General features: G+C 46.3%; 3 protein-coding genes and 3 long non-coding RNA genes across 8 annotated transcripts in view; 3 read left to right on the forward strand and 3 right to left on the reverse strand.

Moving 5' to 3' along the window:
• Nucleotides 1-7,925: 7,925 nt before the first annotated feature.
• On the forward strand, nt 7,926-15,906 carry LOC120682739. Its single transcript, XR_005678590.1, has 2 exons — nt 7,926-8,276; nt 15,644-15,906. It is a non-coding gene; the product is annotated as an uncharacterized LOC120682739 (long non-coding RNA).
• Nucleotides 15,760-16,898, reverse strand: LOC120682738 (SKI family transcriptional corepressor 2-like). Of its 2 annotated transcripts, none has more exons than XM_039964740.1 (2): nt 16,738-16,898; nt 15,760-16,326 (listed from the first exon to the last, which is right to left on the reverse strand). In XM_039964740.1, the coding sequence occupies exon 2, from the start codon at nt 16,302-16,304 to the stop codon at nt 15,948-15,950; it is 357 nt and encodes a 118-aa protein (XP_039820674.1). In that variant the 5' UTR covers nt 16,305-16,326; nt 16,738-16,898; the 3' UTR covers nt 15,760-15,947. The 2 variants fall into 2 exon arrangements, with proteins under 2 accessions (XP_039820674.1, XP_039820673.1); XM_039964739.1 differs by having other exon boundaries at nt 15,760-16,332.
• Nucleotides 16,899-22,687: 5,789 nt separating this feature from the next.
• Nucleotides 22,688-27,439, reverse strand: LOC120683498. 2 transcript variants are annotated; one of them, XR_005678814.1, is made up of 3 exons: nt 26,583-27,439; nt 25,679-25,810; nt 22,688-24,425 (listed from the first exon to the last, which is right to left on the reverse strand). It is a non-coding gene; the product is annotated as an uncharacterized LOC120683498 (long non-coding RNA). The 2 variants fall into 2 exon arrangements; XR_005678813.1 differs by having other exon boundaries at nt 22,688-23,636; nt 26,583-27,429.
• An 8,668-nt stretch (nt 27,440-36,107) lies between these two features.
• On the forward strand, nt 36,108-38,613 carry LOC120682471. Its single transcript, XR_005678467.1, has 3 exons — nt 36,108-36,823; nt 36,917-36,983; nt 38,420-38,613. It is a non-coding gene; the product is annotated as an uncharacterized LOC120682471 (long non-coding RNA).
• Nucleotides 38,614-41,205: 2,592 nt separating this feature from the next.
• On the forward strand, nt 41,206-57,789 carry LOC120681409. The gene is made up of 4 exons (XM_039962893.1): nt 41,206-41,592; nt 54,959-56,825; nt 56,982-57,201; nt 57,275-57,789. The coding sequence occupies exons 1-4, from the start codon at nt 41,324-41,326 to the stop codon at nt 57,598-57,600; spliced, it is 2,682 nt and encodes an 893-aa protein (XP_039818827.1). The 5' UTR covers nt 41,206-41,323; the 3' UTR covers nt 57,601-57,789.
• A 13,588-nt stretch (nt 57,790-71,377) lies between these two features.
• Nucleotides 71,378-71,804, reverse strand: part of LOC120681090 (BTB/POZ and MATH domain-containing protein 2-like) — a 2,099-nt gene continuing 1,672 nt past the window's right edge. The window contains exon 2 of the mRNA XM_039962634.1: nt 71,378-71,804. This exon is cut by the window's right edge and continues 276 nt beyond it. Coding sequence (XP_039818568.1) covers nt 71,378-71,804 — 427 coding nt within the window.

Below are 71,804 nucleotides of genomic sequence, written 5' to 3' on the forward strand. Positions count from 1 at the left end.
GCCAGCCTTGCTGTTAGCCTCGTGCTCGGTCACTTGCAGAGGAGTGGTCCGAACGGCAAGCACCTCGTAAGCCTGGTTCTTGGTTATATCCTAAACCTATGCTCCTAAGCTCTGCAAGAAAGCTCGCATGCGGACCTTCCAGTAGGCATAGTCCTCGCCGGTAAACACAGGGATCTTACCAAGACTCGCCATGGTCGCCAAATGGTTTTCGAACCGGTTAGGGTAGTGAAAACCCTAACCAAGCTCTTATATTAATTGAGGGACCGAAAAGTCGACCAAAGGGGGGGGTGAATGGGAACCGATAAAAATTTATCGCAATCGGAAGCTCGGCTTAATATCCCAAGTGCACACCCAACCCTAGAATCCTAGGTGAAGTGTGGAGTAGCTAGGGAAGAGCTAGACCAACACGAAACAGCACTAGGAACAAATGAGAAGTAGCGCGGAAGCAAACAGCGAGAAGTAGCAGCTGAAAATACGCACAGTATACACACCGGTTAAACCGACGTGCACAGAGGGCACCTCGTCGGTTTAACCGACGCGCAGAGCCTGCAGCAGCGAAAGACGATCACCGGTTGATCCGACGTTCAGATTTGAACAGCGTCGGGTCAACCGGTGTTAGTACACCGGATGATCCGACAAAATCGAAACCGACGTCGGTGCAGTTGTCCAGAGAGGGACGAAAACAAACTCAGAGAGCACCGGTTGATCCGATGAAGAAAAGCTCAAAGCTCAATGCACCGGTGAACGCAAAAATGATAACGCCGGATGAACCGACGATGAAGTAACAGAGCGTTCACAAACAACACCGGTGCAATACGCCAGAAACCCTAAAACACGAATCTGAGCAAAACCCTGATCACCGGTTAAACCGACGCTCAGTCACCGGTTTAACCGGTGCTTACAACTTTTCAGCCCGAGCCCAAAAATGAATTTTTCTACCCACGGTTCTTGAATAACTCGATGATCGAAGGGCCAAATCAAGTCCAAATCTCACCAAATTTTGTAGGCATGATCACAAAGGACTTGTGAACATGTCCACGGAAGGAATTGACGAATCACTCCATGGTTTGAGAGGAATCGAGGAATTCCCGAGCAAGAACGGGGTTTTCTCAAGAACACAAAAACTTCGATTCGGGAAGACTCGTGATTCCTGGGGTTTTAACACTAGGCTAGATGGATTAGAATCACTTCAAAGAGTCATATGATCATCAAGAAACAACATCTTATCTCGTGCACAAGAATCGACAAACGAAATCGAAATTCTACTCAAAGAAAGCACAAGATACAGGAACTCGAATCAAAATCGAAAGCCCCGAGGGCACAAGGAGGGAAGGGCCTCCTTTCCCAACCAAATTCAGTACAAAGTCTCAAAATCCATGGCTCAAATCCTAGAGAGGAAAGAAGGAACAAAGAGATAGGGAGAGAAGGGGGGCGCCAGGAGAATGGGGCGGCTGCTTCTGCTTAGCCAGGCGCAAAGGAGAGAGAGGGTGAAGGGGTATTTGTAGTACCCACGCAGGGGTCCAAAGTACCCTCAGACTTGAACTAAAGACTAAAACGCCCGTAGGGGCAAAACTGGAAAAAGATATAAGGACTCATCCGACGGCCGAGGTTCTTTCTTCGAGTCGAAGTCTTCTCCCCTATGCCGCCACGTAGATGAAGATCCGGTCCGCGGTTTTGGAGGGTCCGCGAAACCCGGGTAGGTGGCCGGTTTTGAGAAAACCGCCAAAACTCCACGCGTGGGAAGATTCCCGCCTCCACGCCGTGGCCCTGGACGCCGTTCCCGCCTCGGCCTTCTGACGGCCCTAGACGCCGCCTGACGCCCGTCACCTCCTCGCCCGCAGCGAGGCCCTAGACGCCGTCGACGCCCGTTCCTCCGCCAGTCCCGAGACCGACGTCCGTGCCTCCACGACTTAGCGTCTTCAACCGCCGTCCGCCAAATTGGTTTTGTGGCGCAAACCAAGAAACCCGCCATCCACCGGTGCTTGCGCCCTCGATCCAGGAGTGAACGCCACAGCTGCCTTCCGGCCCGAGCTCCGGTCCCGGCTGGCCTTCACCGCCGTTCACCGCACGGTCCATCGGCCACAGCACCTCCACGGCAGCTCTCCGTCGACACTCGACGCCCGTGTACCTGCAACCAAAGATCAAGCACATGATCACACCACACGGTTGACAATTCACTGATCACTGCCACAAACATTCCTCAAGTCCGTACCACCTGACTGCTTGTTGTCGCTGGGAGACGCTGTTTCTGATAACGCTGCCGATCGAGATAAGCCAGCCAGCAAGAGACGCTGCAGGACGCCGTGCTGAGCACACTCCTACTGGCCGCACTGATGCATCAGCATGTGATCTCCTGCGGATAAATCCCAATCGATACGAGACACAGAATTCCCAACAGCACAGGTTCAGTGCACCCTCCCCCCCCCCCCCCCCCCCCCCCCCCCCCCGCCCCCCCGGCAGTCGGCCGGCGGCGCGGCGCCCGGGCCGGCTCGATCGCTGCAGCCACGTCGCGCACGCGAACGCTGCAAACCCCTTTTTGGCCTTTTGATGGATCGATCGATCCTGCGTCGCCTTCGTCTCGCCGCGCGCACCTTTTCGGCGATCCGGACTAGCTCCTGCTCCTGCTCCTCCTCGGCGCGAGCTAGATTTTCTCAAGAGTTGTGGGCGGCCATTGGCCAGCAGGGCGGAGCACCGGCCGGGCCGCGACGCGCGAGAGCACGAGACGGGGACGCCGCGTCTCCGAGCCGCGACGCGCGGGAGCGACGGCGACCCGGCCGCCGTCCTCAAGTTGGCGCGTCGCTTTCGGCTCCGGGGGGCCCCCGCACGCCCGCATAGGATCGCGCGCGGGGCGGTGGTGATGCCAGCCGCGACAGGGACCGCGGGCACTCAGATAATCAGATTACCTGCGCCTGCGCGCGGCTACCCGTTCCGCCAAAGGTCAACAGGGCGGTCGATGGAGCCGCCGAGCCGCGGGCAGGCGAGGGGCCGGACGCCGGAGCGAGGAAGACGACAACGCAGCGGCGACCGGAGCTGCAGCTAGCACGGTCGTTCCCTGTCCGCCGCCTGTCTCTTTGTTCGTTGCTCTCTCCGACGCATGGAGGGAGTCGCTCGCCGGAGATCTCGTGGATCGCCGCGGGGACGTGTGCTGCGCAGCGGCACACGCGGCTCCCGCGTGCTTCACATGAATGCTTTTTTGGAGTTTCCGGAAGCTGCTGCGCACGATGGCCGTTTCCTCGAGGCTACTGCGTGCTACGACTACCTAGTACTGTATGCGGGCTGCAGCTCAAGCTTGAATGTTCAGTGGAGGAGGTGAAACTCTTCAGATTCCGAAACCTGAGATCTCTGATCCATAAAGGTAGGCAAAGTTGCCCGAGACATGACAGCTAGCATGGAGTATGTGAGTATGTGACTGTCTGCGTACACATTGTGTCTTGTATAAAAATAGTATTTAAAGTTGCGAGCGTTATATGGATCTGTTTGTTACCTGAAGCTTTTGTCTGAACATGGTGAAACAAACATGAGAAACGGTTGCAGCAAAGTAAACGCATATGCCATGCGACAGCACCCTCCAGGGTCCAGGCCCACTGCTTTTTCAACCTGCTCTAGGTTAAAGATTCATACAACAAGCAATGTCACGACGGGCTACTATTGGTAATAAAGATGATAACAAAAGGAATCCATCCAGACATTTACCTGCCTGCAGGTGGTGTTTTTCAATGACCAATAATGCAGCAGCTGACGCCATGCATGCTGCTACTGCAGCAAAATAGTGTCAAGTGGGGCGAGTGGGGTTTACGATAATCTTGTTTTTGTTTCACCGGCTCGTCCATGCCGCCTCGACACTTGTCCATTGGGGGCATCCAAGGGGCAGCTCTCACTACCGGATTCTAGTTCTAGCTAGGGGCCGTTAAATCTGGCTTCGCTGTGTGTATGTGATGCTTCTGGAGTTCTAGTGACTCAGGGAGCAAGGTCACTAAGGCCAGGAGTTTCTAATTCTGCATCACTGCATTGCCACATTGTTTGAGACTAATCCGGCCGGAGGAATGATTTAGAGAACATATTCGAGCTAGTACGGTCATGAATTGTGTGAGGACGAGAACAAAAGAATCTTATCCCTGCCGCCTGTGAAATCGGCTGCATCTGTACCTTTGTCATGTTTGTTTAAAGTAAATAAACACGTATAATCTGCGCATCTTTCGTTCTGGTCATCTTGCAAGCAGCCAGTCCTCGCCAATGATGAGATCCACAGCCATGGCCAGCTTTGCCAAGCTTGTGGGTGCGTTTGTCTGTCCAGGCATGTGGCCGTGCACCATCCGCCATGGCACCACGAGGCCTCATGGTGGTTGTTTCAGAACTGTAATCTCCTCAATCAGAGCATGTTCTCGCCTGTCGGAGTAGACGGATCTGTTGGTTGATACTGCCATTATGATCGGACAGAAAAGGATCTGGTATCCGCATGTGAACTGATACACTGCTGAGGAAGGCCAAGGCCCAACTCCGGCACCTGCATGATCTCTGAAGTCTGAATTAGCAGACCGCGCGCATTTCTTTCAGCCGTGGTCAGGCTAACTTCAGAACCGCGTTTGCAAGCTGAGAAGTCTGAATGTTTTTGGAACTCCCTGAAGTTGCTCATCCATCGTTTGGCTACCGCACAAGAAGGAACTGAATTCCTAGGGAACGTGTTTGTTTAAGAGAAAAGAGACGATCATTGTCTCCCACGTTTTCGTTACAGGAGGCCTGATTCGCCTGGCTGTCACCAACAACAAAAAACAGAACCAGTGCAGTGATACGATCCGGCTACACGAGATCATACGTTCCAATTCCTCCAAAAAAAAAAGATCACACGTTTCGTGACAGAAAAAGGATAGGAGCAGGCACAAGCTCATCTTCAGTCCTACCCACCCCTCCTGATGCCCATACAGGACCTGAACAGGATACTGGCACAGAATCAAATCTCCAAGGTGCTGCGGCGCGCCTCCTCCATGGCTCCATCTCCTCTCATTTCGCCTTTTTGGTCGGGAGGTGGGGAAAAGTATGATCGGCACGAGGGCACCGGATTTGGTTCCAGCGGAGACGCCGGGTCGTCCCTGTGTGTGTCGGCGGCGCCCGTATCGTTTCTCACTTTCTCAAACACGCAACACACGGGTCAGCAGATCACCGCTAGATGCTCCGGCATCAGCGGCCATTATTCTTCTTCCTTCAGTTCCTTCAGGCAAGAAAGAAACGCTTCGTTTCTGGAGCCAACTCAAAACGAAGTGCTTCTGACCCTGCTCGATCGTCGACCTGCAACGCGTGTTCTGAACCGAGCATGCGATGTAGCTGTAGCTTGCTGTTGCAGAGTGGTGCAGATGAGAAAGATTGACCCCACATGTCATTGTGATATGGGTGTCAAATCCTGAAAAGTTTACGAATTGCAATACAAATTCTGAAATTTCTCGATGCAGTCATGCAGATGGACAGGTGCTGAAAACGGCAGAGAAATCAATCGCACCAGCCTGGACGCGCTGGCTTGTTAGCCTGCGGCCCTGCAGATACGGGAGATTCGTCCTGCTGTGTCGCAACACACGTTTGTTAGCTGTGGAGTCGTCATTGGGGTGGATTTGGAAGAGAGTTGGGGGAAAGTTGGTATCTTTTTTTTCTTCTTATTATTGCCTCTTGCCATCTCACTTCTCTCTAACACATGACAGTACAGTAATATGACTGAAAGATTATCAGAGGGCTTGAAGCGTGCACTTTGTCTCGTGCCGCCTGCATGTTTATATAGGCCAGGAATAGCCCCTGACGTGGCTTACACAGAGGGAACGACGCATGCTAGGAAGGATCGCGAATCATCGCGTCATAGCGCAAGTAATGGCGACGGCTCCTTCCAGGTTGTTGCCGTGATCACAGATTACACGGTTCCTATCTTTGGTTATCCTAACTATGGCAACAACCTGAGGCCCACCATATACTTTACAAGTATAACAGATTTGTCTAATAATGACACCATCAGGCACGCAACGCACGCCTGCGTTTGGGCTAAGCCCACTCCGAGCCCGAATATACCCTGTTGCGCTGCTCGGCCCGCGTACTCTCTCGCTGCTCTGGTTGCTCTGCTTCATGTGGCTCACTCCTGCTGATCAGGAACACTGGAGATAACAGCGTTTCCTGCATCCTGCAAGTTTCCTGCATCCTGCAACTCACGATCCTCGCGACTCCGGATCAGTGCCTAGGACAAATCATCTGTCCTGTGCTCTGTGGGGGCAGATGCAAACCTGAACATGCGAGAAAGAAGCTGCATGAGTAACCGTTTTGGCCTAACTGTAGACTGCAGTCAGCACAGTTGGCAACGTCTACACCAAGAGGGCATTTACATTCAGGAGACGCATGATAGCAACCATTATTCATTTTATTTGAGACTAGATCGTGCAAAATAAGATATTGCTTCAGTGGCATCACTGCCGGTTTCAGAACGGATATCTGATTTTATCTCCTCTCACCACTCCAAGGCAAGTAGTCTGTGGATTCTCCAGCAGCTCGTCTGATCGTGGGCCTTAGTTAGGACAAACACCCTAACTAGGCTAACAAAAAGAAACACATGCTGCTGTTTTCAGTCCGGGCCACGAGCCGCTCAACCAAAAACTGATTGATTTCATGTGGAAAATAACGATAGATGCGCCAACCGGGCAATCACCAAACTTTGTTTTTGAATTGATATACTTGCTACTTTTGCTAAAGCATCAACATGCCGCTATCGACCTGAACACACTGTACCAGGTGGGTATGTCCTTTCTATAGCGAATGCTGCAATCCTGCTCTAAGCAGAAAGATTTGCCAGAAATTTGCTGGTTGGGTTGGCCCGACTAAAAGAAGGCATGTAGTGTAACAATGATTTTGTTCACATGTTCAAAACCAGTATGGCCTAGCAGAAGAAACTGGAGAACATCGCTGATCCTCCTGTATGTTGTATCCCTCGTTCGGGAGGCCAAGGAGTGCCTACCTTCCCTCACTGTTCTGTGTTGTACCACGTCCAAGATGAATAGATGATCATTTTCTGTCGTGCTTTCGCAATGCAACTTTGGCTTCACATGCTTTTGGACAGCCACAATCTCTGAAACCTGAACACAGGAAGAACGTAGAAAGTTGCAAGGCACGGGTAAAAACTGATCTGTTCTGACAGACTGAAGCCCTCGGACGAAGTGGTGCTACTGAAACTCCGGTCTGTACCCATTGTTAAGGCAGCTGAACACGAACTTTCTTCAGGCTTCAGCCCTACCTTAATCTGAACCAAATCAGTCCGAAGCTGAAGCATCACTGACACCAAGGCTAATGCCTAATTGCATCGGCACATGCTTCTGTTTAGGAGCCACACCGAGACGGAAGGTCGCAAAGGACCAGCACCCAACCAACAACATATCATCCAGCTGACACAAACAAATGAACCGTGCATACCATGATGGCACGGTAGGACCTGCATGCTGCTTAAAGCAAGGTAGGGCTAATAACGATGCATTGATTAGCTACGGATCTTGACATGCCAACCGCCTCCTCTCTCTCCTGCCAACAAACTTCTGTAGAGCTGGTGTAGATCAACATGATCATAAAAATCTAGCGACCGTCGCCACATGGCAATAGACTTGGTTGTACTGTTGCTGTTCAGCTATTGGCACATGCTTGTTTACCATCAGAGTGATGCAATGCAGTGTGCGGGTTCAACCATGCAAGTGTATTCTTTTTGGAAAAAAAAAACTAGTGTAACATTTACAGAGTGATACGATCTAGACAAAGGCACTGAGGTCGGGGAGGTGTCAAACAGCTACACATGGGCGCGGGATGGATCCGTGGCTCCGTGCAGGCTTCGCTTCGTCAGAGTGGTGGGCAGAAGTATCACATGAGCACTAAAGAATCACGGGATAGCCAATCCAATCCATGCTCGAACAGAGATTGACTGACATAGCAGAATTTTAGGTGAGATGGACTGAACCAGCGCAGAATCCTTATGGCATTTGGCCGCTAAACTAATGTGATTGATACCTCCCACCATCCAAAAAAATCAAGGGTATCAGTTCACTAATTCTGTTTCCTAATCATCCTTGCCCTTGATAAGCCCATTTGTCGCAACAGTAGTGATCGATGTGCGCTTCCAAGATCTCCAGGACTGTTAAAGGAAAATAACCAGCAGACCCACCAAGATCACAGTTCTTACAAGCAGCATGGATGTTACTTAAATGGTAATTACACACGAGAACGCCATCACACATACTCTACCAATCGGATTTGTTCCATTTCAGTGGAGGGTTGTGTTGGTGATATGCCCAAGAGCCCATCATCACAATACGGTTTAAAGGCCCAAGTGGATATTGATCCAAGAGGGATTAGGATTACTAATGGGCCTATGAGATAGAAGCCCATTAGTACGCCCTATATATATGAGGGAGGGGCTAGGGGGGCGAAGACCTGAGCCGCGCCACCTCCCTAGCCGCCGCCCCTCCCTCTCTCTCGGCCGCCGCCCTTGCCGTGCGTGCGGTGCTAGCACACCGACGCCCGGCGTTTCATCCCCGTATGTGTGGACTTCGTGGAGGCGCTGCTGCGACTGCTGCGCTGATCGGCTGCTGGGATCAAGTACGAGGAGCTCGGTTCGTGGGACGTGATCGACTACTTCCTCTACATCGACGCGCGACTTCTTCCGCTGCGCTGCGCGTCTAGTGGTAACGATCTATGATCTTCTACTCGCAAGTATCTTGGGTTTATGCGGTAGTGATGCTAGCGTAGCCTACCCGTTTCCCTACAGTGGTACCAGAGCCATCTTGCGTAGTTTTTGGTCTGGATCTTTTGCATATAAGTGATATATTGTTGTAGTAGATTGGATCTATTACTTTTACACGGTTTGATTAGATCAATTGGTCATAAGGGGTTAAAACTGGAGCGAGTTGATTGCGCGGCATGTGACAAAAGATTAGTTTGTGTTCTTTCTCTGTTATGCATACGACATGTCCCTACCGGCTGGAATCACCATCGGGACTAACTGTGTGCATAGTCAGCAGATTGAACCAACAGATCAAGGTCATGTGTAGATGCAGTCTTCTCAAGTGCAAAGTTTGCACGGTCAAGGTGATTGACCTAGTGAAAATTGAGGCATTATGAATGGCTCGGATTTGAGGTGATGCGATCACTCTGATGAGATTTTCATAGGGATTCCATAGATGCGATCTGTGTAATTCCGTGAGGTTTTCAGGGCGCTGCCCTGAGACCCGCGGGGGGCGGCTCCCCCCTCGACCCCCCGCCCGCTTTGCTTTCTCGCTGTAGCGGCTTCCCAAGCGCTACTTTGGTAGAACACGTCGTACGCCTAACTTGTTTTTGCAGGGTGTGATGTGAATGGTATGGCCTCAATGTCATGTGATGATGTATGTGATGATTTGTGCGGCCTGCGTGTCGCAAGTTAACACAACCGGGTTGAGGTTGCACCATTATTGTATAACGACATGCGTGTCGACTTGTGATGTTTGAATCCTCATGTAATTATTTCACTAGCTATTAGATGTAGTAGCTTAGTATCTTTTCATGGAGGTTTCAATCATGATGGCGATGATGATCACCACAAGACAGGACGGATGGCAATGGAGGTCACCTTGGAGCCATGGCGATGGAGCCCATTGTGATGCAAGAGGCCATACTATTCACAATATAATATGATTATATGCCTGTGATATTTATTTTCCTGTCATACTATTCTTTCATGCTTTTACATATGGTGGATGCTTTAATCATGATAGAATAGCTTCCCTCAGAAAAGTTTGAGTTTTTGATGCCTTTTACCAATAGCTGTACCTATAAATTTTGATCGTTGTGTGGTAGGTTTACCAAAGTAGAGTACCCTCAGCTATCACTTTTGTATAGGGTGGATGTCGGACATTCACAAGCATAGTATTGGTTTACTCAGCAAAGCTATCAAAACAGTTTTGGGCTTTAAGGCATAGGGTTGGGGCCGGGGCACTGGATGCCACCCAATAAACAAGAGTCGCATAGAGATGTGATTAGTAATTTGTTACTTACCTGTATCACTACTTTTCTAGCCGTGATGCTAAAGCTCACTAGAATTTTAATGATTATGGATCTTGAACTACTATATGTCATTAGAGGGAAGATGACTTTGATATAGTAGGTTGTCTTTTGTTAAATCAGTTAATGAAAGTCTTTACATAAACTTAGTGCTGAAATCTTGCTTTACTTTAATGTTGTAGATCATGTCTGCCAGTAACAATTCCGCTTTTAATTTGTGTTCTGTTCTTGAGAAAGAAAAGTTGAATGGAACAAACTTTATTGATTGGTACCGCAATCTGAGAATTGTTCTCAGACAAGAGAAAAAGGAGTATGTTCTTGAGCAGCCATATCCTGATGATCTCCCTGACAATGCAACTGCTGCTGATCGCAGAGCTTATGAGAAGCACTGCAATGACTCACTTTATGTCAGCTGTCTGATGCTCGCCACCATGTCCCCTGATCTGCAGAAGCAGTATGAGCATGCAGATGCTCATACCATGATCGAGGGGCTGCGTGGGATGTTTCAGAACCAAGCCAGGACTGAGAGGTTCAATATCTCAAAGTCCTTGTTTGCGTGCAAGCTGGCAGAAGGTAGCCCAGTCAGTCCTCATGTGATCAAAATGATTGGTTACATTGAGACTTTGGATAGACTTGGTTCTGAACTTCACCAAGACTTGGCTACTGATGTTATTCTCCAGTCGCTCCCGGCGAGCTATGAGCCTTTTATCATGAACTTTTAGATGAATGGCTTGGATAAAACATTGAGTGAGTTGCATGGGATGCTAAAAACAGCAGAGGAGAGCATTAAGAAGAATCCGAATCATGTGATGATGATTCAGAAGGGGAACAAAAAGAGGAAGCGTTGGACGCCTCCTAATCCCAAAGGTAAAGGCAAGGAAAAGAGTTCCGGTGGTGAGTCTTCGGGCTCTAAGCTAAAGCCAGCACCTAAGGCCAAATCTGGCCCTACTTCTGAAGATGAATGCTTCCACTGTCATGAAAAGGGACATTGGTCTAGGAACTGCAAGAAGTACTTGGAAGAAAAGAAGAAGAAGAAGGGAAGTGAGACTTCCACTTCAGATATAAATGTTATAGAAATAAATATTGCATTATCTTCTAGTGAATCATGGGTATTTGATACTGGATCGATGATTCACACTTGCAAATCATTGCAGGGTCTAAGTGAGACTAGAAGATTTGCAAGAGGCGAGTTGGACGTTCGGGTCGGCAATGGCGCAAAGGTTGCGGTGTTGGCGGTCGGCACCTACCACTTGTCTCTACCCTCCGGATTAGTTTTGGAATTAAATAATTGTTATTGCATTCCTGCTTTGAGCAAGAACATTATTTCTTCTTCATGTTTGGAAGAAGTTGGTGATTTTAAGATTGTAATTGACAACAAACGTTGTTCTATCTTTTGCAATGGTATTTTTATGCTCATTGTCCATTGGTGAATGGATTATATGTTCTTGATCTTGAGGATAAATCTGTCTGTAACATTAATACTAAGAGGTTTAGACCAAATGATTTGAATCCCACTTTTATTTGGTATTGTCGCTTAGGTCATATAAATGAGAAGCGCATTGAACAACTCCATAAAGATGGATTGTTAATCTCATTTGATTTTGAATCATTTGACACATGTGAGTCTTGTTTGCTTGGAAAGATGACCAAAGCGCCTTTCACTGGTCAGAGTGAGAGGGCGAGTGACTTGTTGGGACTTGTACATACCGATGTATGTGGACCAATGAGCTCAATAGCCAGAGGTGGTTTTCAGTACTTCATTACTTTCACTGATGATTTTAGTAGACATGGCTATATCTACTTAATGAGGCACAAGTCTGAATCGTTTGAAAAGTTCAAAGAATTTCAGAATGAAGTACAAAATCAATTAGGCAAGACAATTAAATTTCTGCGATCTGATCGTGGAGGAGAATATTTGAGCCTTGAATTTGGTGATCATTTGAAGCAATGTGGAATTATTCCGCAGCTAACTCCGCCCGGAACGCCTCAATGGAATGGGGTATCCGAACGGAGGAACCGAACCTTGTTGGACATGGTTAGGTCCATGATGAGCCAAGCTGATCTTCCATTGTCATTTTGGGGTTATGCTCTTGAAACTGCTGCGTTCACACTGAATAGGGTTCCAAGTAAGTCTGTTGAGAAGACACCATATGAGATATGGACTGGGAAGCGTCCCGGATTATCTTTTCTCAAAGTTTGGGGATGTGAGGCTTATGTCAAACATTTGTTGTCAGATAAGCTCACTCCAAAGTCAGACAAATGTTTCTTTGTGGGGTATCCTAGGGAAACCAAAGGATATTATTTTTACAATAAGGCGGAAGGCAAAGTGTTTGTCGCTCGCAATGGTGTTTTCTTAGAAAAGGAGTTTCTCTCAAAAGGATTTAGTGGGAGCAAGGTGCAACTTGAAGAAATTTAGGAAACACCCGAAACTGTTTCAGCACCCACTGAAGATCCACGGGATGTGCAAGATGTTGCACAACCCGTAGTTGAGGCACCAGCCCCACGAAGGTCTATAAGGGCACGTCGCGCTACTGACAAGCTCAACCTCACTATTACGGAGGAGCGCCATGTATTATTGATGGAAAATGATGAGCCCTTGACCTACAAAGAAGCAATGATGGGACCCGACTCCGACAAATGGCTTGAAGCCATGGAATCCGAGTTAAAATCCATACATGATAATCAAGTTTGGAACTTGGTCGATCAGATTGACAGTGTAAGACCTGTCGATTGTAAGTGGATTTTTAAGGAAAAATTAGACATGGATGGAAATGTTCACATCTATAAGGCACGATTAGTGGCGAAAGGTTTCCGACAAATTCAAGGTGTTGACTATGAGGAAACCTTTTCGCCCGTCGCAATGCTAAAGTCTGTTCGGATTCTCCTAGCAATTGCCGCATATTATGACTATGAGATATGGCAAATGGATGTCAAAACCGCTTTCCTTAATGGACATCTAATTGAGGATGTGTATATGACACAGCCTGAAGGTTTTGTCGATCCTAAAAATGCTGGGAAAATATGTAAGCTTTAGAGGTCCATCTATGGATTGAAGCAAGCATCTCGGAGTTGGAATATTCGTTTTGATGAAGTAGTCAAAGGGTTTGGCTTCATCAAGAATGAAGATGAGCCTTGTGTTTACAAAAAGGCTAGTGGGAGCGCACTTGTGTTTCTGGTCCTATATGTGGATGACATATTACTGATCGGAAATGATATTCCAATGCTTGAAGCCGTTAAAACCTCATTGAAAAAGAGTTTTTCGATGAAGGATTTAGGAGAGGCGGCTTATATTCTGGGTATTAGGATCTATAGAGATAGATCAAAAAGGCTAATTGGATTGAGCCAAGACACGTATATTGACAAGATACTGAATCAGTTCAATATGCAAGATTCCAAGAAAGGTTTCTTGCCAATGTCACATGGCATTACTCTAAGCAAGAGTCAGTGTGCTACGACACCTGATGAGCAAAAGAGGATGAGTACGATTCCTTATGCTTCAGCCATAGGGTCGATCATGTATGCTATGCTTTGCACGCGCCCAGATGTTTCCTTTGCTCTAAGTGTTACGAGCAGGTATCAGTCAGATTTCGGTGAACCTCACTGGACAATTGTAAAGAGTATCCTTAAGTACTTGAGAAGAACTAAGGATATGTTCCTAATATTTGGAGGCAAAGATGAGCTCCTTGTAAAGGGTTACACCGATGCTAGTTTTCAAACAGACAAAGATGACTCCAAATCGCAATCCGGTTTTGTTTTCTGCCTCAATGGTGGGGCAGTGAGCTGGAAGAGTTCCAAGTAAGATACGGTGGCTGATTCGACGACAGAGGCCGAGTATATTGCAGCTTCCGAAGCTGCAAAAGAAGCTGTTTGGATCAGAAAGTTTGTTTCTGACTTGGGTGTTGTTCCTAGTGCGTCCAGTCCAGTGGACCTCTATTGTGATAATAGTGGTGCCGTTGCATTAGCAAAGGAGCCTAGAACAACTAAGAAGTCCAGACATATACTGCGAAAGTATCACCTCATCCGTAACTTTGTGGAGAGAGGTGATGTGAAGGTTTGCAAGGTGCACACGGATTCAAACATTGCTGATCCGTTGACGAAGCCTCTCCCACAATCAAAGCATGAGGCGCACATGAGATCTATGGGTATTAGATACTTACATCAGTGATTCTAGTGTGCGTGGGAGATTTTGTGTCATGAGTATGTTTATGTAATGATAAATAATTGTTATTTGTTCCATGGATGATTATTTTACATTGATTATCAAGTATGTGACTTGTTCGTGAAACTCTTTGTTAAAAATGATATGATTCTAAATTATCCCTAGTTTATGTCGTTGTGTGGGACAACAACGACGTTGAGACTAGCACATGCATTAATTGATGATCATGTTTCACGGATCATGGATATGGAGATATCGGATTAATGATGTGGACACATGTTGGTGAACATGGTGTTGGATTGACCCACTCCAAGACAATGTTGGGATTGTTATTTTGTATGTGCCATCAGTTGTTCTTGAGTGTTATACCTACTGAATCCTTAGACCTGAGATCGCCATTGTTTCTCACTGTGTGTAGTGGTGCATCTTGGGGCTGCTAAACGCTACTCCGTGACTGGGTAGTTACAAAAGCAGCTTACAGGTATGTCATGAAACATGAAATGGGATGTGAGCGGATCAAGATGGAATTTGCCCCTCCTAGATAACGGGAGAGATATCTCTGGGCCCCTCGAGATAGTTGGATTTGAAAGTGCATGGCCATGCCAAAGTGATTAAAGAGTTAATCATGATGACTAAAGGTTAGTTATGAATAGAATCCACTATTAGATCGAGAGAATGGTCGAGCTATCACAAAGGTGGCACGCATCTCGCTTTGAGCTTGACTGGTATCGTGTGGCAAAGGGATCGGTGTATGAGTATATCTATGGTTCGGCCGATATGATCTTTATGTGTATTTGTGAGTCACTATGCCCTGCTAGGTGCTGCTATTGACTTGTGATTCGGAAATGATTTCCGATCACAACCACCTACACATGAACCTAACGGGTCACACACTTAAGGGGTTTGGAATGTTGGAAAGCTTGCATGTATGATTGTCTCTAGTGCAAGTGGGAGATTGTTGGTGATATGTCCAAGAGCCCATCATCACAATACGGTTTAAAGGCCCAAGTGGATATTGATCCAAGAGGGATTAGGGTTACTAATGGGCCTATGAGATAGAAGCTCATTAGTACGTCCTATATATATGAGAGAGGGGCTAGGGGGGCGAAGACCTAAGCCGCGCCACCTCCCTAGCCGCCGCCCCTCCCTCTCTCTCGGCCGCCGCCCTTGCCGTGCGTGCGGTGCTAGCACACCGATGCCCGGCGTTTCATCTCCGTACGTGTGAACTCCGTGGAGGCGCTGCTGCGACTGCTGCGCTGATCGGCTGCTGGGATCAAGTACGAGGAGCTCGGTTCGTGGGACGTGATCGACTACTTCCTCTACATCGACGCACGACTTCTTCCGTTGCGCTGCGCGTCTAGTGGTAACGATCTATGATCTTCTACTCGCAAGTATCTTGGATTTATGTAGTAGTGATGCTAGCGTAGCCTACCCGTTTCACTACAGGTTGGACTGAACCAGGCGAGCGGGATGCATAGAACAAAGAGCGGGGGATTTTCCTCTGACGAGGGGGAAATGCCAGTCGAGGGAGATGGAATCCATCCCGGCAAGAAGACGAGGCGAAAATCAGAAAAGGAAATGAGAATTTTCGCCAATGGCATCAAGATGAAGGGAGGAACAAATAAGCGCCCTTTCTTGCGTCACATAACACAGAGAGGCTACGTTCTTTCCCCTTTGCTCTCTTCCCTCCTCTTCTTGCTGCCGGGCGGCGGTTCTTGGTTCCGGAGTCCAGAGAGACGGGTGGGCGCCGTCACTGCGCCGCGACGGTGCGGGAGGACGGCGGCGGCACGGCGGGCGGCGGCGCGGCGGAGGTGGTGGCGGCGGCCGGGGAGGGAGGGGACGCCGGGTGGCCGTGGCCGTGGCCGTGGGAGCTGGCGGCGCGGTGGAGGCGGCACTTGAACGACCCCGCGTGCGTGGCCGGCGCGCAGACGCACTTGGGCGCGGCGCCGTGGCCGTGGCCGTGGGCGGAGGACGCGGACGACCAGCTCCTCCGCAGGTACTTCGGCGACGCCGCGGCCGCGCCGGTGGGCGTGGTGCTGTGGTGGTGCCCTCCTCCGCCGCGGTACCTGCCCTCCTCCGCCGCGGTGTCCACGTAGTTGGACGCCATGAGCCCCGCCCGCCTCGCTGTCCTGCCCCTGCATCGCCGGCAATCATTAGGACGGCGGATCAAACGCAAGGGCTCTCCTCAAAATCAATTGAATTTCTTCAAAAAAAAAATCAACTGCACGCAAGATGTTCATGGATGGGCAAATAAAAGTAGCTTAAGCGGTTAAAGCCACACACTTCATCTTATCAAGGATCGACCTTTGATCTGCCTACACCAAATTACTACCAACAACCCAACGAGCCCGGCTGGTGGTGATCCGTTGCAGGTTCGCTTAGCACTAAACGAACTCCTTTTCATCGAACTCCGCAAGTAGTGCGTACTTCAATAAAAAAAATCATAAAAAAGCATGGGATCCTCAAGATCCAGAGCTAGCAGGTTTGTGCTTCTCCTAGTTGGACAAGAATCGGAGGAGGAAGGGTTCCTAGGAGCTCACCGGAGCAGAGAAACCGGACGCCGATAGGCAGGAACAGAAGCGGAGGGAGCCGGCGAGGTGCCGAGAGCGGCAAACTGCGGCAGCCCAGCGGGGCACCCCTCGCTTTATATACAGGGCTCGCCTGCCTGCGGGCAGGAGCGGCACGCTGCCCAGGATTCCTCTTCCTCCCGGCCGCAGACCCACCCATTTCTCATGGGCCCCACCCACCATCCCGGCAGGTTTTGAAACTAATCCCGCAAGCAAAGTTAAGGCGCCAACGGATTAGCTAGCCCTGTGCCACTGTGTGCCGTGGGACGTGACGCCCGTGCCCTCGTCCGGCACGGCACGGCCCCGGCGCGCCGTGGCGAGCAAGGTTAACCTAACCTGTGGGAACCTCCGGTTTGATCGGTTACCGGTCAAACCGGTCTGGTCCGGTTCCGGTTCCGGCCGGTACCCAACCGGCCAAAATTCAAATTTTAAATTTGAATTCAAAAAATGAAAAATTCATAAAAATACTTCAAGGTGTGATGAATCTAATGGTGTCAAATTTTCTCAAAAATTCATTCATTTAGTATAGTTTGTGAGAATTTAAAGTTAAATCAAAAAATAAAAAGAAAAAAAATGGGCCGGCCCATGAAGGCCCACCGATCAAACCGGCCGGTAAACCGGTAAAACCGGTCGGTAAACCGGTTGCACGGGAGCGTTTGAATTTCAAACCGGTCAAACCGACCGGTAAACCGGTAAAACCAGCCGGTAAACCGGTCAAACCGGTCGGAACCGGTTGCACGGGAAAATTTGAATTTGGATTTGAATTCAACCAGTTTCCACCGGTTACTGGCCTAACCGGTCTGGTAAACCGGTACCGGAGGGCGGCGGTAACCGATTTCCGGTTGGGAAATAAAACCCTGGTGGCGAGACGGTCAATCCGGTGGGTGATTTTTTTGGGTTTGGCGGCGGTTTCTTTGAGGTGGCGGGAAACGATGGGCTTTGGCTTGGCGGGTTGCGCAGCTGGCTCGCCGCCTGGCCCCGTGGCGGCGGCCGATGGCGTCGGTTGCGGGGCGTCGGTTGCGGGCAGACGCCAACGGGGTCCGCCTGCCGCCGGCGGCTGGCCTCGGGGCTGGAGGCGGCGGGAACGGGACAAGATCCTCACGCGATCGCGCGCGCGCGGACGGTTCTAGAACGAATGGATCTGCCTCTATCCTGATCGATTTTCTTTTTTTTAAAAAAAAGGGATCTGCCTTATTTCGCGATCCGTGGGCAGCGGAGGCGGAGAGCGCCCACGGTTGCGGAGTGGCGGCGTGGCGCCCGGCCGGGGCCGCGTCCAGTGTCCAGCAATCCAGGCTCGCAGGCGCTCGAGGACGCCCACGGACTCCGCGTCTCGCCAGCCGGCACGGCGTGGCGCGCGCGCGCCCCCGCCGCGGCACCGGAACGTGGCGCGCGGCGGCCAAGCCCCTCCCCGCCACGCGATGGATCCCGACGACAGCGAGACGATCCGCGCGACGCAGGGGGCGGGACAGCGAAGCCTGTGGACGCGCGCCGCGAAAGGAATTCTTCTCTCTCCTCTCTACCCTCCGGCGGCACGGCACGGCACGGCGCGGCGTGCGGCCCTGGCAAGTTTCAGAGATTGCGCGGCGTGGGGGTGGCGCGGTGCCGTGGAGGCTTTCGGTTCGGCTCCTCGTCGTCGTCTCCCTCCGCGCCGCGCTGTGCCAACATAGATGAGACGGACAAGGCACGGGCAAGAACAGTGGCCATACCTCATCAAAGAAGCACCACCACTCCACCACGCACAAACAAACTGTCAGGTCCGTCGACGTGTACCGGTACTAGTGCACTAAATTTTTGTGCACCGTGCTTTTTCTGAAAAAGGGGCAGACCGTTCGACGCGGCGCACACGGCGCCACATCGGCGGCACGTCGGGACGGACGATTCCTGGATCTGAATCCTTGCCCTTGTTGGGCATTCTTCAATACAAGCGCGCACATTTTCCAAAAGCAGAATCTTGCATGCATAAAATACTAAATAAAGTCTATTTGTAAAATCTTTTTAGGGATGAGTGTAACTTTCCGTGACGAATCTAATGACGGTAATTAATCGATAATTGGCTACAGTGATACTACAGTAATCATCCTCTAATCGCGTGGTCAAAGGTCTTATTAGATTCTTCGGAGTCACGAACACGGGGGCTTTGAAGTTGGTTCTGTAAACTGATTTTATTTGATACCGTAATTAATGATCAAAATATCACTATTTATTAGCACGCTAAAATTCTAGCACGAACAAAACAAAGGGAACTCACTCCACACGGACCAGCAGGGCAGCAGGGTTCAGGAAACGGCCGGCTTTCTCTTCTTTTAATTTCGGTACAAAGGGATCTCAGAGTCAAAGCTGAAGCCATCATCATCCTTCGCCTTCCGACCACTGAGAGCAGAGCAGAGCAGCGTCCGTTCCTTTTGGGCAACGCTCCCTTTTCGTCCAAGCGGTGGTGTCACACCCAGGTTCCCCAAACCATCGGTAACCGGTCCAGTTTGACCGCGGTCAAACCGGTCCAGATCGGTTCCGGTTTGGTCCGGTATGAAATCGGTCCAAATTTAAAATTTAAATTTAAATTCAAAAAAAATGAAAAATTCTTAAAATTTTTTTAAAAATACTTCAAGATGCGATAAATCTAATGGTGTCAAATTTTCTCAAAAATTCGTTTGTTTAGTATAGTTTGCGGGGATTTGAAGTTAAACAAAAAAAAGCATGCACACAAAAATATACAAATACAATGTAAAGTAGTACAAAAGAGGGTTGGAGGGTTCATTTAGACTAAAATATGTTATACAAACATTTATTTAGTATACTTTGCGGGCATTTGAATTTAAATCAAAAAAGAAAAAAATTTGAATTTGATCGGTTACCAATCAAACCGGCCGGTATACCGGCCAAACCGGCCGGTATACCGGTACAAACCGGTTGAACTGGGAAATTTGAATTCAAATTTGAATTTGTCCGATTCCGACCGGTAACCGGCCAAACCGGATCGATATACCGGAACCGGAGGCCGGCGGTTATCGGTTAGTGGTCGGATAGTTTAACCCTGGTCACACCACGACCGAACTCTATCTCCTCCGCACCGGCCGCCGCCGGCCTGCATTATTGGCGGGCCCCCGCTCCGGTCTCGTCGTCGTCCTCTCGCCCTCACCTATACATGTCGACATACCGCACCGCAGCGACCGGTTGACGTACTTGCTATAGCAGCAAGCATGCGCGTCATTCTCTCGCTCTCTTCTGGTCTGAATGACAGGGAAACGATCCTCTTTGCTCATTCGTCTAATCGCTTTTCGGACGCGTCGTGTCGTGGCAGCCGCGGCCCGTCGGGTGCAGAGACTGCAGACACTACTCCTCGCACGCAGAGTCGTGCTGAACCCGGTTCGTCGTTGAGACGGCGGCGATCGATTTGCGAGAGGGCAGCACAGAGATCCGTGCGATCTGTTCACGCGTTTGGAGGCTACTTTTAATAAGAAACCAGGAGGCTAGCGGCACCGTTAGTCAGCTTCGCAAAAGTCTCGAGGGCAGGCACTAGAGTACTGCGCCGGTGGAAGGATTTTGGAGGGAGATCGATGTGAACATTTTTTTTAATAAAGGAATATTGAACAATATCCCGATTTCTATATCAAAGAGTTATATCCGGCTCTTAGTACAAACTTAGAGAGATAAACAAAAAGCAAATTACAAACTACAAAGCTTATTACTAAACTGTCACTCGTTCCGTGCAAAGATGTCCATCGCCGTCACTTCCAAAGCGCGACATGCATCTACAATCAAGACTCTGTCCTCCTTCTTTTGCAAAATCGCCCATATCCTGGTAAGATAAGTGGCCCTGAAAAAGATCTGAAGAACAGTTTGTTTATGAGTAATCGATGTAGATGTGAACATCTGAGGTAAACTGTCACTCGTTCCGTGCAAAGATGTCCATCGCCGTCACTTCCAAAGCGCGACATGCATCTACAATTAAGACTCTGTCCTCCTCCTTTTGCAAAATCGCCCTTTGCAAAATCGCCCATGTCCTAGTAAAATAAGTGGTCCTGAAAAAGATCCGAAGAACACTTTGTTTTTGAGTAATCGATGTGAACATCTGAGGGAATAATCTGACCAGCGCAGTGCAGGCGCTGCGTAAGATAACCTTATCATGATCAGGACTTTTCCTTGGGAAAGGCGTCGTCGATCTTGGCAGGGAACGAACGAACGAACGAACGAAAGCAACGGGCCGCGACCATGGATCCGATCGACCAAGTCTCCAGTGCTGTCGTGCACAAGGCATCAGCATGCAAGCAGTAGCGAGTGCAGTATCTCGGCAAGAACATCGTGAAAGTTGAAAAATGAAAAGGAACGGCAACTCATTTCGTAGGAGTGAGGAGATTTTCCCACATATTCCAAGTGAGATCTTTGCAATTTTGCATGGCCTCCCGAAGCAGACTATGGGCCTTGTCTCCCTCCGAGCCCGCAGCAGCTGCTCGCATCTGGATAAGAGAGCCCTAAAAATAAACCAAGTCAAACCTGAACCGGATGATACTTCACGAATTTAAGACTTAAGAGGGGGTTAATTGCTCACATAATCCAAGCCGAAGATTCTCAAGGGTAGGGTTGCTTCATCGATATTTGTGCAAATATACTCCATCTCATTGCTAGGCAGATCAGGTCAGAGATGGGCTGCACTTCCAAACTTTGGATTAGTTGAGGACGTTTACTGATTTGAGCTTGTTTGGATTGTCACGTAGCGTTGTTAAAAATCAGCAGAAGGGGAAAAAAAAGTGGAAAACTGTCGTTGTATACACGCCACGCCTCATGAATGTGCGCAGTGTCATGATATCCGTAATAACTGTATTCTAATTCAAGGTCTACTGAATGCACGGTTCATGTCACGCTGACGCAGGCTTCGAGATTCAAAGAAAAAAAAGAAATCTCGACTGCATGATGCTCCTCCTAGCTCTTGGACCCCGAGAAAGCTGTCTGGTTCTCGTCCCTCTCCTGTAGGGTGACTGGTTTAGAGCAACACCGCGGCGCCTTGAGCTGGTTAACCTCGCCGTTCTCAGCTGCATCAATTCGGTCGTGTATTAAACAGAAACAACATAGGAAGTGAACATGAGCTTTGTTTTTTTTTAAAAAAAAAGATGAGCATAAAATGACGTTATCTAGGGAAACGATGCGCAGCGGATAATAACAAAACAACGAAAATGGAAACCATGTAAGATAGGCACTCCATACTGTTCATCAGATACTATTCGAGTCTATGGCTCATTACAGAAGCAGAAGCGCGCACTGGTACAGGTACCAACGGGGGCTCAAAGAAAACCACCTAAACAAGCGATTGACACTGCTGAGATACACTTCTGCATCTACCCTGTTACTAAAGCAGGAGAAAATAAAACATGGTTAAAATTCAAAACTTGGGGCCAAAGCTGTGTTGCCATTTCTGTAGCATATCCTACATGAAAAATAGCTGAACACAACATGAACAAACAGGGAGCCTACTGACTAAAAGGTCCAGCATACTTGCTTTTCTTTGAAATACAGCAGCCCAGGAATCCAGGAGCTACCCTCATAATTTGGAAAAATACACCCATCCAGGCAATGTAGAAATCCGTGTGTAATACCACCTTGGGCATGAGAAGATGGTTTCATCATATATTCAGTTCAAATCACCTTGGAAACAAATTATATATCAAATCATATAAGCAACCAGACCTCTCGCTTTGCGTTGCAACAAGCTGACAACGGACAACCACAGACATGAGGGGAAAATCCGAAAATATACTGCATACGCATGACATAAAGATATTCAAATTGAAACAAGGTGCGAGTAGTAGTAACTTGGCATTGTAACAAAAATATTGTGCTCCTTTAAAGTATCATATAACTCACTATAGTAACATTAAAATATGATGGCATGTACTTGCTGCTGTTTGCTAACGTTCATCACATTTCACAATGGATTTAACATATTTTCATTTATGTCGGGCCGGCTGAAGACTCACTGGATTGAAGAATGACAAGACCGGTAAAACAAAAATTATAACAATGATACCTTTTTCTCAGCACATTAACATTATCTGAGAATACAACTGAGATAGCATATATTTATATTACTAGGAATATTGGCGCGCTAATGCCGCGCCCGCAGGGAAGGTATATATGACCTGTGGCGGTTGTTTCGCTGCACCAGTCAGAAACTGACCCTTGCAGTTCAAATAATTAAAAGCAATTTTTTTTAGATGACCGGCCAAATCAATACATATCTAGTACACGGTATCAAGTGGTCACAGCCAATGAACTCAGATCTTGCCAAGCCATGCAGTCAATCATTGTAAAGATAAAACAAAGATAGGTCAATTACAAAGGTAAATAATAAAAGCACAAATAAAGGTAAAATAGGGGATCTGCAAGTTACACAGGATGCCATTCATAGTTGGCCGACCTCCTTTTGACCTTATATTTGAAAAATAGTACTCGATTTGTTGAAGAGACAACATACTACGGCATGAGACAATATTGATACTTTTGGTAAGGAGATAACAGGAGATAAAAAATTATGTCATTATGTCATATATGTAGTTGTTCAATATATTAAAGAAACCAAAGAAATTGCATGAGCATTCAGCAATGAGAAAATAAAACAAAAGAAAATGAACCTTTGATCCAAAGGGCAAACTTCTAGAATCAAAGGCGAAACATTAATACCACAAAACAATTTCATGGCTGCACCTAAAATTCCCCCCCAAAAAAAGGAACGTATTCATTGTTCTGGCTCTTTGGAATTGCAATTCACATGGGGTAAAAGTCTGCAAAGAAAGATATGAAAAAAATCCATAATGTCTTACTTTCATAATCTAGTTGGTAAAAATTAATTTCCTTGGCAGAGGACCCAGAACAATCAAAACCTGGAAAATAAGTGAAAAAAAGAAAGGATCAGTCTAAGAAGAGAAATAATACAGTAGATGTCATATAAAAAAGAAATACACCAACTTCTATCTATGCTTGCTACAGAACGGTAACAGAAGATATATTCATATATAATCATCAGTCTGGATATCCGCATAGCAGAGTTTCGAAATGATAAACTATAGCAAAATAGATGAGTAGAGGTATGCAACAGGCTACAATAAAAACACAAATGATAGCAGACAAAGACGTATGATCAAGGGAATTAAGTAAAGATCAGGGAGAATGATCTATGTGAGCCGTACATGACACACAAGGGCTGTTCACATCTGATAGTTCTGACTGGAATACAGAGGCTAAAGCCTGGAAGCTTTAGAGCTTATAGATTCGGATATGTGAAATTTTGTCAACTTCTTGATTGCAGCAGCAGTGTTTTATTTAAAGATTCAGAGCCTATTATATTGATGTTACATCCAAACTTGGTAAAGAGAGTAGTGTCACGTAATGCAAGGACTAATTGCGCAGAAACTCCCTATCTCATGCCATTAGAATCAAATTGCACTGATACCTGCAGAGTGTTTATGTAGCACAATGAAAACCATTATTGAAATATGTTTTTGCTTGGTTCTAGTAGCAGGGTTTTTTTTGGACTGAAAAAACATCTGAATTTATTAGAATGAAAAGTAATAGAAAATGTGAGTGTGATTCCAGGTTGCCCATTCCATCCTTGAAGATGCTATTCAACAGGAGCATAAGGTGTGTTGCAAAGTCTTCAGTATTTGCTTCTTCTAAAACAATATAAGAGGCAATAACTTGAATTAAAATGACAATTCACTCTAAGCATAACTGACCTTATGGCCCTTGTTTCTCGAAAACATCAAAATAGCCCATATGACTTAAAGATTCTCTACCAACTAAAATAACATACTCAAGTTGATTGCCATGGTTATTAAAACATCGTGAAAACGATGTTTAAACGAGTAAACACCGGAGGATGTTGAAACGCCCGAGCGTTTTGCCAAAATCGCAAAAAACGACGTTTTATGCCGTTTTCACGTTCGTTTCAGACGTTTCAACGTTTTTACTCGTGAAATCTGGTAAAACGACGCTACATGGACGTTTTGGGAGTCGCCCCAGTCCCCTACCCCTCTGTTCCCGATCTAGATCTGAGGCTGGCAGCTGCCTCCTTCCTCTTATCTCTGCGCTTGCTCAGGCGCCGCCTCCTTCCTTTCTCTGCTTGCCCGGGAGGCGCCGCCTCCTCCTGGTCGCCTCCTTCCTCTCCGGGACGCTCACGCCGCCTCCTCCCGGTCGCCTCCTTCCTCCACTACTCCACTGCTCCGGTGCCGCGGCCGGTCGCATCGCGGGAACGCGACGTCGTCGCCCGCGAACGGCGCTCACCCCGGCGCAAACTGCCGCAAGCCCCGCAGGCCCGCATTGGCGCCGGCTCCGGTACAGGTACGCGCCTTCCCGGCCCTCCCTGATGTGTCCAGCAAGAGAGATACTAATGCTGCTATTGTGTGCTGTCCAGATGGCAAGTAGTGGCGATGTTGGACGAGCTAATGCATCTGCAGAGAGTTCTCATAGATGGGAGATTGAATAATGCTTGTGTGCTTATTATTGTGCTTGTGGTTGTGGATTTGATTTGCTTGCTTATGCACTTGTGCTTGTGGACTTGTCATTCTACTATTTTATTTTGTTGTTTGCTTGATTGCTTTGGTTGTGAACATGTTATTTTGGAACTATTATTATGTGAACCTACATTGGTCGTTTGATATTTAACTAGTTGTTTGGTATTAAACTTAGTATATTGTGTGAATTAATTATTTATATTGATATTTTCCTATATTATTTGTCACGACGTTTAAATGTTCGTTTAAACATTTACAAGACGAAATCTGCTCTCCAACGTTTCAATGTTTTATCGTGCTAATAACATGGTTGATTGCTCTCATGTCTCAGATTTTCTTTCCAATACTTTTTAACTGGAATTGTTGATAAAATTAATGTACACAATGTGAAAGAGATGTAGGCATCTTTGTACCTGTTATATTGATCTGCCAAGAGCACGTGAAAGTTTGTTATAACCCTTTAAGGCAGCGCACAAGATGAACTAAACAGCAGCACAAACCGTGGTACTTGGCATAACTTGAAATGGAAACCTTAATAGGCATACCTGTGTGAAAAGAAAGTAAAAGGATATGTGAATTAACTTTGTGGCTGAACATATGGAACACATCTAACTATCCTCTTCTGAACACATATACATCTATTTAAATGAGATATCTGCAGTAACAAATGAGCTAGTATGGACCAGAAAATATATATTAATGTAATTAAGAATTAAATGAAAGCAAAAAATGGAAATTGGAGGAACTAAATGGTTCAGTCTGAGAGATTGATCGTTGGTTTCCATTTCACATCACAGCAGCTTTCGTGTGAGAGAGGCAAACATCAACCTAGGCAAAAGGGCGAATTGTACCTGGGTTGGGGATGGCGCATATATCTAAAACGTGGTGAAATTGATACCATGGATTTAATAGACAAATCAAGTTTTACAATACCATATTTTTACTGTAACCATATTGATGTGGCAGGGTCTGTAAAGCAGATTATGGCAACATACTAAGTAGGAGATTATTACTCCTAGAAGTTGACCAAAACTCCAGAAGCATGTATCAGAGTTGTAGTAACTCAAGACCAAGAAGAATTGTCATTGCCTAAAGGCTTAGTATTATTATCTAAGGCACACATCAGACACCCAAGTTGACAATATGATTATAATAAATTCGATCAGAAGAAGCTTGGATACTTAAAGGGACAGGGAATTTTAGTCATCTGAAACATACTAAAACATATTGGTTGTGCGTGGGCTTGGTGATCCCAAATCAACCATCACTGTGCGACCCAAACAATGTTGTTGAAGCGATACGGACGGGAAAACTCACCATCATCATCGGATCGACAAAACTTGGTCCGCCCAAGGCCGCTCCTTCCCACGTTGCCTCGTCGGAGCCCTCGTGTTCCAGGTCGTGCTTGCTGGGGTTAGCAAAGGCAGATAAGCTGCGGAGGAGGACGCTGTGGCGCCAGATTAGGAGGTTGAGCTCTCCATGGGAGTCATCACCAAGGCAGGGGAAGGCCGGCGAGGCCGTCGTAGCCACAATCCTCGTTTCTATGATGAGGGGCCGAGGGTGAGGGAGGAAAGAACTGGTTGGCCGCGCCGCCGCCGCCGCCGTGTCTTGGGGTCTGGGTTGGCAGGTGGAGGAGTGCATGAATAGGGCGGAGGCGAAAGGTGAGCGGAGGTGCTGAGGGCCAAGGCTTGGTCGGCGCTGGATTTTATCCGGAGTGAAGGATGACCGCTTGTGGGATCTGACAAAATGGAGTGGAGAAGGCAATGAGGCTGGCGGATGGTGCGAGGCAGCGGTGGTGCAGCGGTTGGAGGACCTCGGCGCGGACGACGGCGCCGGAGGGTGGAGCAGACCAAAAGCACCACCGGGAATCCGCCAGACGGATCCCCGCCGGTGGTGGGGCGGAGCGCACGACAGGGGTTGGAGGGCTGCCGGCGGAGGGGGTCGAGAGGTTGGGAGCCCGGGAGGGGGTGGCGGTCAAGGGCGGCAACCGGCGGTGGGGGAGGAGGGCGAGGGGCAGAGGGCGGTGACCGGGGGCGGGGACGGAGGGCGTGGTGCGGCGCGTGCTTGCGGGGAAAGGACCGAATGGCAAATCGATGGCCCGCGTCAGGCGTCCTCTCCGAGGACACGTGTAGAGAGCGACGGCGGTCCCGACGGATGGACCGCGCATCGGCAGCCGGGTCGCCGGCGGTGAGCTGCACCAACGAAGCGGCCCTCAAAGAACGGTCCGGAAGCCACGGCAAGAGAGAGGTAATGGAGCTGAAGGTCTGCGAATCATGAAAAGCGCACTGGAGAAGAGCGGCGGTGGTGGTCACAGGCGGCAAGCACACCGCCCAAGGCGTCGCCGCCGGCGATGCGCACCAGCGAATCTTTCCTCTGAAGACGGCGGCAGCCCCCGCTCCCCAAACCCTACGCCGCCTCCGCAAGAGGGAGACGAAAGCGGAAAGGGGCGCAACGATAAGGAGAGGGCCCGTGGTCCACAGGCCGTGTCGGTCGCCTCTCTCCTGCTGGGCCACCCGGCTACGCGAGGCGGTACTGCAGGGCATTCCACTGACACGGCGGGCTCCACCATGGCGCCGAGGCGGTGCGCGCAGGGCCTGCGAGGGCGAGGAATCCACGGCCCGCGTCGGGCGGCTCCCTCCAGCGGTGGTGGTGGGCCCCAAAACAACCACATGTCGTCACGGGGACAACTGTTTTTTCTCAACCCCGCTCTCCAGGGTGAATAGAAGTTAGAGTATTCTAGGTGAGCAATCTTTGAATAGAAGGCGTACATTTCAGGTAACCTACTAGTCTTCTAAGATCTTCAGCAAACTATTTCAAAGTTAACCAATGATGAGGATCCTAGACTTGCAGAATTGCAAAGGGTCCTGTGTGAATACAAAACCTGGACCAAAAGAAATACCATACTGGAAAGAGTCTTCATAGTATTATATTAAGAAGCAGCAAACAAAGGCCAATATATACTTCCATTAAATGAAGAACCAAGCATCTGAACATGTGAATTCAAGGTCCACTCAAGCTTGAAGGTAGAAAGATGTAGGAAAGAGGTCAAGAACTGAAGTACTGACATACCATCAAGTACACACCAGTCAACGGAACCATGTGGAACATTGTACAAAATAGTTGTGGAACTGCATAGTTCTGCCTCCAAGAAGGTGAATACTAGGTTCAAGTTCAAGCATAGATGCGCAAAAGTAAAAGAAGAAACATCAGGTATAGGTATTCCTATACAAAGGTGAAATATTGATGCTGTTATGAAAATATGTGCTCATTAGAGTCGCATAAAGTTATGCACTATGACAAATTTGGCATGCATTGATCATGCAGATTTGACACTCATTGAAAGTGGCAGAACACAACCCAGAGTATGCTAACTGACGGCCAGTTTTCTTGCTCCATTTCTTCATTGGTTGCACAGATTCAGGAACTGCCAAAGCTATAGGGCACAGTTTCAAGGCCTGGGAGAATACAATGGATGTCTGGTGCTTTTTTTTTTTAAAAAAAAACACGGAACCAGCAGGAGAGCTGCCTGTTGTATTAACAAGAGGGAAAGGCCAGAGGCTACAGTACTGTACAGAAAGATTAGAAACGGATATCTGGTGCTTGGTGATGCAGGATCTGCCACTGTGTCTCCTACCCAGTGAGCTCGGAGGGCTTGGGGAGATATGGCTCAACGAAAGAGGTACCTGCTCTGCTCTCCGGGTTTACCTTATCGGTAAGGGGGATAACCAGAGGTCGCCGATAAACACGTTTATCGAATTTTTCAAAAATTCATCGGGTTTACCATTTTTCTTTTGGACAAAATTTAGAAAAGAAAAAAAATCTCACAATCTGTACACAAAATAATCTAGATTATCTCCAAACAATCTAACATGAAACATAAGGCATCACAATGCATAGAAATGAGAAGACATATGAAATAGGATGAAGTGGGGTGCGCTGTTTTTTGCTGGGCTGTGTCTTTTGGGCATGAATTCAAAATGTCTGAAAATTTTGGACAAGAAAAAAGAACAGGAAACACCGATAAAGGTATTTATCAGTTTTATCTTTTTTTTCGCCGAGAAAATTTTCCCTGCCTGCTCTCAAGTAGCTCGGTTGAGGAATGGCTCATTGACAAGAGGTACCTGTTCTGAAGAAAATCGGTGGCAAGGTATAGTCACAGAAAATGGACACCAAGCTGAGCGTTGGCTGGCTCAACTGAAAAGTGCGTGTTTTTTTTTTAGTGTGTCCCTGATGTTGCTTTGTTGCATTCAGGCTTCTGTTTGGTAATAGTCTGTTGTCAGTCTGGAGTGCGTGTTTAGAAGGCTTAGCTCTGTATTTCAGGCGATGGGTGTTGTGAAACTTGGAACTGCAAACGTTACCTTGTCTTGTTGCAATGCATATGGACTGGGGTTTTATCCCTTTAACTCTAAACATAGAGGCCTTTGTAGTGTAGTTCATTTGAGGAATCGGCCTCTCCTCTATTATACAAAAATCATAAGCTGTCCAACATTATCTGGAAACTGAAGTCTTGATTGATATTTTGAAACTACTTCAATCAAGGCATTGTTGAAATATGTGAGCTGGGCACATGTTGAACTGATATAGCCAGATTTAATCACTTTATGAACATTACTTGTAATAATATAAATACCCAGACCTCATCTTCTTCCCTTAACAACTTCTATGAAAGTGGGAAAGAAAACTTACAGCACATTAAGTTCTACAAGAATATATCTCCACATCTTGTGACCTTCGAGTGGTAAAATAACTTGAATGGTTAATTGGTTACTGATTCGACATCCTGGACGCACTGCAATTGAAATGCAGGGCCTTCCCAGCCATCCAAAGGGTCCTGTGGAAAACAAAACATGAACCAGGATAAATAGATTAAAAAAGAGTTTCCTCCACAGCATTATGTAATTAGTAGTAAAGTCTGTACCATGTATATCCTTTTCAAAATGAAGAACTAAGCATGAATGTGGGTTCAAGGTCCACGGCACCAATTAGATACAATAAAATATTTCTTTGTAAACAACATAATTATATCAGCTCTCTTGTTCACTGAAGCTTGCAGGTAGTGTGTTGACAAGAGGGCAAGAACTGAAGCACTTATCTTAGCAAACTGGACAAAATGGTTGCAGAAACGACACAATTCTCTCCCAAGAGTTTTCCCAAAAGTGCATACCAAAAATTCAAAACATATGGTAAAGAACTGTTTAACATGTTACTATTTAAACTGTGATAATAAGAAGATTATGGTACAATGATACTGTAATAAAAAAAATGTGCCCACTTTAAGTACCATACAAGTAGCAGTATGAAACATACCAGTTTTACTGAATGGTTATGCTGCCCAACAATTTGCACAGTTGACAAATCATTCATCATAATTTTACAAGATGCTAGTATTGTTCCGCTAACTGATGACTCGGCAGTTTTAGCACAAACAACAAAAGTTATAAAAGTAATACATTGTTAACTTAGTACAAAATGTCTTAAGATAATACAATTGAGCTAGCAGCCTAGCACAGAGGTACATTTCACACCTACTCTTCGCCAAAACATCTTCTGCTAACTAAAGGATAAAGCATTTCGTCACTAGTTGGCACAAACTAAACTAACTAGTTAAAAGTTACATCAATAACGCGGATACTAAATTTTTTGAGATTTGGTCACTTTCTTCTTCTCCCACATATTCACGAAGACAGAAGGACATGCCCTTTTAAGGTGCAGATACCCTTGGCTTGCCACCACCTCATTTATTCTATCCGACGAGTTGATATAGTCAATGCAAGCATCTTTGAGCTTTGTGCAGTTATGCTGATCGGCTAGACATAGAGTGGTTGCAACAGTTTCAACATCAAGACTTCCACAAAGGATTCCCTCGCAAATCAACTCGAGCCTCTCCATGGCATATCTATCTGCAGCCACAAGAAGATGCTTCATCATTTCCTTTCCATTGCTGTCAATATCCTCCACTGTGGGCAATGAGTCTGTGTAGATGAAGTGAAGCAATGCCTTGAAAACATGACGAGAGCCATCGGACAGCTTTTATTTGACATGACGAGAGCCCGGTAGGGAGAGCTTGCGCTCCACGCCGGCGAGCAGGCCGCGAGGTCGTACCCAGGCTACTAAGAGAGCTCTCGGGCAGGCCTTGGCGAACAGGTCGACTGCAGGTGCTCTCGCGCAGGACGCGACGCGTGCAGCGGGGGGTATTTCGAGCTTCAATGGCGCATGCGCGCGGGAGCTGACGAGCTCCTCGCCATGGGTGGGTGGGTGGGAGCCAAGCGCGTTTCTGTGTGAAGTTGTGCGAGGGCAAAACGGTCAATTTACTATGTTAGGTCCACATGTCAGAGCTCTAAATCTGTTAATTGCTAACGGATGGTGGATGGAATATGTCAGAGCTCTAAATCTGTTAATTGCTAACGGATGGTTGATGGAATGGTACAGAGGTCAAAACGAAAAAACGCGATGTTATAGAGGTGTCACCAAACTTTTAAGTGGTATGAACGTCGGGACCATCTTTTATAATGATATACATGTAAAATTCTCCAAATGTTGGGGAACGGGGAGCGAGTTTTTTTTTGGAAAGAGACGTTCACCTGCGCATTTTGGCCCGTTTGTAACGATTTTGAACTGATTTCAGCAAAAAGGACGGTTTGCAGCCTGAATTTAGCAGGGCTGATCAGCCTAGCCGTTCGGGAGCCCAGCCCCAGCCGTCGGCTGGTTGATAAGCTCACCCATCACCTCCTGCTAGGTTGTTTGAAACACAGAAATGGTTGCTGCTAGATGCTGGCTCGATCTGAAATGGCTGGCTGTTTGAACAGCACCTCCAGCCCAGCCTCCTCTGTCCAATGTATCCAGTCGAACGGAGCTGAACAAAACTGTATCTATAGGTATTTTGTTATCAGCAACAGTACTACCACTAAAATCGAAATCCGGCATCGGCGCCTCCACCCCTCCCTCGAACATCTTCCAAGGTCTGACGGCCCATCATCCATCTGCTCGAGCAAGCAGCCGGCGGCGGCGTAGCGCAGCGTCGCGTTCTCCACTACCACAACAGGCAACTTCTTGGCTGCTCCTCCGCATTATCCGTGCTCTCTTCCTGTATGAATAAGCTGACGATCGACACATCTCTCTGATTGATTGATCGATCGATCGATCTGGTGCAGTTCTCCTTTTGCCTCTTTTGCTTCTCCTCTGGAACCTTCCTTCGGAGCTGCTATATTCCGTGCCGGACTAGAAAACCGGCGATAGAGTAGCAGACGAATTAGAGGGGGGAAAAAATTCATTCCAGCAGGGACACGACCTGCGCTACCGTCTGTGCCAAGAAGCTCTAATCGCATGTGGAGCTCCTCTACCTCTCGTGCTTCCAACTCCACGCCTAACAACAGGGTATGTTTCGTTTCAATCGCCTGCTCTTTGGTTTCGTTTCAACAGGCTACCTGGAACACTCCCCCCTTGAACTGAGCCTGGTTCTTTATTTAAGGGCCCTTCACTTGAACAATATGTTACCTGATGAATAAAAGAGTCTTGTTTCTTGTTCATTTTATTTTAACTCTCTCGGTTCACTATGCACATACCGGTAACACTGAAACCTAACCCTTGTTTGGGTACCAGACCCTAGTATGCTGCAAGTCCAACTTCAATCAAACTTTTCTGTATACATTATTAATCGATCCTATCTATATAAATTTACTCATTGACAGGTGCCATATGTTACTTATATTTGTTATTTAACATGGAACATCATCTTCAGTGTAACACATGGCAGATAGAATGTATAAAAACATAAATTAGTGGCAGATACTATTTAATTTTCAATGTTGACATGTTTGTCATCACAACCAACCAGGAGGTATGATCGTACTGCATATATACGTGATACAACAGCATCACATATATCCTATGCCTTGGGTTATGATTCTGTGTAATTATGATCCGTGCATGGTAGCTCTACGTGACCATGCATGTAATCCTACACATACCACAATCTCTTGCATTGCTGATGCTGTTTGTTCTATTACATTTCTTCAGGGTTTTCAGGCTCGCAACAAGAAAGTTCCCAGTGACTTTGACATGTATCACTTCTCATTCCAATTTCAAGAGCCATAAAAAACCAACCGACAACTGTACCTTTGTATGAACTATATATCAATTGAATTTTTCATTTTCAGGGTAAAAGCTGGAGCCATAGAGACTGCACCCAAGGCAGCTTACTTCATGGTGCTCAGTGGCTTCACTTATATATATTTCTTTGTTATTCCGAGACTGGACCGGATCAGTGACAGCTTGGATGCAGCTGCTACTAGACAAATGTTGTCAATAATGGATGAGATAAAACACAGTCAGCAAAGCATACATGAGCTCTATGAGGAAAAGTCAGATTGAAGCTAGAGATTTAGCGGGTGAGTTTTCTGAAGGCCAAAGCATCCAAACATCGACTATTAGTTTTATACTTTGTCCATTTAATTTCAATGCCTGAAGTTTCAAACTTTGTGATCTTTGATCAATGATTAATCTAACTTCTGTGACGAAAGTGTACCATTTTATTCCTGTTGACAGTATTTTAATTTCCTAGGACCATGTTTTTGTTGTTAGGAATAAATATGAAATATGAGAAATTGGTGGTAAAAGTTTTGGTTTTCAATTTGCACCATATTGAACCCAAGTCTTACATTTACAAATTAATGGAGGCAGCAATAGTTCGACAGAAACTACCGTTGTACAGAAATGGATGCTAGATGACCTACAATTGTATACATTAGCATTTTAGAAAGCAAATGCGAACCGTATTGATATCATGCTTAGTTTGGTGATGTAAGTGTTTATTTGCACGGGCCAAAGTGCGTATAAGTTCAATTTTGTTGTTGGAAAAAAAACGCAGAAGGTTTTGTTTTAGCTATATATGCATTAATAATATATATGTTGTGTTGTACTTTCCAGCTCGGTGCAGTTGCTAAATTTTATTGACCTGTGCAACATCTAGGACAAGGCAAGGACCAAGGAGGATGGGAGTGACGCCATGCTTAGATGGTTAAGATCTTGAGATGATTGGTCATTGGAAACAAGAGTTGAGCTGAGAGGCTTTGTCGTGCCATTTAAAAAAAAAAGACTAAAAATGTGTTTTGCTAGGTTGTGATATTTGTGCTATGTTGCTTAATTACATTGGCATGTGTATCAATGATTTGAGTTTGAGTTTTAAAGTTTGGATGCCATGCTTTGTTCTTTTGGACGGTGCATACATGTTTCGCCAGTTGTTATCGAGAAGTTCCCGTTGGCTGCAGCTCGCATTTGATTTGTCTCGAGACTTTGTTTGATTCTTCCAACTATCCTATATGGGAGCAAGGTACCCTTGGAAAGAAAGGACAAGCAAAAATGCGAGATCGACAGTGAACCTTGTCGAGCAGGAAGATTGTTTTCTGTTGTCGCAGATGAACCATCTGCGATCTCCTCCCTCTCTCTCTCTCTCTCTCTCTCTCTCTCTCTCTCTCTCTCTAGCAATGCTGATCTTTTCTTCTGTAAGTTGTTTCATTTATTAGGATGACGTTGATCCATGCAATCTGTATCGACTCTCGATAAAACTGGTATCTGAGTATCTGACCCATTCACTCTCACATTCATCTCTCACTAGGCCCACCAATCTCTCCACGTCAGCAAAAATGCTGACTAGGTAGGCTCCGTCTGCTTTTTTTTTTTTGCGGGTAGGCTCCGTCTGCTTCAAAAAATTAATTAGCCCATTATTCTATTTTTTTAGGGACAGCCCATTATTCTATTGTACCGTACATATAAATCAATTTATCAATCGACGCAGCTCTCCTCCATTTGTTTTTTTTTCCGGTTTAGGGATCGCCCGGCACAAGGGCAAGCTGTTTCTTTCCTCCTTTGTGTATGGGCCTGAGTGCAGGCCACATAGCCGCGCATTTTTGTTGCGGGCCACTTGATGACTGGGCCTAGCTGTTTCTTCCAAATTCCTTTGCCCATTCCAACTAGTGTATTTTAACGTTGCGAGTTGCCTTTGTTCATGCACGTATGCTTCACTTGTACAGAACACCAACTATATTTTGATCAGGGGCTCTTCTTTCTCCCTCCATTGCTATAGCACGCTTTAAATAGGACCCTTCTAGAACGAGTTTAGCAAGTAATCGCTGTGCAGAGCCTTACATTCCGCTGCCCCTCCTCTCCCTCGCCATGTCTCCGGCTTGGCCGCCTCCTATTCCGCTGCTAAGTCGTATAAGAAAGCAATTATCGGCCACGATGACACGTTTGTAAAGTGAAGCCATGATCAGCTCCTTGACCGATGAGGCTAGGAGAGTATCATTATCATCTTTATCCGTAACTGTAATTAATTTCAAGTAAAGCTCTGTCATGTTCATGTTATCTACGCTCACCTTCATGTGAGACTTCCGGTGTTTGTTTCAATCGATGTTTCAGACTTTATGATTAAACTAAGAATTACTCGGCAGGCTTAAGCTGATTTAATTTGGATGGTTCTATTACACGAGGCCGGTGCGGGACACTTATTTGTTCGTGACTGACAATGTCGAACCGTTATGCAGACTTCACTACGAATAAGAAATCTGTGACCGATGAGGCCGGATACAGACTCCTGAAAACCAACGAGGCTCTCGCCTCTTACTGCTATAGTCTTATTCGTTTTACCGCTCATGTATAATTGGATACTTCAAGACGATGACGAAGGTCTTTCCATAGTCCAACAACCTGGATGTAATTAACTAGTGGCTACACATCAACTATTTAGTTAGATGTTCAGGCACAATACACTACCGGAAAACGGGTGGTACCTGACGGCCTTTGGGCCAATCGACAGGAACGTACCGATGGTGGTCCGCCCCCGCATTCGCTCCATCTCAAGTCGACAAGAAAGCCGAAACGCACGCCCGAACCCTATTCTTCTCCCTCTCCACCGCACTCAGCCGCCACCACCACATCTCCACGCAACTGTCGCTCTCCCGAAGCTGTGCCGCCGCCACAGGCCTCCCCAATCCCCGCATCTCTCTTGTGGTGGTAGGAGGAAGGTGTCGCCGCCGGTGTTCGAGGAGGGGGCGCACCCCTGCTTCTCCATGATGAGCAGCGACGAGGCATCCGCGTCTCGTCCCAATGCAGGAGCGTCCGCCGGCCTTCTCCTCCCGGCCGAGCAGGTCGCAGTCCCACATCCAGCCCGTCTCCCCGTCACCAGCCGTCGACGCCGCCACTCCCACCACCGACGATGCAGCCGACAGCGTCCCCTGCTCCTTCCCCCCTCCGGCGGCAGATCTGCAGCAGATCTGACCCAGCCTGGCCACCACCGCCCCCATCCAGAGATCTGGCGTGTGGCGTCCCCCTCCTCAGAGCTCGACGCCACGGTGAGATCCCGGTGTGGACTCGCAGGAGGCAGCGTCATCGGTGGTCGTTGCCATCGTCGTCCTCGAGCTATGCGGCCTTGCCGTCGTCCCCGAGACGCGCGCCGTTGCCATGGGTCGTCCCCATCGCCATCCCCTCATGGTCGCGTGACTCGGGTCGTCGTCCTCGTCCTCGAGCCGGAGATACCGATGTGCCAATTTTTCCCATCTTGTTAGGTTAGCGATTCTGGAGCTCTGTTAATCACTTGGTCTCTGCTGTTTTTGGGTACGCACAGCTGGCTGAAAATTAATCTTGAGCTCTGCTATTAGGGATAAGATTCAGATTCACAGGGACTTGATTCATCAGCAGTTCAGCACCCCCAGTTTTGCTTATAAGGTGAGACTAGACCTGGAAGAATCTTATCAATTTCTCATGACTTGCTAGTAGTTTGCGGCATACTCTCTATTTAGTTGTTGATCTCTCGGTAAAGGGAACTTTCTATTGCTGATCATAAGCTTATGCAATGACCTATATATTTAGTTATTTACATATTTCACTACTCATGAGTGAGTGTATAACTTTAATCTATTTTGTGGAGAACAGAATGTACTTGCTTGCTTGCTTATATTTGTCCTGGTTGCTTGCTTGCTTTGTAACTTATATTTATCCAATAATAACAATTATTTACTCACATTATGTTAATCCGATAAGATTCGGTGCATTGGGCGTACTATGTTCCAGAGACGATGTCAAGAGCCCAGGAGAAGATTCTTCAGCACCGGTTGAACCGGTGAAGCATCGGTGCATACCATCGGTGTAATGACGTCAGCAGAAGAGTTAAGTGTTGTGAGTGACCGGTTTAACCGACGGCTAAGCATCGGTTCAACCGGTGGTCACTGTGTCGGCTGTCAGGAGTTCAACGGCTACTTCGGGTTATGAGTGACCGGATGAACCGACACTACCCCTGCCAGAGGCATCGGTTCATCCGATGGTACGCAGAATTTTGCTGACCGTTGGAGCAACGGCTACAAGACTTGGTGGCCTATATATACGCCTCACCCCGGCCATTTGAAGCTTGCTGGAGTTGCTGGACATCCCACACACACCCAAAAACATCTCCAAGCCATACAAAAGCATCAAGATCATATCCTTAGCCCTTAGCACACTTTGAGAGTGTTGTGTAAAGGATTAGCTCTTAGTGAGTGAGATTGCAAGGCTTCGAGCCTTTGTGCTGTGGTTCATTAGCGAACCAAAACAAAAGCTTGGTGCGCCGGCACCTTGGAGCGTGAAGCTCGCCGGCAACGTCATCGACCCTCCGACTTGGTGTGGAGCGGCGACGACATCTTTGTGCGGGGGACGTGGAGACCCCCATCCTTTGTGGAGAAGCTCCTTAGTGGAACCCGGGGCCAAGGTGACCGTGATTGTGTTCACGGAAGAGACTTGGTGGCCGATTAGCAATACTCTTAGTGAGTGCTACAACAACGTGGATGTAGGTGTGCCTTTGTGGCTAACCGAACCACGGGATAAACACCCGCGTCAAGAGTTTGCTATCTTCTATCCCGCTCATTAAGCTTCCGCATTTCATACTAGCAATTTATGTGCCTTTACTTTCAAAGAATAATTTCTTGGTAGGAAAGGCTATAGCTTGCTAAACTTTTTTTGGGATAGGGGTTTCACACTAGAACAACCTAGTTGCACATCTAGATAGCATGTTTTAGTTTAAATTTTGTGCAAACTAGTTGGAGCCATAGGTCTAAGTTTTTAGAGTGCCTAATTCACCCCCTCCCCCTTTTAGGCTAGAGCACCCGAGCTTGTTTTGCTTTGTTGTGTAGTCAGATGATGGAGTAGTCCAATATTATTAAGTTAAAGCTGCAAGCACGCAATGAACATTGTGAGTATCTGGAACTACAGATATCCCACATAAATAGTATTTGATGATCCTTTACTAGTCTGTGGAGAAACTTCTGTTATATGTGTGAACTTTGAAGTTATTTCCAATGTATATAATAATCACATATATCAGGAACTCTGAAATTTCATCTAAATTTCAAGTATTGGTCATTTGGATCATAAATTGTTGGTCATGAGAACTTGACTTATCACTTCTTCCATTATCTTACTAGCTTTTTCTTGTACATTGGAACAGGTACGAACGGTTCATATTTGAATTGAAAGATTTGATACAAGTGGTAAGCAAGATAGTTAGATATAATATGGCCTTTAGTCTTTTTACTTGCATTTATATGTTTATCAAAATAACAAGCACTTTGAGGACGATGGAATAGCAATGATCTTTTATTCTTTAATTTTTGTAGCACAATTTTGTTCTTGAAACTTTCTCAGGCTTAACACTACATTGAGTTCTGGAATTTATGAAGTCTGGATTTTGAATGCTCTGTACAATTTCTACCTTGACAGTATGGATGGTTATGTGAATTGTGTAATCTATGCTCAAACGTTTGGACTCTCTGAATATTGTAATTACTGATTCGGGTGTAGCCTAATCATGGAATAAGAAATGAGCTATATGTGAAATTTATTTTTTTTCTGTCCATTCATTTATTCCTGACGGCCAGATTGGTTATTCCTGACGGTTTGGCACGTCATCAGACCATCGAACCATGGCACTGTACAAACCATCAGGAGTTCCCGTCAGGAAAGGTTTCCTGAAGGCCATCCGACGGGAAAGGTCGACCTTTCCTGTCACCGGACTCCTGTCGGCAGGAATGACTTTCCTTGACGGTTTTTCCGCTTTTCCTGACAGTTTTTGGCCGGCAGGAATGTCCCTGTTTCTGGTAGTGATATGATGTAAATATCAAGTGGGAAACACGTGCTTTGTAATTCACAAGGAATTAACAAAGAGTTTGCGTTCCCTGAGTTTGTTGTCTCTATCATTTATTTTGTACAATTTGTATACACAGTGCTATTTATATATGTGTTAGGAAACTCCTATCTGAGAGATGTTTATTTTCGTCAAAACAAGACCCGACATCCTAGTACCAACTCACCCATATAGGACAAATGTCCAGGACCCACTCCCTTGGTCACGTCTTTACATCCAGTGCCAGTGAAAAGCACCATACCGTCACAGAGGGCCGACGTGTAGAACGCGTCTGACCCATATGTTAGGCTCTAATCCTGCTATGTAATTCTCTTGTACTTTCATGCTTGCTTCGCCCAAAAGTTTACAACTTACTAGCTCACCCAGCACATCTATTTACGTTGGTTCACCCCTAGACTAGCAAGATGTAACTAAATCCCACACTCTTGCTATCTTGGTGGAATGAGCTAACCACATGGCCGCATTTGGCCATGGGCCTCACATATGTCATGCAGCTTTGAAAGACGGGGTTGTTACAGCAGGTGGCTTGGGGATTGGGGAGGCATGTTGAGCGGCAGCCGGGAGATGGGGGAGACGGCAAGCTAGGGTTGGATACTTGCCAGTAATGTCAACATGGAAGGTAACGGGAGTTTGCCAACCAGTTCGTCCCGAGGAGAAGGCTAGTTTCCCAGGGAATGGTAGGTTTCAATATGGTTTGAATAATTCACCGTAGAGGAACAATATTCCCCAGATTACTTCAAATATTCCTAGGGAAATAGGAAAAAAATCGTAGGGAAGCAGGTCGCTTCCAGTGTGAGCATAGATCGATTCTTTTTATTTGCACAAACACAAAAGCTGTTTTCCTTAGTAACCACTAGCTTTTGAGTTAGCTCGTACAATATTATCTTCTTCTTGGCCGCTGCTGCTAGCAATTGGTCGGATGTAAACTAAATTGCTTCCTTCTGATACCACCGATCCACAAACCTCTTCGTCTTTTGCAAAAAGAAAAATCGTCTTCTCATCTGTCATTGGTCATTATTGTGCTTTGTTCATGTGGGAAAATTCGAATTCGTTTCAAAGCCAAGAGATGCTTATGTTTTGAGCAAAGAATGTGGTCCCCAAGAGAGATCTAACATAAGCTTATGGTGTGAGAAAAGAATTTGCCCCACTGCTCTTTCGTGTGGAGCTGTAAATGAGCTTATGGCGTGAGTAAAGAATGTGGTCCGTTGCCGGCGCATCAGGATGTACACGGACAACAAGTTTGTGTTGGGACCATCCGTCCATGCTGGGCCAAAACCGATCGATCAGGCAGCCAGAAAGCAAAACCGGCCCGCAAGTTTAGAATTAAGCCTTCGTAATCGAGCAACGATAACTCAGCTTTATGAGAAAGTCTGGGATGTATAACTCACAAATTAAATCACATTTCAAATTTGACTAGCTAGATTTGTTTATTTACGTACGTTCTTAGCTTTTTAATGGAAATGTTCGGAATAAAGTGCTACACATGTGCAAATCATCCGGACATGACAAGATGGAACATATGCATTGAATTGAAAACCGTGTAGTCGAACTAAAACGTCTGGTAACAAAAAAATGAAGATAGTGACAACATATATAAAAGATACTGGACAAAAACTAACGTAATTCCATGTTAGGACCATATGAGTCAGACGTGCCAAATATAATCATATCTATAGCAGCACATGCGTGGTTTCGGTTAGTTTAACGTAACTATATAGGAGTATGATTAATTCCACTAGTGGCTATATATACCAAGTGTCCGGCCAGCGGCCACCTGCAGCTAGCTAAACCTGCAGAGAAGAAGCAGCAGCAGCATCCCACTCCCATTCCATTTACACGCCATCGTCGTCGACCCCAGCCCATCCTCGCCCTAGTTAATTCAGGCTAAAAACACATGGATATTTGGTGGAGGATGGCCGACAACGACGGTAATGGAGGAGCAGACGGCGGCGAGTCTGATCACCGGCGGGAGAAACGCGCCGAGCTGGAAGTGGCTATGAAGGGTAATCTGGCCGTGCAGGCCTACATCAAGATGGGATGCACGATCATGGTGTACCTGGCATTTACTTGGTCGACGGTAGTCCTCCTGGGTGGCTACGTCGGCTCGCTGCAGAGAAAGGATTTCTGGTGCTTAACAATCATTACTGTTATAGAGGCAACCAGGTTAGTGAATTAATTTAATCATATTCCCACTCCTTTTGAATGCTCCATCGCGTTAATCACCAACTTTTGCTAATTTCGTGAGTATTAGCGTGTGTGTGAGTATTTCGTGAGTATTAGTTTGCTAATTTCGTAACCGGAAGGGACCCGTAACCTAAGATACGTTACAAATTAAATGACGATTACTCAGAGGTAACGGACAAAATCTCTATTACATATACTGAACACATGTAACGGGCTTTACGTACCAACCTCGCGTCACCAGTGGCTAGACCAAGTTTATTGGTATTGAGCTTCATTAATTCTTCACCTGTTAGGTTATTCCCAACCCTCCCAGTCAGCTGGTGTTTATAGAATTTATTAAAGTGTCACCTTAATAAAAATCTGACGTGGCAAAGAAATTAATAGGAGAGAGAAGGAAAAAACCAAGACACCGAGTCTCATGCAAACGCGTCGGCAGTCAATCCGAGACGTAGGAAACTAACTATTTTAGTGTTGGGTGCCCATCTTCGTTTCTTCCCCACGCACCTTTTTATTCCTCCTGATCTGCTGTGCCTGTCCCAATCCACCAACCGGCGTTTTGGCAGCCCATGCTTCCAGTAAGCAGGGCTCTAGCTGCCGATGCTCCGTGCGGAAGTGGCGGTGGTCCAGATGCAGGTGACCTTCTTCCCATCGTAATTTTTGCCATTTTACCACTTCAATTGCCACCGTGATAATCAATACCACTTGAGTCGATGACATGTGACACCATTTAAGTCGATGACATGTGGACCTAAGTAATAAATTAGTAAAATCATATGTTTGAAGTGGTAAAATACCAAATAGCTCCCGTCAGTCGGCCTACCAGTGCCTACATAGCCCGGTGGTGCTGCATGCCCCCGTCCTCAAGCGAAGTGGCTCATCTTGAGTTCCTGTCTGGTTGGTTCGTCTCTGTTGATGACTTTTCTGGTCAAACACATGACACGCATGACCGCACATCAAGCTTCAGATCTCCTCGACTCCTCGTGGTCCTCCCTGTAGGAACCGGTCAGACCGGCTAGTGGACCGGTCTGACCGCTCGACATCGGGAAAGCAGCGAAAACCTAAAACGTGCCTGGGCAGGATCCCGTCTGGACCAGTCGCACCTAGGGTTATTCTTGAGTCGACAGACCACCAAGAACACCCTTAATCGTCACCGGGACGAAGGAAGAAGATCAATTAGGGTTTGAAAAAAGTAAAGGTAAAAATGTTTGATTCAATTGTGGATGCTAAATCGGCTGTGGCCCCTCATAAATTTAGGGGTGGGTGGTCTTATCCCATTAGGATTAAAAAAAGGATCAAATCTCGTACAAAATCTCAAGCCCTAGTCGAACTCGAAGTGGACCGGTAGGACCGATCTGGCCAGGTAATTCACCCATGCCATTTTGGTTATCAACACATGCCCCCTATTTTTTGGTAAAGCTCCCTATTTTCTGGTAAAGCTTGCATACCAAAAAAACAAAAATAAGATGACAACCAACTTACTTCGGTCTTTTTTGTGCTAAGGGTAATATTTCTCATATATCTTCCATATCCATCTTTAAGCGTCTTGCCATACACTTGGATATTACTTATTCAAGCACCTCCCATTCAGAGCTTTTGGTAATCGTTCTCCTTTTATTGTCTCCACTATCTTTAATATCTTCACATGGATCGACCTTGCACGCCCGATCATGTTCAATCCATTCCTCTAGCCACTTAGAATTAGAATCCATCTATTCTTCTTCTTGTGACATAGTCGATTTTCCAACAGGCTTTAGAGTAGAGGATACAAAACCATCCTTGGTGTAACTGATGTACTCAAAATTAGATAGATCAACACTAGTCAAGCACTCCACATTATCATGAGTCCCATAGGTAGCATTGGCCGCAACAACACAAGCCGAAGTATCTGCATGGACTATCTTAACTTCATCACTAACCCATTGAATCAACATTTGATGCAAAGTATATAGCACACATTGATGCAAAGTTACCTTGGGTCTCAGTCAAAAAGATGGTGGTAGCTAATGTCTTGCTCCCAATGGTAAGCTCCATAGAAGCAACACCCTTAGCACTCATGGGCTCACCCCCTCCGACACCATTAATGGTCATATGAGTCTTGATGAGCTTACTGTCTGATCCCCCTAATTTTTTGAATGGGGAGTACAACATTAAGTCGACAATAGCTCCACCATCAACAAGCATCCTAGAAAACGATCTTCCATTGATATTACCCTTCAAATAAAGAGCCTTTAGGTGGTTATCCGATTTCTTGGGCTTCTGAAATACAACATTCTTAGGAACAAAGTCAAATTGAGCCACTCGCTCATCATCACCAATAAATGAGTAGTCGGATGATAAGAATATCACATTGACATCCATGTTGTCCCGACTAGACGAAGAACCATAATCCAACAAGTGCTCATCATTTTCATCATTTTTCAGCTCTGATGACTCATGGAAAGATGATGGAATAGCAACCGAAGGCATGGCTTCTTCTGTCTGCATCTATCTGGAGAGACTGGTCTAACCGGTAGTGGCGTACAGGTCTGACCGCCTTCGGTTGGAGCAGCCAAAGTAGTGGGCTTGACCGGTCTGACCGGTTGCACCAACGGGTCAGATCGGTCCTGCTCTGGAGTAGAACTTTGCGATTTCGGAGAGCAGGATGGCACCTGAAGTTAAGTTTAGTGGCCTAAATCAGAAATCCAATGACTCTACCCTCGAGTGAAAGCAAGCGATCTGGCGATTGACATGGACCACAAACTCCCATGTGTGGGGACCCCACAACATTATTGCTTCCGAGCCTCCTTCCACTAAATGCTACCTCTCATTGCTCCATTTCCTTTCCTTTCCTTTCCTTTCCTTTCTGCTATATCTTCTTCCTATCTCTCTTCATCCTCATGGAGAATGAGGACACAACCTCCTGGAGAGCCCACTGTGCTAGCAAGCAGCAAAGCTATCTGCAGGAGCCACAACCAGTGGCAAGCTGCGTCTCAATCACCCTCAGGAGCTTGGTCCCCTTGCCCTCCCCTTCTACCACCAGGCGGATCGGGCTCCGCCTATCGCACCATTGCGAGGAGAGAGGGATCCTGAGAAATCGTGAGATGGGATCTGCACTTTATTGTCACCGATTCAGGTGAGGACTGGTGGCTGCTTCCGGTGTACGAGCCACAACAGCACTAGCGGGGGGCCCCTTGCCTTTCCCATTCCTCTTTGCCAACGAGGACTCCCAATTTAACACAAAACATAGGTAGGTGTTCTCATACCCAACATTAGTCAAAAAAAGTTTAGCATCATGCAAATAAGTGACTAAAGAAGGGCAAACTTCACAATGCAAAGTAGTCTTAGAAGAACTTGAGCAAGATTTTTCAAGGACACCAATCCTAGAACATGTATAAGCTAGTTCTTTCTTCAAAGCAGAGCAAGACTGCATGCACCAAGTAAAATAAGTCTAGTCATACCCTCATCCAATGGAGCCCTAGTCTTATCTAATTTATCAACCAACCAAGCATACTTGGATTTCAGAGAAGCCAAGCTAGACATGTGCAATTCACAATCATCACATTAAGAAACATCAGTGACAACATGAGCAGACTTAAAATATCAATCTCGAGCAAAGCACTCTCTAGCTTGGCCTTAAGCTCATTCCTCTCATGAGCACCTCTCTTGATCAACTTGTCTTGGTTGATCATGCAATCATTCATTTTACCTACCTCTATGGCAAGCTGTTCACAAGTAGGTTCATTATGTCTTACCTCTGAGTCAAGCTTGAGATCACTGTCCTTTTCACTCCTCTCGCCATCGGCATGCATCGGCAGCCATGATGCAGTACCCACCATGAGGCTTTTCGAACTTGGTGTAGAAGCAAAGCCCATTGAAGTTCTTACCATCCTTCTTGTTCTTCTTGCAGACATTCTCCTCTTCACTTGAACTTGGGTCACTAACAATCTCGGATTGAAGACTCGATGTCAATATCGCTAAGGGCGATAAAGACTTGAGCTTTGGCCTTCTTGTAGAACTTCTCCGTCTCATGGTCAATGTACTTCTTCTTATTCTTCTTGTCCTTGTCCATTAACTTGCTCTTGCTAGAGTTGTGCTTATGCTTATGTTGACCCAAAAATCGGATGTTGAAGTTCTGCGCACTAACACACGATAGACCGGGAGATCTGCTTCAACTCCTGCCCCAGTCTGTAAAAATCACCAAGGCATGCCAGTTGATTTAACCTAAAAATCGACAAGGAGTGAAAACATTAAATTCTAGGACTTTATCGGTTGGGATTCCGAATCAGTCCTTTGTGACAGCAATCGGCTAGATTCAGCCGATACACTGTGTTGTGTATGGATCCGGGTCTAGATCTGATCGGCTATAGCCCTCCGTGGGTTGACCAAGGTCAAAGGAGAGACAGACAGCCGATGCACCTACTGTGGTAAAAGCTAAATAAAAATAAGATTAAATAAATAAATTTGCCAAACCTAGCAGATACCGATAACTTTGAACGTAAACAAGAAACAAAATAAAGAAGCTTGGAAAAGCAACCCTAAGCAGTTCTAGTCACGTACTCACGTTCGATAAATTGGTGCACAAACTATATCTAGATACAAGATCTAAACCTAGCCGATGCGATAACTCTAAGGTGAATTGAACCCAAACGACAGCGATAGTGCCTGAAAGTTTAAAGTTCAGGAACACCAGGTAAACTCGAAACTTACTAGCAAGCCGGATGTCGATGTTGATGCAACCCTGCTTACTCGAAAGAACTCGTAAAAGGAAAAATCTACTGCAACTAGGGTGAAGTCGCCGGTACAAGAAAATAGATTGAAAGTAAGAACTTGGTTTGACTTGGTGTGTAACATCTTTTACAGAGCCATACAACCAATATTTATAGTCCGGACAAACGGACTCCTTGTCGATTAGGACCTCTTCTAATTCTTAATCCTAAAGACAAAAGCTTCCTAATACTAAAAGAGCCTCGCAGGACTAGAATAGGCAAAATTCTCCTGCTCCACCACTTGTCTTTCCCATTTGGATCCGCAACGACCACGATGCTTCATGCACAACTTGCATCGGCCAAGCCAGAATCGACTCCATCGGCAGCACGGCTTATCGGCCATTCTTCATCGACCGGTTCTAGTACCTTCAATTCCTGACTGACCAGGTGCAAAAATCTGGTGTCAATAGCTTGCTATAGTCGTACTCGTCGTTGTTCTTGTGCTTGTTAGGGCAGTCAATAGTGAAGTGATCCGGCTTGCTGCACTCGATGCAGTTATTGCTCTTCCTCCGGATTCTTCGGTTGTCGTTGAAGCACATGAACCGTTTGGTGACCAAAGCAAGCACCTCGTCATCCAGATCATTCACCTGCTCCTCTATAATAGACAACAAAGCAGATATAGAAAAAGGTAAAAAAAAACACTTGGTGAAGGGTTAGCTGAAAAACCATGAGTACATGTGATGAGTGATGTGTTGTGAGGAGGTGGGTTCTCTAGTTTGGTTCTGGACTTAGTGTCAATCTCTGTGGATTTGAGTTGGCCTGTAGAGGTCCTCTAGGTTTGGTGTCTAATAGTTGGTGGACTCAATGATAGCATCAACTACTTTCGCTCCCCACATATTCCTATATCTAGAGCATGAAGGAACTTGAGCGCAAGGTCATGATCTTTGTAGGGAATCTCAATGATGTTATCCCTCATCTTGTTCACTGCCGACTGAAACCGAGAGAACAAAGATTCAACACCCTCACCAGGCAGCTGGACCAAATTCTCGTACTCACAACGATAGGTCTCAAACAGTGTTACCTTCATGGGATTAGTACCTTTATGGAAATTTTGAAGGTGAGTCCATATCTTGTGAGCAACCTTGAGATTGCAAACTCAGTGCGATAAAGACTCAAAAGAAGGATATCCACAACCTTGTTATTGGCATTGTTGTGCTCCTGAGTTGCCGAGGTAGTCAGATAGCTCGTAGCATTTACAATAACCCAAATCTTGACACCTTTGCCTTTGAGATAGGCTCTCATGCGGGTTTTCCATGAGGCATAGTCCGAGCAATCAAACTTCGACCGAGAATCACAATCAATGGTCGCCAATAGTGAATCTCAAAACCAATTAGGGTATGAAGAAACTTAATCGGCTCGGATATGAATTGGAGTAACAGAATGGTGACTAGAGGGGGAGGGGGTGAATGGGAGCCTTTAAAATTATCTTTCAAGAACAATGCCTACATCCTATATTAAACCCAGTACGCACCTTTTTTCTAGAATCGCCAAATCCATAGCCACTCGAGGTGTTGTTGGACCTAGGAACAATACTAGAAGGACCTGCAAACAAAGCAGAAGCAAACGTAAAGAGAATGGAGAAGGAAAATCTAAATCCAGGGGAAAACCGAACTTGCAAAACCAAAATCGGAGCTACAAAAGCCAAAACCGGAAGTTTCGGTTTTTCTTTTCAGCGCGTGACCTAGATTTGGAAGGAAGAGAAATTGACCAAATGAGCTCCAAATCTCATGAAACTTGGTACATAGCTTCACAATAACATGGTGAACCTTTGCCCATAGGAAGCTGGACCAAAACCAATAGTTTCATGGATTTGGGGAAGAATGCAAGAAACTAAGGTTTTCGAGAAATATAAAATCCGAAGGCTAGTGTAACAGACGAATTTGGTAGGGGATCACCCTAGATATGTTCACTCATGTCGTAGCCAAGATTTGCGCACAAAAAACTCATGCATATCATTGCCAAAACCGCCAACGAATATTGCCTCAAAATGGCTCCAAAAATGAAAAAATGGGGAACAAGAGAGAAACACAAGAGGGTACGATTTTGACCACAAATCACTACTGAATTAACGAGGAATTCACTTACACTTGCTCTAGATGTATTCTTGGTTCATCTTTAATTTCTCTCACTAGAAAGGGAAGGGGGAAAGGAGAAAATCCAAAATGACCTTCGATTTCAGTGGGTGAGTCAAGAGTTACTTTACCAACTTGCCATCCCTCTATTTAGAGTGAATTCCCTCGATGCCACTAACATTTATAGCAGTTCCTTCACTGCCATCGAAATTCTTCTCTTCCCTTCACTGCCACTATTTCTAATTTCGCTTTCCCTTATTGCCATTTCCGTCAACATAAGTTAAGTTGCACACTATGACAACGGAGCCCGCAATAGTCCCTTCCGTTATCCTTACGTAGCCGCACGCCTACACGGTCACGGTCTCGTTGACCAGCAGCCTAGCTGCAGCCGTGGTTGCGCCGTGAGCGTACTTGCGGCCCCCGTCCCCGCCGCCTGCGATGAGGCATCTTCGTCGGCGTCACCCTACTGCCTAGGCCCAGCGCCCCAGCCTGTCCTGCAAAAAGAGCCAGAGCCGCCGCTAGGCAACTGGACGATGGAGCTCGTGGTGTCAAGCGGCAACGTGCTCATTCTCGCGCTCCTCTGCAACAAGGCGCAGCTCCCCTAGTGAGGGTCTCCCCATCACCATCATGCTCACACCATCCGTCACCAGGGCCCTCAACCAACTGAGGCTCGTCAAGAGCTGAGCTGTGGTCCATCTACTAGTTCAGACCCCCTTAGGATAAGAGCAAAATTTCATGCAACCTTCACCTAATTGAGGATGATGTGGGCCGTAGTTTCGAATAACAGTGCGGTTCAATTCTGTTATGCAATCATGAAATTGGAGGGCAACAGATGAATCGTATTGCCTTGTTAGTGATTCTGCGCAGAGGCTAAGGGGATGAACTGCAAGTCAGCAAGCATAACTGGAGCTAGAGCTCAGCAAGATCAATTGTCCTTGGGCTTCTGCACTTCCATGATAGTAGCGGTCCAAGGCACTGGCGTGCCCTAGCCGGTGGAGGGAACTGCTTCGGCTCTTGCAGCAAAACGACGGCCGCGCGTCCGGCACCGTTGCGTCAGACCTCTCCGCGTCACCGGTCCTCCAATCCCGCTCGTGCTGGCCACAGCACCGCCCGTCGCCGAGCTCAACTCCAGCTCCCCCGCCGGCAACTGGGCGAGTGCGCACGGCGGACGATGTAGGGTAGCCGTGCGCACGCACCGTCCCGCCATGCCCTCTCCACGTCACGGCTAGCGAGCGCTCGTTCCTAGCCTCGCAGAGCCCAGTGATGGGGAACCCCATAAAGATGGGGCCGCCAGGCTGACGACGATGGAGAGCTCGGTGGGGTGGTGGCAGGCGCCGAGTTGGTGGGTCATGTTTGACTGCGTGTGCACGTGTTTCGGCCCAGTGAGGATTGTAACGGCGTTGGGGACGGAAAATCCAATGGAATGGCAGTGAAGGAAGTTAAAATTAGAAATAGTGGCATTGAAGGGAACAAAACAATTTTGATGGCAATAAGGGAACTACTATAAATTTTAATGGCATTGAGGGAATTCACTCCTCTATTTATACTAGCTATACTGACTTTAATGGCATTGAGGGAATTCACTCCTCTATTTATACTAGCTATACTGACTCGACCAAATGACTAGACTACCCGTAAATCGACTTAAATGATAACAACCCACGAAGGGGTATTTTGTTCAAGTCTTTTCCTTCTATTGGACATACCTGACTTCTTCACGATTTCGCTTCGCCTCAATGCAAGTTTCATGATGATGCCACATGTCCTCCGACTGGACCACTCGGCACACCGGGTTGACCACAGTTTTCTGGCCCAAATCGCGAAAACCTACCTGGGCGATGGTTTTGAGTCCCAATAACTAAAACCATCTATCCATGTGGCGCCTATGTGGGCTCTCCGATGTTGACGCATGTCCGACCTCCACCAAGCTTTGATGCTTTCAAGTCTTTCGCACTCCCACCGCACATGCAACTTACTTGAGCCTGCCATAACCTTCCTCTTTGACTCGACCGACACCATCTTATCCTCCATGTAGTCTTGATGTGATGGTGCATCATGTGGATCGGTCATGACTCTGCCCGAACTCCTCGGGTCCTGCGGTGCCAAGCCTCCACTTGTTCTTCACCACCACATGGTGCATAGTCACCAAGCTTCCGGCTTACTTGTTACCACCGTATGGTCCATCACACCCAAGCTGGAGCTTGCCCGCCACCTCATACCGTCGATCGCCATGTCGTATCCATCACCTGCACACCACAAAACCAAGACCTGCATCACACACACCAGTGTTGTCAATCAATCACCACAAAGGGAGTAAACATCCTTTGGTTCCTCAAATACATTTTATAACCTGGGTTTAATACGGTCAAAGGTTATGCACTTACCTTATATTATTCCCGAAGTATTACACTTGGTTGACCGTTAGATCAGCGAGTGACAAGGTGTGAAGTGACGGAGAGTGAGTGTTTTGACCGTTAGATCTAATTAAACTCATGCATGAAACAAGCAAATATTAAAGTCAGTTAAGTGTTCACGGCATTGATCGAGAGAATTAATGAAATAATAATCAATTGAAGGACCGAAAAGACGACCAGATGGGGGAGGGGGTTGAATGGTAGCCGATAAAATTTTTTCGCAAGAAATTACAGTGTAAGCCCAAACAATCACCACAATCCCTCTCTTCCAGAGATTACCAAGATCTCGTAGTCACAGCGGATGTACAGACCCTAGGAGAAACTCTAGGAAGCAACAAAACACGCGGCAGTGACTTCACGCAAGAGAATGAACGAGAACAACCTAGACAGAGAGCACCGAATGGTACGGTCGTGAGGACGAGGTCAGCACCGTATCATCCGGTCGAAACAGAGCCTCACAAAATGAATGGCTGAGAGAGACTGTATGGTATGGTGGTGGCTAGAGAGTAGCACCATACCAAATGACGATCAACAAAAAGAAAACAGACAGAAACTTTTGATCCCTAGGTCCAGCGAGGCCTTATGGTACGATTGTGGTGTGCTCTAGCACCGTATCATCCGGTCAGGCCCCAAAACTCTCTAGAAACCACAGACAAGGCGCACCAGATGGTACGGTGGGGAGCTTGCCAAGCACCATATGATCTGGTTACCCTCTGAAACCTTGCAGCACGGAACTTAAAGCAACACTGGATGATACGGTGCGGTGAGGTCGACACACACTATAAGATCCGGTGGACAACAGAGCCGAGCCAGGCGAAGATGGCTGCAACACCGAATGGTATGGTGCTCACTTGAGAGTAGCACCATATGATCCGGTAGGGTTTTGGCGAGAAAGTTCTCCAAACTTTTTCACAGCCGCCAGGACCATATGATACGGTGGATATGCTCGCCTAGCACCGTATCATCCAGTCCCCTCGAAAAACCCCAAAAACAGCTTCGGGAATGAGAGAAAAACTTGGAGAACTTGAGCTACACTTCACCAAATTTGACAAGATCTTAACCAGAGGTGTCCCTAGGCATGGCAAACCTTTACTCAAAAGATCTCATAAAAATGATCATGGTTTTGCCAAGGATCTTGAAAAATCGGTGGAGAATGAGGGTTTTCTTTCAAGTCAAATTCATGGAGTTTTGAGGGATGAAATCAAGTGGGTATTGCCCTATTATGTTCTCCCAAAGCGTAACCGTGAAATCACCCAAAGGAATCCTCAAGAACAAGTTCAAAACAACTCCAAGAAAAGGGCCCAAAAAGCCGACTCGGGACAGAGTGAAGGAAGAGGGGCAAGAACACAACAAGAATAGTGACAGAGGAACAAAAACTTCCATTAAAACTCAGCCAAATCCTAGAGGACAAGTTTACACCAAAGTGCTAGAGCACTTGGCTAAAATTTTAGACAACGAAGGAAAGGCTAGCAAATGGATGGGTGGAGTGGATTGGATGCGAGATGGATGGATAGATGGCTACCCTTTACCCTCTTATTTATAGCCTAAAACATGACCCCAAAGACTAGAGTACCCTTAAGATTACATAATTAGGATAACTACCCACGCAGGGGCATCTTTGTCCAAGACGAGCTTTCTTTGATCGGACGGACCCGACTCCTCCATGACTTTGCTTCGCCTCGACGCAAACTTCATGAACCCACTACGTGTCCTCCGATCCGGCGCTTGCCCCTAGTTTTGAGGCCCAAACCGGGAAACCGTTTCATGGCAGATTTTGTGGTGAAACCCCCGAAACCGATGTTGACACGTGTCCGACCTCCCGCCAAGCTTGACGCCTTCAAGTTTTTTCATGGTCTCATCACACGAGCCATCTACTTCGACCTCGCCATCGCCTCCATCTTGACTTGACCGACGTCTCGCCACCCTCCATGTCTTCTTGCTTTGACTTTTGCACCATGTGAACCGCCCATGGCTCCGCACGGTCTCTTCGGGTCCTTCGGTGCCAAGCCCTCGACTTGCCCTTCAGCACGCACCGTCGACCGCCATGTTGCGTTCATCACCTGCATACCACAAGCCAAGGAAAACATCATACACCACGGTGAAAGTTTATGATTGCTCTTATAGCCTTAGAGGGTGAGGGGGTGAATTAGGTTTTCTAAAAACTTAACCTATGGGCATCCACTACTTGCATGTAATTAAACTAGAACATACTATCTAGATGAGCAATTATGTCTTATTCTAGTGTGAAACCCTCAATCCAAAGAGTTTTGCAACCTAGTTCCAATCCTAGCAAGATACAACTCTGAGAAAGTAAAGGAACTCAAGTTGCAAGTATGAAATGCGGAAACATAAAGAGGAGGGTTGAAGGGAAGAAAACTCTTGACACATGATTTATCCCGTGGTATCGGTATGCACTAAGCCACCCCTAGTCCATGTTGTTGAAGCACTCACTAAGAGTATTGCTTTTCGGTCACCAAGTCTCTTCCGGGATGCCCCCTTGACTTGCCACAAAAGGCACATGCCAAGTCCCCCGATCACCTTGATGCTGACTTCACTACAGAGGTTCTCCACTAAGAAAAGAGGGTCTCCTCGTCCCTCACACATAGCCATCGTTGCCGCTCCACACCAAGCCGGAGGGTCGACGACTTGCCAATGAGCCACTAAGGCCCCAAGGTGTTGGCGCCCTGGGATTACAAGTGTGGTTCACTCTAGAACCATGCACAAGGCAACATGTCACACCCGGCCCAATTTGGATGGCCCAATAGTGGCCCATGTGCGGTTGTGCACGAGTTTAGTAGCACATTGCTAGTTTAGCAAGGGTGGAGTCAACTTATAAGGCCTTGTCCTCCAGCCATAGCACCTTCGGGTTGACCCTTTTACACGAAGCGAGGACGAAAGTGTAAGTAGGGTGCTTTGTGTAAGTGGGCACGCCCCTTGGAAGGGTTGTGTTGTGTGGTGTTGGAAGGCGGGGTGTTACACAGCACAACCTTGCTCACTCACTCACAAGGCCTAATCTAGCACTAATCACTCTCAAACCATGTGCTAATCGACTTTGATGATCACTTTTAATACTTTGATGACTTGAAAGTTGTCTTGATGTGAAATGGTCTCTTGCACACCTTAGCAACCTCAAATGACCAAGTGGGGGTAGTATATATAGCCAAAAGCAATGGACTAGCCGTTGCTCCAACGGTCCACTGAAAAAGACAACGCCGAATGATCCGTCGTTGTGCTCAAGGCCAACGCCGGAACATCCGGCGTGTGCACTTTTCCAATGGTCACTTCACTTTTAAACTTGTCTTCTGCTCCAATTCTCTGGCGTTCACGCAAACAATAGCGCTAGAACATCCATTGTATATAACACTACTGCCTCTACATTACTCCGGCACATTGTCCGTCGCATCCCCGGGGCATACCTTCATTTGTCCGGCGTTCACAATCTTCTACTCCAAAGCCTATGTCGCTCTGGTGAATATAGCCGTTCAATTCTTCGTTACTCCGTCGCTATGCCGGAGTTTACCTCAGTTTGTCCGGTGTTCGCAAAATAGACTCTGGGAGTCTCTGTTGTCTCGGCTCAACGTTGCCGTTCAAATGCCACTACTCCAGCGTTCATTCTTACTTCATCGCCGAATCATCCGGCATTTACAGAAACTGTGAGCTTCTCCAATTCAATCCACTTAAGCTCATGGTATGGTCTTGCACGGCATTTGGATGCACTAGAAATTTACTATGCCTTGGATGCCATGGTTTGGTAGCAGCTCCATGATTTGAATGTTGCTTTATCATTTGGAAGCTATGATTTGGATCATACCCATGGTTTGGAAGTCACCTTGGGACCTAGAAAACCTACAAAAGGTGCATCTAAATAATTCATTAGTCCCAATGACTATGTTGTCATTCAATCACCAAAACCACGATCTAATGACCTATGTGACCATTTTCCTAACACACAGTGTTGTCAATAATCACTACATCAACGAAGCCCCCTTGTTCCTCATCGATGCAATCAACTGAGAAATAATAGCAATTCCCTTTTTTTACCAGTTTAATACTATATATATTAAGGATTACAGACACCGGTTGGTGACTTAATCTGTTTGGACATCGCTCACAGCATCTTCAACGAGTTGGAGTCGCAGGACAAGGTGAAAGTCGGCATTTCGAACATAAGAGGTGGAATACTCATTGCTGCCGCCGAGTCGTTTGATCGGTTGACATGTCGGGCCTCTTACTTAAGTTCGTTAGAGGGGGGCGTTAGTCTTGCATTCGCTGCAATACTAGCGCGACCGGTCCTTTTCATGTTCAACATCCTACTCCTCTTCAACTTGTATGGTCCCATCGCCTGCATCGGCCTCTCGTCGTGGCGTCTCAGGCAACGTGATTACCATGTCAACGCCGGCGTAAAAGATAATGGAGAATTGAACCTTATGCGGGGGCTGGACTTCTTCTATACCCTGGTTCTTTGCCACGGTGTGCTCTACTCCTTCTTGCTACTACTCCTCGCGTCCCAGAGTGACCTCGTCGTTAGCTTCTCCCAGCACTGCAAGTTCCTAAAAGCGTGGGGCTGGACCAGAATTGAGGCATACCTCCTGGACACCCGAGAGAGAGGCGAGCGGGACCCGAGAGTGCTTGCTGCGGAGGGAACGAGCTTTCTCAACTACTTAGTTGGGCTGCTGGAGTCTGAGTCCCTGGAAGACTACCTCACCGGAGCAAGGCTGCTGTACGTACTCATCGACGACGGCGAAGATGCGAGTAGCATCATTCTTCGCTCCAGATCCAAGGTACAAAAGCTGCTCGATATGCTGGGCCAACCATCAGCCGGCGGCGAGAAGGTAGCGGAGATCAGGTTGGTCTCCGCGAGGATCGTTGCGGATCTCGCCGCCGGAGGCATGCAGCTGTCTCAGTTCCCTGGAGCGATCCGGTGCGTGTTATCCTTGGTCGAGACCTCCACCACCGGCCAGCAGCAGCTAGTACTGTGGAACAAGAACAACAAAAATCAGCAGCCACTGTGGAACAACAGTAATCTATCAGTGACTGAAAGAAACCAACTGCAACAACAATCCCTGGAGTTCCTTAAGCTATTCTGTCGTCGAAAAACAACGAGCCGGAAGCAAGGAGCAGGTGATGATGGAGGGCAGGTGGAGGAGAAAAGTAGCAGCCGACAAAGATCAGTAGTTGGCTGCAACGAGCTCATCCTGCAGGGTCTCAGAATCGTCGAGGGGCTCGCCGGCGACGCAAACAACTGCAGGGAGATCTGTGCCGCTCCGGACCTCATCGCCAAGATCACCGCGCCGCTCTTCTCCGCCACGTTCATCGATGGCATCGGCAAGAGCGCGGCGTGGGCCGACGTAGCCGGTGCCTCGCTCAGGGCGCTGCACCAGCTCATCCATGCTGCTCCTGGGAGGGCCGGCAGAAGGCTGCGCCGTGAGATCGCCTCCAACGCACGGGCGGTGACCAACCTGGAAAGCATTCTTGATCTGGAGGCGGTGGAGGGAGGCGCCGCACAGGCACAGCAGCTGCAGATTCCAGCCATGGAGATCCTGACTGAATTAGTCGTGGATCCGTCTGTCAACATCAGCAGGGAAACCAGAGAAAACCTCGTCAGGAAGCAGGTGTCGATCTTCTTCGGTCTCACCGAGGGAGGGCAAGACGAGGATGTAGTTGGTCCAGTGCCTACTGCTACCGCCATCAAGAAGAAGATGACGGCAAAGAAACCGAGAGCCATTAATAAAAAGGAGAAGACCATCGAAGCTACTGCTGGAGAGACACTTGCAATCCTGTCCAAGAGTGAACTTATCTCTAGGTTCATCGTGAGGGAACATTATGACATTGTTGATCGTCTCACACTCACTGCAGGGATGATTGATGCAAAGCACACCACTAACATCATCAGGTACAGAACATTATCAGCTGAGATCTTGGAGAATATCTGCACTCACTGCAAGGAGAAGGAACTCGTCAATGAAGCTTTGCTCCAAAAGGTACAGAAACAAAGACTAACTGTGTCTGCCTATCGATCTCTGACATTTCAGCACCTAGCACGGCACTAGCTGCTATCTCGATCGGAATCAAATTACAGTAATTGAATTTTTTCGTCTTGCGTTACTTAATCATAAGTTGCATTACGGTTATTTCAGGTCATCGAAATATTGACAAAACCAACCAAAACAGAAGCATATGGAGACAATGAAGAGATTCGAGAAAATTCTTCACACGGAGATGACGTCGAGAAGCAAAGCCGTCCGAAGCAGACTGGGCAAGGGAAAAAGGCTACCAAGGCATCCGATCAACAAGCAGACGAGGATGACATGAAGGAACTGCAACAAGCGCTGCTATCTCTGACATTGGTCATACATGGTAAGTTAAATTATTCCCTGCACAATAAAACCTCTGTTCATGTTATACGTGACGAATATATTGTTTCTCGCAGAAACTGTTCCTTTGCTCCAAGAGAGTGCTTCCCGGGATGCAGTCGTGGACAAGCTCAAGGCTATCGTAGACGACAACTGTCAGGAGATGACGCCTGTGTCTCTGAGGATCGTCAAGCTCTGCTGCCAGATTGTTACCAGCCGCAACCGCTGCACCACCCGTGAGCAGAAAAAAGAATTCCTAGAGTCACTGTCCAAGGCTTCCAAAGCCATGGCTAACCTTGAAAGCTGCATGCTTTTTGCTGGCACCGATTGTGGAATGGACAAGATCGCGTGGCCTCTCCTCTCTGATCTCGAAGGAGAACTGAACAAGTTGGTTGCCAACTAGAGCTTCAGTGTGATGACACGATCATTGGGTTTTACTTCTCGCTTTCGTTCTAAGTGCGTTAATGAAATAAGAAAAATGTACTTTATTTAAGGAACATATTGCTATTTTTATGCTGCTTTTGTGAGTGCCTGTAATAATGAACGTCAGTTCCACAGTGTGAATAATGTTGTTTTCGTCAACCTGAGGTGATGCTCACGCAGTGTCCGTACACTCTGCTCTACACTGATGACAATTTGTTTGGCCTATCTATGTTGTCATTCCATATTCCCACGTACAGATTTATGTGGTACCATTGTAAAGAAAATGGCCCCATTAGGCTATTGTTTTGTGATTTTGGTGATTGAGAAACAACGCAATCAATGGAACTAATGAGTTTGTTAAGTGAATATTAATAGATCCCAGTGATGAAGCAAAAAGGCCAAACAAACCAAAACACAAAGAAAGAACTCAAAGAATCACTGAATTGGACGAGTTCTGCAGAAACAGTGGCACCGGATGAACCGGTGACACCGCACCGGTCTAACCGGTTGGCAGCGGATACACCGGTGCCATACCACCGGTGTAATGGGCCATGCAATGCCCAGGCCATATGGAGAAAAGCAAGTATCACCGGATGCACCGGTGATGTTAAGTGGGAGCATCGGTGCAACCACCATGCTATCACTCAGAGAGCATGTCAAGTGGGCGTGAAGAAGTTTCATCAGCACCGATTGAACCGGTGGTGCACCAGGCAAGGCACCGGTGTAATCTCAAGACAGAAGCTGAAGATTTCTTCAGGACTGGATGAACCGGTCAAGCACCGGTGCAAGAGACCGTTCTAACCGGTGACAGCCACGTCAGCTGTCAGAAGACCAACGGATAGCGTAGAGCTATGAGTGACCGGATACACCGGTGCCCTCGCAGAAAAGTGGCCAACGGCTCTTAACGGCTCTATGGACTTGGAGGCCTATATATATGTGATCCCCCGGTTGTTTGTCCTTCAGGATTAGAGGCACAGAAGATACATGCTTGTCCTAATGGCTGCATCTTATATCAAGGTGAGTATGAAAATTTGGATTCATGCCCTGTATGCAATGCATGCCGGTATAAGATCCATCGAGATGATCCAGGCGATGTTGAGGGGATGCGTGTCAAGAAGAGGGTGCCTGCCAAGGTGATGTGTTATTTCCCTATAATACCATGTCAGAAATGTTTATTCATAAACAAAACAAATGCTAAATTGATGCGATGGCACAAAAAAGAACGTAAGCAAGACAATATGTTGAGACACTCCGCTGATGGGTCGCAGTGGAGAAAGGTGGACAGAACATTCCCAACATTTGTAAATGATGCGAGGAATATAAGGTTCGGCATAAGTACGGATGGCATGAATCTATATCAACATTCCTCAACCGGCGCAGCTGCGCATGATGTGCTTCTATTTATATTACGATGGGTCAAGTTTGCAAATAATAATCTGCTTGTGTAACCTTTTCTTTATTCTATTGATATGTCCAAGTCTTATAGTTTACCTAATTATATTATATTTCCTCCGTCCCATGAAGAGTGTCTTTTCAGTTTGTCCTAAGTCAAACTATATTAACTTTGACTAAGTATATATAAGAAAATATTAATATTTGTCGTGCCAAATAAGTATCATTTGATTCATCATGAGATGTATTTTCATATTATACCTATTTTGTATTATAAATATTGATTCTTTTGTTTATAAATTTGGTCAAACTTAGGATAGTTTGACTTAAGACTAACCTAAAGGGACACTCTTCATGGGACGGAGGGAGTAAGTCAAAGGCAAAGAAGGTAGCCTCCACATTCTTAGTTATCATCGGTTCACCAAGCGCTCTAGTTTAATTAGCAAATTAAAATGAATACTTATCTTGCTTAACGAGATCATTCGTGGTTATTATCTTTTTAAGCATGTATATATTTTGTGAGGATTATCGTGGATGCTTCAAAAATAAATATATTATCAGTAGTATAAGATTGCTCTCCTTTGATATATGTATCCCATATAGACACGTTTAGATATGCGGATGCTAAAAAATATTTTGAGATTATGTACGACATCACCATGGTCTTATCGTCAGGAGTGCACTTGATCAAGCGAAGAAACAAATATATTTTGCTGAAAAAACAGAATGGTTTCATATTGTAGCTAGGTAAAAAGTATAAGTATAATTGAGTGCAATATAAGTGCACTCACACATTGTCACGTTATGTTGCACCCACCGGTAGAAATAGAGTTTTTTTTTGAAAAGAAGGGCAGGAGCACTGCCAAATCATATTAGGAGAAGAAGAAATCCAGATCTTACATAAGTGATATTACATAAAAACGAAGGAGCTCTTGCCACAAAGTAAAATAACATAGATAACTAGGGAACACAAGGTTTTCCACACGCCCTAAGGCGCAAACCTATCTCCTCCTTGATCAGTTGCAACACCATCAAAGGTTCAGCCTCCTTTCCTTGAAAGGTTCTTCTGTTTCTTTCATTCCACAAATTCCACACCGTGTATATCAAGATGGCTGCTTTTGTTCTTCTCTGCTCCTTCGGCATGGACTGCAGGCTATCAGTCCACCAATCTTCAATGGTTGAGTTTGCATCAGGCTTACGTACTAGATCATGTGACCAAGACTGCACGAGCTCCCAAACATGCTGTGCGTAGGGGCACTGCAAGCAAATGTGCTGCGCAGATTCAGGGGCAATTTTGCAGAGTAAACACAGCGGGTTGCAGGGCCAGTTCCTTGCTTGCAATTTATCCGCTGTTAGGATCTTTTCTTGTACTAGTAGCCAGGAGAAAAAACGATGCTTGGGCTCTGCATACGCCGACCAGAGGTAACCAGGTTTGAAGGAGCAGTATGAACCTCTGAACTGTATCTCATATGCAGATTTTGCTGTGTAAAGGCCATCTGCAGTGAACTTCCAAATGATCCGATCCTCTTCCCCATTTAGCACCACACCATGAACCAAGTCCCAGAGCAAAACAAACTGTGCCATCTCCTCTACCGTTGACATGCGCCACAGCCCCCTAGTCCAGCACTGATTTACTAACTGATCACTGACTTTCAAGTTCTTTCGCCATGCCAATCTGTAAAGAAGTGGTGCAATGTCTCTCGGGGCCCTGCCGTCAAGCCAACAGGATTCCCAAAACTGGGCAGTGTTCCCATTTCCTAGCTGAACCCTAGTGCAAGCTCTAAACAATTGCTTATCAACCTCATTAACGGGTATTGCACCCCCAACCCATGGCCTATCTGATTCAGTCCATTGAAACCATAGCCATCGGAGCCTCAAAGCTCTACTGAACATTTCCAGGTCAAGTACACCCAACCCTCCGAGCTTTTTTGGTCTTTTCACCTTAGACCATTGAACCAGACAGTGCCCACCATTGGCCTCAAGTGTGCCCTTCCACAGAAAGCTGCGTCTAATCTTGTCCACTTGTTTAATTGCCCACTTTTGCAAAGGGAAAACAGTCAAGAAGTAGGTGGGAATGGATGATAGGACTGAATTGACCAAAGTTAGCCGTCCTGCACGGTTGAGAAATCTTCCTTTCCATGAAGGGAGCCTTGCTGCCACTTTATCAATGAGTGGTTGAATGTCCACTCATCTAAGTTGCCTAGTATGCAATGGCAACCCCAGGTAGGTACATGGGAAAGACTTGATTGGACACTCAAATTCAGTCATCACTGCAGCAATGTCAACATTGTCACAGCATATCGGAAACACAGCACTCTTGGTCATGTTTGTGATTAGTCCAGAGGCTGCTCCAAAGGTGGAAAGTAAATGCATTACTTCAATCACTTCTTCCCTTTTTGGGTTCATGAACAATGCTGCATCATCAGCGTACAAACTCATTCTGAATCTGGCCGCTCTGAGGGGGAGTTCTTCTATTTTGCCTTCAGCCAAGGCAACTCGAAATAGGTGTTGCAGAGGTTCCAAAGCTAGGATGAAAAGCATTGGCGATAAAGGGTCGCCCTGCCGAAGGCCAGTATGATGTTTGAACCATTTTCCTCTTGTGCCGTTCAGGAACACAGATGTTGTAGCAGTGGCCAGCAGAGTTGAAATCCAGTTACACCATTTGTGACCAAAGCCCATAGCTCTTAAAACCTCCAGCAGGTAATCCCACTACTGTCGAAAGCCTTGGCGATATCAAGCTTCATAAACAATGAGGGTATCTTCGCACGGTGTAACTCCTTGACAATATTTTGAGTATAAATGAAATTGTCGTGAATGCTTCTTTTCTTTATGAATGCGCTCTGTGCTCTAGACACAAGATTCTGCAAATATGGTGCAAGCCGATTGGCCAAAAGCTTTGACACCAATTTAGCATTGCTATGAGATAAACTTATGGGTCTGTAATCTCCTAGTCCCCTTGCCTCAACTTTTTTTGGTAATAACACCATGTGAGCAGAATTTAGATGCTTGAAATGATTGTCATGCTGGTTGTAAAAGTAGTTGATGGCCGCCATGAGGTCATGCTTGATTAACTGCCAGCTAGCTTTAAAGAAAGCTCCGATAAACCTGTCTGGCCCCGGTGCCTTATCTGCAGCTAAATCAAGTATCACTGATCTGACCTCATCTTCAGAGAATTCTTCTTCTAGAGCATGGAGATCGTGTCGATGTATCCCAAGCAACTCCCAATCAAGAGTGAATTGTCGCTGCACAACAATTTGCTGAAGTGCTGAAAGATGAGTTCTTCCTTCACCTTATGTCCATGCACAACCCCATCATTCGTGTTTAATTTTTGTATGAAGTTCTTTCTTTTCCTCCCATTACTACTAAGGAAGAAAAGTTTGGAATTTACATCAGCCGCTCTGACCGCTGCCAGCCTTGACTGCTGTTTGGCTCTTAATTTTTCCACCGCTGACAGCCCTAACACCCTCGCCTTTAGGTCACGTTTGAGTGCCACTTCCTGTTCTGATAACTGCCTGAATTCTTGGACCACATCCAGGATGCCTATCAGCTGCTTAGCAGCACACAAGAGTCTAACATTCCCAATTTTTGCTCTAGACCACTTCCTCAGAGCCTTCCCAGTTCTTTGTAGCTTGGTATGCAATTTCAAAAAAGGATTTACCACGGAAAGATCCTGCCCCCATGCCAATTGCACAACCTCATTGTATCCCTGAACTTAAGGCCAAAAAAACCTCGAATCTGAAGCCTAGGAATCTAGCCACATTGTGCTTGCCTACCAACAGCAGTGGACAATGGTCGGAGACTGAAGAGGAGAGCGCCTGCAGTGAGCAGCCAGGAAGCATCATGTCCCATTCTGAAGTGCAAAATGCTCTGTCAATCCTAGTTTGTGTTACATCATTGGACCACGTGAACTGTCTCCCTTGCAAGCTCAGTTCTTTGAGTTCTAAGTCATTCACCCAAGATCTAAAGATCCCCATCATGCGTTGTTCATGTTAGAGTTGCTCTTGTCTTGTGCTTGCAGGATCAAGTTAAAATCCCCAATTACCAGCCAATTATCTGACACAGACTGTTTAACATCCCTTAACTCTTGCAGAAACTAAATTTTCTCCTGATCATCCTGCGGGCCATATACTACAGTAATCCACCAGTCCCCCACTCCTGTTGTGGCCTGTAACTTTGCTGTAACCGAGTGATTTCTGACTTCACTCTGAAGAATTTTGTAATAGTCATCATGAACAGCAAGGAGAGCTCCACCTCTTGTTCCCAGCGCAGGTAGATAAACATAGTGTGCTCTGAATTTCTGCCCCATGCTTTCACAAATGGTTGCATCATCTATGAGCTGCATTTTAGTCTCCTGTAGGCAAACAATAGTGCACCCCTAATCAGTTACCAAATCCCTCACTACCTTCCTTCTTGCCGGGTTGTTTAGCCCACGCACGTTCCAATTCACCATCACACAGTTCTGATCAATCATTTGACACAATCCCAAACTCAACACTCGGAAGTTTGCATGTAGCCATGCCACTTCCAACCACAGAATACGACCACAAGGATAGTACAGAGACCCACACACCACGATGGAGGGCACACACAACAGAGATCACAGAAACACACACCAGGGAAGGGGATCGGCAGACGCCTTCCCTACCAACACAGAGTAACAGACTCATGGACCCACGCAGGGACTCACACCAACACACACACCCTTTCCAACACAGGTTGTACAACATCAGTAATCAGCGTGCACGGCCACCGTGCTGAGCCCATCAGGGCCAGTGCCGTCCACAATCCCAAAGAACTCACGATACCCGTCGACGCACGTGTTCGGCATGGGGTCGGCTAGCTTGCTGCAGAATAACTCAACCCCCTTGATGCCATCTGCTTGCTTGATATCCAGGAAGGAGCTCTTCTTCATCATTAGTGCAGTTGCTTGCTCTTCCACAGATAAGGTAGTCGCTGGCCTGTTTGCCAGCCTGTTGCTTTTGCGCATTGCCTTAGCTGTGGTGTCCTCCTTCATGCGAACAATCCTGGGCGTGGTCAGCGACCCTGGCTTGATCAGTAGAGCCTCCTGGACCAGTTTGGTGTACGGGGGCAGCGACTGTCCCAATGACCCCTCCGCTGCAGAGGACACTGTGTCCCCAACAATCGCTCCACCTTCAGAAGCAGGTGTAGTAGTGGGAATGGCGCCAGGCGCAGCAACGCCCGCCAATTGATCAACATTCAAAACTTCCCTATGGCCAGCAGGCCCAGAAACTCCCACGTCAGGCCCAGTAAGCAAGTCAAGCCCAGCATCAAGAACAGACATTTCGCATCCTGAAGCACCAGCAGGCCCAACGGGCAACCCTTCACCTTCTTCACCAGGCAACTGATCGGCCACAGAAAAACCAGCCACAAAGAAGTCAGTCAACACACTCTCTCCATCACGTGTCCCAGAGAAGTCCTGCACCGGTTCCGCTGTCGCCTGCATTTCCTCTGCGCGCCCCTGGTCCAACCTGACCCTAGCTTCTTCCCGCATGGGATCCCACTGTTCCACCTCGCTATCAGTTCTTTCACCAAAATGGCAAGAGAGCTCTGAGCCAATCGGATCAGCCTGAGAACCAGGTTTCTTTGAGCTTGCTACCGCTGTGGTTACTGTGCCCCCCGGGACACTTTTGCTCTGACCCTGTTCATGCTGGCCCACAGTCATCTCCGCCCCAACAGTTTCTCGACGTCGGTGCCCGCCGCCCTGCGAAGCAGCTCCTCCTCCACGCCGACCAGATTCAGCTCCATCACCACTGCATCTGAACCTTGCAAAGTCATGCCAATTTGGCGGTGGAGTCTGCCTGCGGCCCCTCTCTCCTCCATCATCAATACTAACTACTACAGTGTATTGTTCCATTATAAATGTGATCCTAGTCTAGCTGGTCTCCCCTCCCCCCCTGGAGGTTGACCTTCAGATTGCATGCCACCTGCAGACCGGGAGAAAATAGCTCAAACATGCACATATAAAATAGAAAAAAAATATACCGCCCTAATTATATAGTGTAAATGGAAGGCGCCAGGATTTATGTTACCACGTGTAGGAATTGCCGAGCATTGTGCCATCGCAATGCTTTTTGCTGTGATTACAAACATTGGTTAGACAGCACAGTGGTGAGGTGAGCAGAATGCATTGGCACGCGTTGCTTCTCGTTCACTCTGACTTTGCTGGACTGCACTGTAGTGTGATTGTTGAACGCAACGAAAATGATGGCAGCCGCATGTACGTGTTCGGCATGGTAGAGAGATGGTAATCGGTGTGGTGCATGATCTTATCCATGTAGAACGGGTTGGTGGTAACAAAGCTTGATGTCATTGCTAAAAAAGCAGTGAAGTGAAAGCAGAGATCGAGTAACACGTGAACAGATTTTACAGAGCCGCATGAGTCTCCAACATCTAAGAAAAACCTGTCTCCGCTCAAAACTTAGGGTCAAAAGGTCAAATGAATTATAATTCGGAACGGAGAGAGTAGTAATTAATTTTATCTGCAATGCACCATATATATGACATGGATCCCTCCTGTTCGGCTGTTTATTCTGCCGTCTTCACTGGCCACCACATATACAGGGGCGGATCTACAGGGTATGCCAGTTGGGCCACGGCATACCCTGCAATCCGGCCAATCCAGCAGGTTAGCCCATATGTACTCACCACCAATCAGCGTCCCTACCCAATTCTTTTTGCTTTTGAGTGAATGCTGGATTAGAACCCACACGCTACCTCAACTAGTAAAATGTGAACGCGTCTGTTGGTTTGCATGCTTCCGCTAAGAGTAGGTATTATAGCCGGCGGGGAACGGGCTCAATCCGACGTGGGAGAGAGAGGAAATAGGAGAGAGAAGAAAGCCGGCGAGTTCCCAGACGCCGACTGACGGTGGGCGAAATGCTCTGCGCTTCTCCGCATGTCCACTCCCATTGCTCCACGTCCTAGCTAAGCAGTGTAGCGCGTTAAAGAATCGAGGGGCTCGCCACCCACCAGCTCGGGAGCTCGGATGAGCTGGCGCTCGATACGCCGGCAAGCAGGCGATATTATAAAACTTGCTCTAACAGTATCGGAATCTTTGCATATTTGCATTGGTGCTGGTGATTAACTGACCAGTGACCACCACCGATTGAATTGCATCTGTTCTATCAGTTTCCAGTGTTCTTCTGGCAAGGTACAACTCGCAATCTCGCATGTTACTATGGTTGTAAAGTATTGTTTCAAAAAACTATGGTTGTAAAGTTTGCTAGATTTCTGATTTGGAGAAACGTCTGGTCACCAGAAAGTACTTATTCAATTCAATGTGGCTATGGCAACCTAGCAGCCATGCCAGCCTGACTCTCGTCTTGTTCATTGTGCAATTTTAGATATTAATTAAGAGATCATTAAAATTTGTTACCATGCTTTTTGTTATTTACGCTTGTGTTTCAAATTGCTTGGAAATTTTTTTATCGAATTGTTCATTACTATATTTTACCAAATTATATATTGAAGTATTGATTTGGCATACACTAAGTTAAAATCCTAGATCCGCCACTGCACATATACTAGCTATATAGGACAAGCTGATTAAGTAGAGTAGCTAGCTAGCATGTGGACATGCATGCGACGCTTGCGAGGACATAGATGAGACGGACAATGCACGAGCAAGAACAGTGGCCATACCTCATCAAAGAAGCACCACCACTCCACCACACACAAACAAACTGTCAGGTCCGTCGACGTGTACCGGTACTGCACTAACTTTTTGTGCACCGTGCTTTTTCTGAAAAAGGGGCAGACCGTTCGACGCGGCGCACACCGCGCCACATCGGCGGCACGTCGGGACGGACGATTCCTGGATCTGAATCCTTGTGTCCACACTCCACAGGGACCAGCAGGGCAGCAGGGTTCAGGAAACGGCCGGCTTTCTCTTCTTTTAATTTCGTTTAAGGGGTCTCAGAGTCAGAGCTGAAGCCATCATCATCCTTCGCCTTCCGAGCACTGAGAACAGAGCAGCGCAGTCGCTGCAGTGCAGGTGCTGTCGTGCCCAAGGCATCAGCATGCATGCCATGCAAGCAGTAGCGAGTGCAGTATCTCGGCAGGAACATCGTGAAAGTTGAAAAATGAAAAGGAACGGCAATTCATTTCGTAGGAGTGAGGAGATTTTCCCCTATATTCCAAGTGAGGTCTTTGCAATTTTGCATGGCCTCCCGAAGCAGACTGAGACTATAGTAGTGGGCCTTGTCTCCCTCCGAGCCCGCAGCAGCTGCTCGCATCTGGATAAGAGAGCCCTAAAAATAAACCAAGTCAACCTGAACCGGATGATACTTCACGAAGTTAAGACTTACGAGGGGGTTTATTGCTCACATAATCCAAGCCGAAGATTCTCAAGGGTAGGGTTGGTTCATCGATATTTGTGCAAATATACTCCATCTCATTGCTAGGCAGATCAGGTCAGAGATGGGCTGCACTTCCAAACTTTGGATTAGTTGAGGACGTTTACTGATCTGAGCTTGTTTGCATTGTCACGTAGCGTTGTTAAGAATCAGCAGAAGGGGAAAAAAAAGTGGAGAACTGTCGCTGTATACACGCCACGCCTCATGAATGTGCGCAGTGTCATGATATCCGTAATAACTGTATTCTAATTCAAGGTCTACTGAATGCACGGTTCATGTCACGCTGACGCAGGCTTCGAGATTCAAAGAAAAAAAAGAAATCTTCGACTGCATGATGCTCCTCCTAGCTCTTGGACCCCGAGAAAGCTGTCTGGTTCTCGTCCCTCTCCTGTAGGGTGACTGGTTTAGAGCAACACCGCGGCGCCTTGAGCTGGTTAACCTCGCCGTTCTCAGCTGCATCAATTCGGTCGTGTATTAAACAGAAACAACATAGGAAGAACATGAACATGAGCTTCCTTTTTTTTTAAAAAAAAAGATGAGCATAAAATGACGTTATCTAGGGAAACGATGCGCAGCGGATAATAACAAAACAAAGAAAATGGAAACCATGTAAGATAGGCACTCCATACTGTTCATCAGATACTATTCGAGTCTATGGCTCATTACAGAAGCAGAAGCGCGCACTGGTACAGGTACCAACGGGGGCTCAAAGAAAACCACCTAAACAAGCGATTGACACTGCTGAGATACACTTCTGCATCTACCCTGTTACTAAAGCAGGAGAAAATAAAACATGGTTAAAATTCAAAACTTGGGGCCAAAGCTGTGTTGCCATTTCTGTAGCATATCCTACATGAAAAATAGCTGAACACAACATGAACAAACAGGGAGCCTACTGACTAAAAGGTCCAGCATACTTGCTTTTCTTTGAAATACAGCAGCCCAGGAATCCAGGAGCTACCCTCATAATTTGGAAAAAATACACACATCCAGGCAATGTAGAAATCCGTGTGTAATACCACCTTGGGCATGAGAAGATGGTTTCATCATATATTCAGTTCAAATCACCTTGGAAACAAATTATATATCAAATCATATAAGCAACCAGACCTCTCGCTTTGCGTTGCAACAAGCTGACAACGGACAACCACAGACATGAGGGGAAAATCCGAAAATATACTGCATACGCATGACATAAAGATATTCAAATTGAAACAAAGTGCGAGTAGTAGTAACTTGGCATTGTAACAAAAATATTGTGCTCCTTTAAAGTATCATATAACTCACTATAGTAACATTAAAATATGATGTCATGTACTTGCTGCTGTCTGCTAACGTTCATCACATTTCACAATGGATTTAACATATTTTCATTTATGTCGGGCCGGCTGAAGACTCACTGGATTGAAGAATGACAAGACCGGTAAAACAAAAATTATAACAGTGATACCTTTTTCTCAGCACATTAACATTATCTGAGAATACAACTGAGATAGCATATATTTATATTATTCTAGGTGAGCAATCTTTGCATACAAGGCCTACATTTCAGGTAACCTACTAGTCTTCTAAGATCTTGAGCAAACTATTTCAAAGTTAACCAATGATGAGGATCCTAGACATGCAGAATTGCAAAGGGTCCTGTGTGGATACAAAACCTGGACCAAAAGAAATACCATACTAGAAAGAGTCTTCATAGTATTATATTAAGAAGCAGCAAACAAAGGCCAATATATACTTCCATTAAATGAAGAACCAAGCATCTGAACATGTGAATTCAAGGTCCACTCAAGCTTGAAGGTAGAAAGATGTAGGAAAGAGGTCAAGAACTGAAGTACTGACATACCATCAAGTACACACCAGTCAACGGAACCATGTGGAACATTGTACAAAATAGTTGTGGAACTGCATAGTTCTGCCTCCAAGAAGGTGAATACTAGGTTCAAGTTCAAGCATAGATGCGCAAAAGTAAAAGAAGAAACATCAGGTATAGGTATTCCTATACAAAGGTGAAATATTGATGCTGTTACGAAAATATGTGCTCATTAGAGTCGCATAAAGTTATGCACTATGACAAATTTGGCATGCATTGATCATGCAGATTTGACACTCATTGAAAGTGGCAGAACACAACCCAGAGTATGCTAACTGACGGCCAGTTTTCTTGCTCCATTTCTTCATTGGTTGTACAGATTCAGGAACTGCCAAAGCTATAGGGCATAGTTTCAAGGCCTGGGAGAATACAATGGATGTCTGGTGCTTTTTTCTTAAAAAAAAACACGGAACCAGCAGGAGAGCTGCCTGTTGTATTAACAAGAGGGAAAGGCCAGAGGCTACAGTACTCTACAGAAAGATTAGAAACGGATATCTGGTGCTTGGTGATGCAGGATCTGCCACTGTGTCTCATTTTTTTTCGCCGAGAAAATTTTCCCTGCCTGCTCTCAAGTAGCTCGGTTGAGGAATGGCTCATTGACAAGAGATACCTGTTCTGAAGAAAATCGGTGGCAAGGTATAGTCACAGAAAATGGACACCAAGCTGAGCGTTGGCTGGCTCAACTGAAAAGTGCGTGTTTTTTTTTAGTGTGTCCCTGATGTTGCTTTGTTGCATTCAGGCTTCTGTTTGGTAATAGTCTGTTGTCAGTCTGGGGTGCATGTATAGAAGGCTTAGCTCTGTATTTCAGGCGATGGGTGTTGTGAAACTTGGAACTGCAAACGCTTTAACCTTGTCTTGTTGCAATGCATATGGACAGGGGTTTTATCCCTTTAACTCTAAACATAGAGGCCTTTGTAGTGTAGTTCATTTGAGGAATCGGCCTCTCCTCTATTATACAAAAATCATAAGCTGTCCAACATTATCTGGAAACTAATGTCTTGATTGATATTTTGAAACTACTTCAATCAAGGCATTGTTGAAATATGTGAGCTGGGCACATGTTGAACTGATATAGCCAGATTTAATCACTTAATGGACATTACTTGTAATAATATAAATACCCAGACCTCATCTTCTTCCCTTAACAACTTCTGTGACAGTGGGAAACAAAACTTACAGCACATTAAGTTCTACAAGAATATATCTCCACATCTTGTGACCTTCGAGTGGTAAAATAACTTGAATGGTTAATTGGTTACTGATTCGACATCCTGGACGCTCTGCAATTGAAATGCAGGGCCTTCCCAGCCATCAAAAAGGGTCCTGTGGAAAACAAAACATGAACCAGGATAAATAGATTAAAAAAAGAGTTTCCTCCACAGCATTATGTAATTAGTAGTAAAGTCTGTACCATGTATATCCTTTTCAAAATGAAGAACTAAGCATGAATGTGGGTTCAAGGTCCATGGCACCAATTAGATACAATAAAATATTTCTTTGTAAACAACATAATTAGATCAGCTCTCTTGTTCACTGAAGCTTGCAGGTAGTGTGTTGACAAGAGGGCAAGAACTGAAGCACTTATCCTAGAAAACTGGACAAAATGGTTGCAGAAACGACACAATTCTCTCCCAAGAGTTTTCCCAAAAGTGCATACCAAAAATTCAAAACATATGGTAAAGAACTGTTTAACATGTTAATATTTAAACTGTGATACTAAGAAGATTATGGTACAATGATACTGTAATAAAAAAAATGTGCCCACTGCCCCACTTTAAGTACCATACAAGTAGCAGTATGAAACATACCAGTTTTACTGAATGGTTATGCTGCCCAACAATTTGCACAGTTGACAAATCATTCATCATAATTTTACAAGATGCTAGTATTGTTCCGCTAACTGATGACTCGGCAGTTTTAGCACAAACAACAAAAGTTATAAAAGTAATACATTGTTAACTTAGTACAAAATGTCTTAAGATAATACAATTGAGCTAGCAGCCTAGCACAGAGGTACATTTCACACCTACTCTTCGCCAAAACATCTTCTGCTAACTAAAGGATAAAGCATTTCGTCACTAGTTGGCACAAACTAAACTAACTAGTTAAAAGTTACATCAATAACGCGGATACAAAATTTTTTGAGATTTGGTCACTTTCTTCTTCTCCCACATATTCACGAAGACAGAAGGACATGCCCTTTTAAGGTGCAGATACCCTTGGCTTGCCACCACCTCTTCTATTCTATCCGACGAGTTGATATAGTCAATGCAAGCATCTTTGAGCTTTGTGCAGTTATGCTGATCAGCTAGACATAGAGTGGTTGCAACAGTTGCAACATCAAGACTTCCACAAAGGATTCCCTCGCAAATCAACTTGAGCCTCTCCATGGCATATCTATCTGCAGCCACAAGAAGATGCTTCATCATTTCCTTTTCATTGCTGTCAATATCCTCCACTGTGGGCAATGAGTCTGTGTAGATGAAGTGAAGCAATGCCTTGAAAACAGGAGCCTGCATGTCTTCAATTGTTATGCACTCTCTG

Source organism: Panicum virgatum, chromosome 7N (genome assembly GCF_016808335.1).
Source record: "Panicum virgatum strain AP13 chromosome 7N, P.virgatum_v5, whole genome shotgun sequence".
NCBI classification, from domain to species: Eukaryota; Viridiplantae; Streptophyta; class Magnoliopsida; order Poales; family Poaceae; genus Panicum; species Panicum virgatum.

Coding starts and splice junctions, on each gene's coding strand:
- LOC120681409 (XM_039962893.1), top strand. CDS start 41,324: ATGGATATTTGGTGGAGGATGGCCGACAACGACGGTAATGGAGGAGCA. Junction 56,826..56,981: donor ATGAAGCTTTGCTCCAAAAG/GTACAGAAACAA, acceptor CGGTTATTTCAG/GTCATCGAAATATTGACAAA. Junction 57,202..57,274: donor TCTGACATTGGTCATACATG/GTAAGTTAAATT, acceptor TGTTTCTCGCAG/AAACTGTTCCTTTGCTCCAA.
- LOC120682738 (XM_039964740.1), bottom strand. CDS start 16,304: ATGGCGTCCAACTACGTGGACACCGCGGCGGAGGAGGGCAGGTACCGC.